This window comes from Carassius auratus, chromosome 41 (genome assembly GCF_003368295.1).
Source record: "Carassius auratus strain Wakin chromosome 41, ASM336829v1, whole genome shotgun sequence".
In the NCBI taxonomy this organism is placed as follows: Eukaryota; Metazoa; Chordata; class Actinopteri; order Cypriniformes; family Cyprinidae; genus Carassius; species Carassius auratus.
In genome coordinates, this window is record NC_039283.1 from 23,260,632 (window position 1) to 23,313,649 (window position 53,018).

Here is a 53,018-nt window from a genome sequence, read left to right on the forward strand (position 1 = left end):
CAGCACTTGACCAACAAATACTGTCACTTTCCTTTTGTTTTCTATTCTATTCTATTATTTTCTATTCTATTTTATTCTATTCTATTCTAATGTATTCTATTCTTTAAAAAAACATAGCTATGTGTACTGTGAAAGACTAACTGAGACTTGTCGTGGCACTAGTATACTGTTGTCGTTCTCTTGTTGGTCTGATTGCTTCTATTGTTCTCATTTTTCACTTTGGATATAAGCATCTGCTAAATGATTAAATGTAAATGTATTTAAAAATTATTTTGTCGCACTGCTGAACCATTTAAATGAACTATAGGGAAGGAAATGCACATGTGAAAATGATACCAAAAAAAAAAAAAAAAGCGTTAAAAGACATGGTGACCAGCACATAAAATACGCATTATCTTTTATATGTTCTTTAAAATGTTAACCTAAATTTTTTAGGCTCGATTTAAAATAAAACAAAAAAATACATAAAATAAAATAAACAGTATGGATATGTTAATAAACTGTTTTATGCTTCATGTAGCAGAAGGAAATGCCAGATGATCCATTATAACTGGACTAGTATTAAAATCATGAGCAAACCCAACATACACGCACAGTTTTAACTATGCTTCCAGGTGACCTTTGGTATCCAGATAAACAATGACATGGAAAGAACGATGAAGAACTAGCTGGTCTTGCTGTTTTGCTCAGTTTTTTTATAAACTGAACTTTTTAGTTGGTTCAGTGTGGACTGCCAGTGTACTTATCTTTATAACTTATCTTTGACCTACTGTTGTGATGTGACTTCTGTCACATATTTCCCAACACCACAACATTTGTCTTTAACCCTTTCGAAGTGCATCAAGCTATTGAAGGTGCGAAAAGATCATCATACAAATAAACCCAAGGTCTTGGTAATAACACAAAACAAAGACAGTGGAATTGAGCTGTTAATTTGCCAAGAGATCATGCAGTTTAGAGGTGTGAGGTTCTCCTCTGACCAGTGTTGACCTCTGAGTAAACAGAGAGCTATTCTGACAAAACAGAGAATGTTGATTTCCTGTTCTTTAAAACAGACAAAGTCCAGTGTTTTGTTTAGAGCAAGTGATCAGGGTCCAGTTGGGTATGGTACACCATATTCATCAAGATTATGGGAACCAAACTAATAGGAAGCTGCCCAACTATTTACCTTGTGCTCTGTGACTTCCACATGCAGCCCAGGCTTGCACCACCACCACTCCAGCCGGTGGCCCAGAATAGCACCAGCATTCCTTTCCCCTTCCCTGTCTCTCACCCAGCAGAGGCACAGCACAGCATAGTGAGCTCTGGGTCACATGGACTGACACAAAGTTGCCAGATCACACGCTCTCACACTAATGTATAAGCACTCACACCGTCCAAAACAAAACAGCTCTGGAGAACAACACATAAGGACATATATTTAAATAGACAGATAAACATTAGGATTAGATTATTAATATAACAAAGTTTTGTCTTCAACCAGAGTGAATATGTTTGTTTTCTAGGGCTACATGCTTATATATCAATAATGAAAAAAAAAAATTGGGGGAAAAGAAACTATTTTCACTCAGAAATTTCTAGTAAATTTTAAAATTAACTACAAACAAGTAACACATTGAATTAAACATTAAAAACTGAAGTAGAAACACTGATATTGTAGGTTAATTATAAAAGGTAATATCTATCTGTCCGTTCGTCCGTCCGTCCATCTGTCTGTCTGTTTGTCCATCTGTCTAGGCCTATCTATCTATCTATCTATCTATCTATCTATCTATCTTTCTATCTATCTATCTATCTATCTATCTATCTATCTATCTATCTATCTATCTATCTATCTATCTATCTATCTATCTGTCTGTCTGTCTGTCTGTCTGTCTGTCCATCCGTCCGTCTGTCTGTCCATCTGTCTAGGCCCATCTATCTATCTATCTATCTATCTATCTATCTATCTATCTATCTATCTATCTATCTATCTATCTGTCTGTCTGTCCGTCCGTCCGTCCGTCCATCCATCCATCCATCCATCTATCTATCTAGTAAGTTCTTCTTAACATCAGACAGATCAGAAGGGTTTAATTCCTAACTTTAAATCAGAAACAGAAAAAAACAAAACTGTGGACAGAAACTGGCTAGTGTTTGACAGAAACCGCTAGGGGTTTTAATGCACACTGATATTGAGCAGCAGGGCCAATGGCAACAAAGAATAGAGAGCGAACGATAGCTCCACCTCTCCGCTTTTCTCATGTATAAAACCTAGCGGAGTTGACCCAGAAAAAACACACAGACACACATACACTCGTTGGAAGATAGTGAGCAGCGCTCTTTTGTGCGTCCGACCGCTGGAGTATGAAGCTTCACCTTGTGGAATATAAAGAGTAATTCTTCAGAATCATTTGAACAGATAAAGCTCATTTGTCCTGCCGCTGCGGAGTCACTGAGCACAGGACAGGGGTAAGAAATTCAAAACGCTTCAGAAACTCGCGGACTGTGTTTTAAAACAGTGTGCTGGCTATCAAGACAGCATTTTAGGCGTCAAAAACCGCGTGCGGCATTTTACGCTCTTGCACGCGCCTTGATGCCCAAATTGCTGTCCATGTAGGCTACACTAGGTTTTGAGACAGCGCCAGTGTTATAGGGTTCAGAGTGGCAGATCCATTGTTTGCTTCACTGCACGGTGACTTTCTTTGGAATGATGTTGTGCATGCTTGAATTTTTTTGTGTTTGAAGTACAAGGTTATGAGAGAGAGAGAGAGAGATTTGTTATTATATATATATATATATATATATATATATATATATATATATATATATATATATATATATATATATATATATATATATATATATATATACAATTTCTTACACATATTACAAATTAAAGTTTTTTTTAAGATCCTTTTTGTTTAGATCTAGTGTTTAAAAAAATACTTTGCATTTATTTAGATGGAAATTAAGCAAGGCGTTGTTAAAGGTTTAGAATTGAGGATAATACTCCACTCAATTTCAAAAGTGTTGTTTGGAATGTGCATCATTAGGACTTGAGAGGTTGTAGTATGTTGAGTGGGCAATCAGGTGGGCTGGAAGGTGCTAAAAAAAACACATCACTCTCATCTGTCCAATGAGAGTGGAAATTAATTTTAATCTTTGCTGAATGATGAAGGAAAAAACGATTTTTTTTGTGCATTTGTAGAATATGTGGGCAATTAATCTTGGCTGAGAGTAAAACAACTCGCTTCTGTTGTCAATAGTCTAATTCTAATTCTGATATCCTCTGTTTCATTGAAGGGAGACTCTATGGCAGAGCACATGATGATGCCCATGAACCACGGACAGGGTAACGGGGCTCTGCATGGCTACCGGATGGGCATGAATGGAGGCCTGCAGGCGGGCCCCCAGCAGCATGTGCCCCAGCCTGGCATGAGAGCAATGGCCAATGGACAGATGATCCACTATGGAGCGGGGTCTCAGGGAAACATGGAGGCCGCCATGCGCCAGAGGGCCAACATGGTGGGGCCTATGAATGGACAGATGGGTCACCACCAAATGCAGTCAACTAACATGATGTTCAACAACCAGGGCCAGCTGCAACAACATCATGTTCAGCAGCACCAGCAGCACCACCACATGCACCAAGCACAGCAGCAACAGCCTCCGCAGCAGCAGCAGCAACAACAACAACAACAACAGTACATGAGCGGGGGTCTCACTTCCCAACAGCTCATGGCCAGCATGCACCTTCAGAAACTCAACACGCAGTACAATGGACACCCGCTTGGACACATGAATGGCAATCATATGGGGAATGGGGCACAGTTCCGCATGGGTCAGGCCCAGCTGAGCAACATGCAGCATATGGCCGGCCCAGCTCTCATTCTCAATGGCATGGATGCCGATTTGATCGATGAAGAGGTTTTGACTTCGTTGGTCATGGAGCTAGGACTGGACAGGGTGCAGGAACTCCCTGAACTCTTTCTGGGACAGAATGAATTTGACTTTATCTCAGACTTCGTGAGCAAACAGCAGCCGAGCACTGTTAGCTGCTGAGACTGGAACACTTGGATGCTTGAAGGCGGTATGGTCAGCAAAAGTTGCTCTTTCTATCTATTTTTTTTGTGATCGCCATCAACAAAAGGTGATCAGATTCCTCTTTCTTCACAGAAATGGGTGGTAAAGCTCCTGTCAGGACTACAGTTCTGATTCTGTCTGGAACGCCGAACAGTGTTCCATGGATGAATGTAACAACGCTTCAGAACTGTGAATTGGTGCAATCTATAGACACTCAAACCTTACTTGTCTTCAATGCAGTTTTGCATTTAAAAATGTATTTATTTATTGCTTATCAGATGTATTAACATAGAACAAAAAAGCAATGACATTAGGAACCTGTGGTGTATGGGAAACTCCCAGAATGCTGTTGCTGAATCGTTGTTGTTTTTTATTATTTAGACCAAGAACTTTGTTCATGCAACCCAAACTGTAAGTCTGATGTTTTGTTAGATGGTAAAGCTCCAGCAAACCCAAAACGCTGCTTGCTTACAATAGTGATTAATGCCTGTCTCGATACAACTGGTTGAAGCTTTAGAATTGCCTTAAATCAAGTTGCTTTTATTTATTCCCCCCAACCCCAACAGTCCAGGAGGGCTCAAACCTGTGTGTGACTTGTAATAAAGATGGCTAAGTTTTAACTCTGGCCTAATTTTTCATCTGTCTCTACTCTACTCTTCTTTCTGGACTGAAAAGGGGTGAGTGTTATATCGGTCAAAAGCAAGCAGAAAAACTAGAATTATGTAAGTTTACTTCTTGAAATGGTTCAGATATTTTTTCTAATTGTGATCTTCCATGGTTAAAGCAGTTTCTTCGCTATAGCTCAGTCTAACAATTAGCATAAAAGGGATAGTTCATTCACAAAATGAAAATTCATTCTTCTGTTGTTCCAAACCTTTATATGCATTTCTTTCTTTTTTCTTTGAAAATCACTTGGGTCCAGTAGGTAGGGTCTTATGGACCTAAAAGAATGGACAAAAATGTTCTTTATAGTATAATCTTTTGTGTTCTGTAGACGACATAAAGGTTCAAGAAATGACATTAATTAATTTTGAGAGGGTTAACTATCACTTTAGCTGATGTTAAACCGAAAACAATGACTTTTACTCCTGTTAAAAGCTGTTGCGAAGATAGCGACAGTTCTGAGAATCATTGGTGCACCACAGCTTCCACTGCCTAATCTTTCTTGGTTTAAACAACAAACTAGTTTCATGCTTCGTGCAAAGTGGCTGAATTGTGCTCCGACAGCTACTTTCTGCATTTGTGTGCACTTATTAGTTCTTCTATAAAAGCTTGGTTATAAAGTAAGAATCTTTTGCCTACTTTCAGATGTAATGAAGGCGTGTATGGGGGAGGAAGTGGAAAGTCTCCAGGTTCATTTGTGCTTACCTTGACATTACGAGGCTTTATGTGAACCCTGGGCCTGTGTTTTTTGTCCTGGGAGTGGAGGGCAAAGTGTTGTCCATTTACGGACACGCTGTGGTGAGGGGGTTCAGGTGGGGGGAAGGGTGAAGATTGCAGTGACAAGCCGTTAACGCTCCACTGACGCTTCCTGTTCCTCCTCAGAGGAGGAAGGGTTTGAAGAAAGTCAGTTGAGGTTACTTGGTAATAGCACTTGCATTGGATTCCTCATATCGCTCTGGTATCAGAACATGCCTTAATGATAAAAATGAATGCATGTGGATGGTGAATACCAGGAATGAACTAACAGACACCATCACAGTGTTTCAGTGTTGACTCCAGCCTGTTTATGTTCAAAAACTATACTGTTTGTTAGTCTCTGGCTTGTGCTTTAGTCTTCTAGATCTTATAGATCTTTTTTATTTTGAGCAATAAAATATGTATTTTTAAATGAGACGGGTCACTGAATATAAAAGTGTGTAAATGTGATAACAATTTTTAATTGTTATGTTTAGTTTAATTAATTGACTTATACTCCCATTTAAAAACTTGAAGGTTTTTAATTAATACTTTTTATTCAGCAGAGAACTCACATTAGAATGACATCAAAAGGCTGCCGAATATTCATTTAAACTTCCAAACATTTGGTAGCATAAAAATATTATATTTATTATTTTATTAACACTTTAAAACATTATATATGACAATGTTTAAAAGCTTTTTGAAACTTTTAAGAAAATGCACCTGCTTCCCAGAATGACCTGAATGTTTTGATGCTAAGGATTGAGTACACTGTAAACAAGTTGAAAGAGTAGCATGTGCCAGCTGACATTTAATCCAACATTTATAGATAGATACAGCTCAAAAGAAATTTCGACTACACGCTTCTGAATTGAACAGTGGGGGTTTTCAGTTCAAAGATGTATCAGTAATCTCACATCTTCTCTGGGGAATTCAGCTGTGTTTGTGAACTTTGCCATTTTTAAACAGATACGTAAATATAGGTGTGTGTGCACAACAGGGAGAGGGAAGGTGTGTGTGGCTAATTTTTTGGAACATGCTACTATTGTGTAAAAGAGAACATTATAGTGTGTAACATCCCTGGGCGTCCTCAGCCAGGCCTAAGATAACACCAATGATCCGTCTGTTAGATAGGAATTGGGTGTGACCGATTATTACTTTCTGTTCTTAGCTAGTTGTTCTCCACAGAAAGGAATGCAATGGAACAACAATTTATCACAATTAAGTTCTTAGAAATATTCTCTATGAATATACTTGGGAGTACTAAAGCCTTTTAGTATTACACCTTCATACACTTTGTCAAACTGTTGGGGTAAATCCACTTCTGAAGAACCAGACTAGACATACGTTAAGCAGGGTGTGCCATGGAGACATTTACTGTTGACAGTTTTTTGCTGTCTCTCTTTAAGGCCGCCCACAATAATCTCTAAATACACACATGAACACACACCTACTTTTCTTACTGAGTGAGCTCTCTGAACAGCGTGAGATTCACTAGAATGAGCAAATGACAAGGTCAAAAATAAGAATTGTCTTGAAATGTAAAAAAAAAAAAAGCCACGTAGTGAAAATGAGAAGAGTTGCCTGGGGAATTCTGTTGCAGGGTTTTACCCAGTAGCCATGAAGGATCTTAGAGACCACCCCTCGTCATCATATCACATAGTCAGCAATTTCTCCTTCTTACACAGCTTTCCTGACAACAGTTTGTGGCTGAGATGTTACTAATTCATGTCTTTGTCTAGAAGGAGAGGATATGTGATACGATTTTCAAAGGACAGTTAATTAAATACTCTGGTGAGATGCATTAAAATGTTTGCCAACGATATCTGACAGCACAGCAAGCAAGAGCAGCATGGTAGCTATATTAAACAGTAATTTAAGTAATGATGTGACATGGATCTAGTTCAGTGAGTGAGCAGACAGTAGGCCCGTTGAATGTTGATTTGGGTGAGTTCATTCAGTTTATTCATCAGAAGGATTCTGTGGTAAATCCTGATTTTTAGAATGTTAACTATTATTATAAATTATTAGAACTAATAATTTAAAGATATGGGCCATAACATTTGTTTATGAATCAAGTTACAGAAGTTGTGGTCCGTGTTCGTATTTGCATATGAAGCCTGAAGAAATGCCAGTTATAGAAATATGTAAATGCATTATGCTCAGCAATGAAATTGTTAGTTACTATTATTTTTTATTTTTTTGCATGGCATGCACATGTTGAAAACCGCTGGATGGGATCAGCGCATGTTTTTATCCTCAAGTTCAACTTCAGCACAATGTTTTTGTTTTTGTCATTCTGGACGAAACTAGATCCCATAAACTCATATCAAAGAAAAGTTTTGATGCTTCTTTGCAGCATCTTATAGGGATAATTCACCAAAAACTGAATATGCTGTCATCCTTTATGTCATTCCAAACCTGCATGGCTTTCTTTCTTTTGTGGTAATTTTAAAAGAATGTTGATAACCCAACAGATTTGGTGACTATTTGGTGTCTTCTAATTGCATCGACTAAAATAAAATAAAATGCAGAGACATTTCTCAAAATATTTTCCCACGCCAGAAAGTCAGTCAATCAGGTTTGGAACAAATATGATCTAAATAAAAAAAAAAATAATAATTCAGCATATCAATGCACGTTATCATATGTATACAAGAAAAAGTGAAGCTTACTGGAGAACCACTGAACTTTAAATGGTTTTCTTAGGGCAACAGGCTGCAAACACCAAAGATTCATTAGATCACAAAGCATGTGAGCTAATAAGCTTATATCAGCTTCAGATCATCAGAGAGAAAAATACAGGAAGAGAGATGGGTGGAGCGTACATCAACTTGTTTTCCCTCCCGCCAACCGACCGTCTTTCAAATAAAAACATGTTTTTCGGACTTCAGTTGGTTTTGCCCTCTCACTGACCATTCATGCGTGAAAAAATTGTGATGGACCACACTTCCTGCTCGTGTTTCACCTGACTGCCAGCCAGCAACCCTAATTTGGACTGCTGGATGAGCATCAGCTAGTAGCTCTAGCTACAGAATAATCATAACCACCTTTAACTATGCATATTCATGTTCTGATCCATCACAGGTCTTCACACATATTAATATCTTCATTATATAGGTGCAGATGTTTAAGCAGGCCGTGGCACCAGTGTTTGACAGCTAAAATCGCTGGAGGTTCTCTTCACTCTGCTCCCATCGTTCCCCTCCCCTTCCACTATTTATTGGCTTTTGAAGTTAAGGGCACTGTGTAAATTATTCATCTTCTTGTGTGAAGCTTACCTATAAGCCAGGCCAGCTTCAACAAGCTGAGGCACTGTTTGTTGTTTGTTCAGTGTTGTGCATATGTGTGTGTGTGTGTATGTGGGGGCGGTTTTAAGCTCTTGTGTGTTAATCTCATCGCCAAGCACTCAACTACCGATATCCCTCAGCTCTGAGAACACTAGTCTCTAGCACAAGCAACCTACGGGCAGATGGAGTCCACTGAACATGAGCCATCCAGGTGAGGTCATCAAAGTGTGTGCTCCGAATGTCTCCAGAGTTCCGTGGCAGAATCTTTTGGCAGGTTAAGACAGAGCAGATTGAGAAAGCCATGTGGGTTTTGATATCGCCTGCTAGAGATTACTATCACGCTGGCAAATGACGTGCGACTGTGCAACATTTCCCCAAACATCAGCGAACAACATGGTTTCTGAGATGAGATCTGAAACAGTACCAGGTGAACTATAAAGCTGTAAAAACACTGAGTGGGAGCTGGAAGTGGTCAAAACCAGTATCACAGATAGTAGAAAACCAACCCAGCACCCTCTGGCACACAAGTGTGTTGGTGCTCTAAGCATTCAGAATATTCTAGGAGCCAGACAGACACTTTTTATTTTTTAGCATGTCTGGCTAAGAGAGCACCTGTCTGCTCTTCCGATTGGATGCCCCTGGGTTTGCTGGATGCTCTTGAATTCTAACATACTCGCTGTGATCACAAAGACTGCAAATCACAGTTGTGATTCTGTTTCTTGATACATCTCAATGGTCCTCTGTGGAACAAATGTGAGGCTGTGGTGACTTACAAATTAAGTCACCACAGAAAAAAATCTGAGTTGTCAGTTGGGTTGTAAAAATCTCGTTTTCAATTACATTGCCCTTACACTGGAAGTCTATGATAAACATTAAAATCAACACTATTTATTTTATTTACATTTTTGGGTTGTTGACCTATGATTAATCAGAATCTTTTTTTTTTATTATCAAAATGTCTAGTAAAATGACTTTTAGGTGTTGTATTGTTGAGGTGGCGTTTACGCAGTTTTCAACTAAAACCAGAAAACTTTTTTATGCGTTTTGGCCATTCATTTACATAACATTGGGTTTTTGAGGGCCTGAAAATGCATGTTTTTTTAATTGGCAATTACTGTCTCTGTGTAAATTGCAAAATCGTAAATTTGAGTTTCTTTACAAAGTGACATTGCCAACTGGACTGGCATGCCTAATGCATACATAATTCTTAAAAAAAAAAAAAAAAAAACAAAGCGTTTTTCTGTTCTTAGTACACCGCTGCCATGTAAACACAACCTGAATCTGCCCCTTTCTTATAAATGACTGCCTGCCATAGGTTTTTCCCCTGAAAGAGGTAAAAACCATGGCACTAACAAAACAACAGAATCTGATTATTTTCAACCAACCCAACATAGTAACAGTGGCTCGACCAATGGTGTGAGCCTGGGGCGGGGCAATCTGTTTTCTCTGACCAATGACAGATGGAGAGGGCTCAGAAAACAGACCTTCATTTATAATTCTGTTACAGGGCGCTAATTGCATAGAAATAACACTCTTTTCACCTTTAAACATTGACCTGTTCCAAAACATTGTGAGATGCATTTGACAGACTCCTAAATGGGAAAGCCAATATTGCTGATCATCTTGCATGGATCATATACAGAGAAAGCAATCATATAAGGTCGTGCAAATCCAAGATGGGGGATAAGGACTGATAACACATAGTTCATTCTAATTAAAATGGGTTATTTTACCCAATACTTGTGCAGTTTGAGTTGTATATGAGTACTCTTAGTTTAGCAACATGCTAGTATCAACGTGTACTGAATGGTGCGCTATGAACATGGAAGATATTAATGATATAAGAAATCAGTTTTGAAAGTAAAACTGAACTATTTCAACAATGTATGGGGTTTGCTTGCTTACAGTCAGACACCATTTCTTCATAATATCTTCATTTTAAGCAAAATCTTGATGACATCTAGATAGCTCAGCCTTTGTAAAAGCACTGTTTCTTGGAAGGGTACACAACACTTCAGCAAATTTGATCAAAGTAGGCAGAATTGAAGATCTGATGCAATAGACTCAGTCTGACTAAAATCTGGACCTGTTGTAATCACGCAGAGAGCACAATGAAACTCCAAAATGTTTCTATAGCATGTTGGTTCAGCTAGTATGATGGAGAGGGGTTTTCCACACTACAAACTACAGAGGGATTTGTAAGTCACATGACTATGTTATTCTCACTGTATTCGTGTACCACAGTGTGCACACGTACGTTTACTATTTGGTCAATGTGCTGCACCCTGAAAGACACCTTCCTGTTTTTTGAGAATGTGGTAAGATTTACAGTATGTTACAACCCCTCCAACAGCTCTATCGTGTACCCATGTCAGTCAGTGAAAACCACCACAAGTTCACTTTCACTATGGCTGTGGTACTTAAAAAAACTAAATAATTATTGACGTTTGTGTTCATTTTGATTTACTGTTATATTTTACTTTTTTTTATTACGTTAATTTACTGATCAAACACAACTTTTAAATTGTTCAAACAAAACATTATATATTTTGTTTAAAATATCTTTAAGACCAAAGAACATCATATTTTTTAATAAATTCTGACCTGTGCTGGTCTGTATGCTTTTTAAACCAGCAAGCTTAAAAAGAATAGAACAAAAGAATCCGATAAAGGTTGTGCTGCCCCTAAGTGGTTGATGAAAGTAGTGCACCAGCACTTTACATAAACACAGTAGAAACTGAAGGTATAAGCAAATAAATCTTTTTAAAAATTCAGGAAATGTAAAGCCTTAATTGCTAAAGTTGAGATTGAATTGGTTTAAAATCCAAATTTTTGTAATTTTACTTTATAGCAATAAATCTAAGTTAAGTTTCTAATAAAGCCATTTTTGGCAATAAAACATTATGCTTTCTATAGAAATTCCTTCATCATTTAACTAAGATTTGAGGCAAAGACAGATGAACAAAAAACAAACAACAGAAGAAAAGCTCCATATTTTTTAATTGAAGCTTAGAGTATAACGCTGTCAACGTATGCACTCTACAAGATTGTGTAAAAAGTACAAACAACAAAGACAGTGTAAACAACACGATATAAAACACAGGCAGAGTGTATAATAGCAGTATGTAGCAGTAGGTGCGGTCATACTAGACTTCCTGTCATATGCATCTGAACACATGAATGCAAGTTAACTAAAAAGTGTGCTTTGTTTTGAACTGCTTATTGGTATGACAAGACATTTGACAAACAGAGGATCTAAATGTCAAAGATTGATCTTTTGGCCAAGTGCAATGCAAAAAATTAAAAAGAATATATATATTTGTCAGTTACAATAGATTCAAAAAGATGGTACAGAGAGTGACATCATATCCTGTTGGCCTAATTTGTTCTCAGGTAATTTTGCATGCACTAAGTCTGGTGTGACCGCATCTTAATTCCTAAACACGTTACGTGTATAAAGTATGGAGGATGAGTAATGGTCTCTGAGGTGTCAGTCAGGAGTGATTCCTGGCATGATGGGGGAGAACTAGTGTTTATCTGGAGTTTATTGAAGAAATCAGTCTTGTATAAAAAAGCCATACAAAACACCCTTACTTGATGTAGGGTGAAAAATATATAATTAAATGTATGTCATAAAAACAAGGCCTCAAAACGGCCTTTATACTGTCCACTTCACTGCTTCAGTAAAGTCTGAACATGTGAAATGTTCTGATACGGTACTGGAACCGTAATGTAATGTGAGAACAACCGCAAGGATATCAGTCATAAAAACAGATCGTAACAGTGCTATAATTAATAACAGAATGCATTCAAACCTGGAGAAACGGACTACTGAACAAAAGGAAGGTAAAAGATATGGGCGGAGCTTGAAAGCTTTCCGACACCTGCTACAGTACTGGGGGACACAAAGATCCCAGCATGCCATGCATCTTGAAATGTGCTTGGAAGGGGTAAAGGCTGAAACCCATTCAAGTGCCACAAAGAAAGTTCAACGGCCCTGTTTCAGTCGGTCTATGTGAAAGGTGAGTTTAAGGGCAGGACCCAACTTCAGCCCCATATATTTCATCATGACATCACTGCGGAGCAGGAGAAGAGCTTTGCCGTCAATTTCCTGCAACAGAAGAGTATCATGCAAACAAGACAATGTTTAGCGTTTTATTGCACAAACAATAAGACAGAACATCCTTTACGTGTAAGAGGATACTGGACACAAAATCTATGTCCCAAAATGTTTTCTTGAGACACTATTTCATCTTTAAATTAATGAATCGACTAGGTTTTTAATTATAAACAAGTATGCAACAAATTACAAAATAAAAAGTATAAACAATGATAATTCATTAGGAGTATTTTGGAAGCAACTTTGCATATTGCATTCATTTTAATTAAATCCTACATCTTTTTTAGGGACCCACGGGGACTCTGTATTCCTCACTTACATGTTTGCGGAAGAGGTCTGCATGGGGTCCGAGTTGTGGGTCAATGTCTCTGATGAACTGCATAACGTCCTCCACTGTCCACAGGTTGGGGTCTTGTCCACTGGGTCGCGGGCTCTCTCTCGAGTTCAGAAAACGCTCTGAACCTGAACAGCAATCATAAGAAATATCAGGGAAAAAAGTTTCTGGAGGTTCTTAAATTGTTCATATAATTTTGTTCAGGATTTACAGTGGGGTCCAAAAGTCTAAAACCGCAAATGAATTTTTTTTATTTTACATATTTTATTGTAAATAATTTGTTCATTACGAATTATATTAACATCATAGCCATTTTGGTTTTTAATTGAAAAACACTGAATTGCTTTCGCTTTAACAGCAGCACTCAAGCTGTATGAACTCTACAAGTCTGTGTAAAACATCCAGAACGTCTGACTTTTTGAACAAAGGAGTCAATGTCACAAATCTGCTTGGGATTGATTAGTCACCTTGAAATAATCCTACAATTTTAAGGTTTAAATTAGACTGAAAATACAAGATGTTCACTGTGGTTTTTTGGGGACTTGACGTTGAGTGCAAATGATCCTCAACCATGGGCTAGTTTGCATACCTGTTGAGCCCAGACGATGTAATTTCCCCGATGAGTTGCTACTTTGAGAAAGGGAACGCATTGCTAAGCCATGTCCAGGAGACAGGTGGCTTTTTTCCAACACCTCCGAGCTGCCAACCCCATTCTCCATCAGGAAGGGATCTGATCAAACACAATGATACAAAAACACCCCATTTAACATGTGCGAAGAGAGCCAAAAGACATTAGAGTTCACTAATTGAATGCTGTTTTAGCAGTCGAACAGTGTGAATTACCTTCTGAGGAGAGACGGTGGTTTTTAGCTATTTTGTGCGGTGCAGAATTGCTGTTGTAAGCATCATGTTGGAGGAATCTCTTAGCGCCCCGAACAGGTCCAGAACTCAGACTTTCAGTAAAGTTTCTCCTCTCTACAGCACACACAAGGCTCTCTTTTAATATCTATACAATGGTAACATCAAAGAATGCACAAGATATAGTAATGAGCGGCAGTAGATGTCTTTGTACACATTAGCGCTGACCTGTGTACATCCGACTGTCATAATGAACTCCTCCCACAGGGACGGGCTGGCTGCCGAACAATGGGTCACAGTGCAGGTTGTGACAGAGTTTCTCGAGGAAGCGCAGCACGTACGTCACACTGTTCACTGCCGGCAGTGTTAGAGTGTGGTGCTGCTGCTCAAAGTAGGCTGTAAAAGTCAAATGGCCATTAATTCAGTGGTCACTGTTTTCTACGATCACTAAACTAAGGTCTGCAAGATTAATTTAAATTATACCAAATTTGCAATATGGTTTAAAATTGCAAAGGCTGAAACTGCATTAAAAATATATATATGTGCAATGCGTTTCAGAGTGAAGTGCAACACTGTATGCCATACAAACGTATATAAGTACTGTAGAATAAAATGATTTCATCTTAAATAGGTTTCTTACAGTGGAATATCTCAATAGGGAAGTTTCTTGTTTTGTTTAAAATTTTTCATTTGTAATAACATTATTATTTAAATTGCAATTAGATATTTTCACCAAATTGTGCAGCACTGACAAGTAGTCGATACACTTTTGAGGCTCTGAGTAAATTTGTATTAGCTTTGTGTGGGTCTGTGCATGCTGACCAGATATGAGCTCTCCTCCATGGCCTGGTTTGAGGCAGGAAAAGACCGAGCCCTGGTTATGTGCGCAGTCAACACAGGCCTGAACACACTGCTGCAGCACAGAGGAAGCTCGGCCCGGCCCAAAGTGATCTGGCAGTGACTGGACACGGCGTGCATCCAGATGGGGACCCACTTTCCCATACTTATTCAGATACACACATACTAAGACACGCAAATAATTGCAGGGAAGATGTTAGCAAAGATACGCCATGACATGGACTGAAATATTTATTTGGGAAAAGATCTGAGACACTTATAGTACCTGTAGGGGCCTGAAGGGCAGCACTGGGAATGGTGGCATTGTCCAGCGGAACTGAGCTGGTGTCTGGCTCTGGAGTGCTGCTGCTTGGCGAGGTGGGCATAGGGTTAGGTCCCAATCGGGGTTTTCTCTGTATAAAAATAAACATGGTCTGTTTAAATAATAGTCATCACTTAGATTTCTAATATTAGTTTCTAACATTATTCTGCTGAAGAATCACACCTTGCTTCCAGGTTTAGGGCCTCTCTTTTTTGGGATCTTGATGGGATCTGTTGGGTTCTGCTGTACTTTCTGGGACCAACTGGCTGGCAGTTTGCCTCTGGGTTTGCTGATAGGTCTACCAGGACCTCCAATTGTTCCTTCAAGCCAAGCTGTCCTCTTGGCCCAGCTTAGCTAGAAGATGACATAAATATAATATACAACACATTTCAAACCCCAGTTGATACATTAAAATCTGATTTACCTTAAACATTTTTTACAAGCTAACATCCACCTTATCATTAACCCAGCAAAACAGATGAAAATTTAATGGATAGGTTACCATTTACCCATTAGGGGTGGGACGGTTCACTGAAAAAAAAAAATTATAATAATCGAACCATTCAGTTTTCCACACACGTTTCGGCATGCTCTGGGACTGCCGGTTCAACTTAAATCTGACAAAGCGTCTGTAATATGGTTTACTATAAATAACACGTAAAAGAAACAGGGTTAAGCTAATATTTGATTTTGTTGAAGGGAGCGTATTCTGGCTTCCCAGACATTACAACAACAGCGATGAAAAAAAAGAGGGAGAGAAAAAAAAACCTTGGACAAACTAATCACTTTTGTTCAATGTGAATGCCATATGCAGGAATATGAGCTGTTATTTATTCAGTCATCACCCAGGTGCTGATAGCGCAGGCGCACGGGTGAGACCTGAACAGCACACGTTGATATCGGTGTTTAAACTAAACTCATTTAAGCTTTGCAAGTTTAAACATTTTAAGAGCCAGACGACACGAGCTCGCCCTCATAGTGAGAAGATTTGTGTGTACCCGCGCCTTAGAACGTGCGCTCGAAGAACGAAGCTCTCTGAAGTATTGTGTTTAAACAGACAAATTCACACAAAATTATGTTAAAATGCCCGTCTTGGTAAGTATCCTACAGCAAGCGGCTGAACGTACTGAATTAGTGCACTGGATTGCTGCATTCTCTTAAAATCTTTATATTAATCGAAACAGCAACAACAAAGACATCACTCGCTGCTCTTGATTGAAAAACTTTTGTAACTTCAATAAAAGTTCCAATGCAATCCTGTTTTATATTTGATTACAGTACTTTTTGCAATTTCTGTACCTAAAAAACGAATGCATAATAATAATAAAAAACTTTAAAAACAAATGTTTATTTTATTTGTATCTTAACTCTATTGTATTTGTTTGTGTTGTTGCTTGCAGTTAAGATATAATTTATATTTTTTTTTGAAAGTATCGTTTTTCCATAAAGTGTGAAACAAACCAAACCATGAAATAGTTGAACCGCTCCACCCCTACTACCCATTGTCTCTATATCTAGCAAACTTTGGCCTCCTACACTTACATCAAACATTGTATTTACCCCGGCGTGCTGTTACTGGTGGATATAACCACAGCTAGCTTATATGATGTTGATTTATGTCTTAATTTTTTAAAAGCATCAGAATTTGTTTTTGCATTTAAAAACATGAAATACAGTGTAGTGGAATGAAAAAACCTCAAAAGGTCTGAAGAAAAAATCTAAATCATGTGTGATATGTGAGCGAAACAGTCAAATGCATCCGTGTAGCGCATGTTTACATGAAAAAGCGGTGCCGTGAAATGCAAAAACGGGTTTTGTTTGATCAGACCCTTTCTTTGCGTGGCGGAAGCCCAGGTATCAAATCCCTAGGAACAGCACAATAGGACATACCTGATGCAACCTAGCTAGAAAATGATTTCTGAGCAAATTTGAAGACTGTTAGCCTTTGTGTATTAAAATAATTTTAATGTTTGAGATGACCAAATAGCATTTTCCTCGGGTCGGTATATTTTACCTCCCTTGTACGACAGGGATTTCTCAGTAAAAGTAAGACCCTAATGGTGTCCATTCTATTGACTGCTGAAACTTTATTGTGATGACTCTTTTAATACCTTGCTTCCTGGTTTGGGGCCTCGTTTCTTCGGGATGTTAATAGATTCCAGTTCCTTTCCAGGGTGGATTGTCTGGGAACCAAGTGTTCCTTTCTGACCCCAGGGCCCGGATACTTTGTTTTTTTTGCGGCCAGGCTTACGTTTCTTCTGGGGTGGGGGTCTGCCTGGCGTAGGTGGCATGCCTGTCCCCTCTATGCCACCCTCTGGTTGGGCACTAAGTGCACCTATTGTCTTTGGTAACCCAACTGCAAAAAAAAAAAAAAAGAAGGAAAGAAAGAAAATACAGCTTAAATAGGGCAATATACCACAGCGTGCAGCAACAAACTTAGTAGCAGAAGGCGAGAAAGGCAGGCTTTGTGTGCAGAGTTGACCCATTTTTCTTTGAGCCATCTTAACAAAGAAATTAGCTGTGTTATACATTTTTGGTGCTACTGGCCTCTGAAGTGCTACACTGATGAAGAGAAAATGTGAGAGTGCACACAAAAAAAAAGAGGAAGAGAAGAGAAAGAATGAAATACGGAGAGTAAGAAATCCACAAATCTGACACTGAGATTCTAGAGAACAAAAAAAAAAACTAGAGTAAATGAAAAGTTAGCAAACTTTAACTGCATTGAACATTTTTTTCAAAGTTCATTTTTCAAAAACAACAAAAAAAAAATCTGAAGAATTAAATGATCAAATTCAAGTTAAAGACAGCAATCACAAACAAACACACTTCAGAGCTTTACAGACCTGTTAGCGAGGCCAGGATTGCAGTTTGTAATCATCCAACTCAGAGAAACGGAGACTGTACGATCACTGAACAAGGGTCTGCTCCTGATCTTGCAGTGCATGTTAATTTGTGGCATCTTATTCTCTGAGTCAGTTCACTTCCTTCCTGCCCCTTTAGTTTCGTTCTGCTCTCTAAAGCCTTAAAGTCTGCAAATAGTCACACAACGACCGTCTTTCTAGTACTGTTAACCCTGAAAGTCTTTCATGCACAAATATGGTAGTTTGCTTCGGCTCTTTCCCAGACTGATATGTTTACACATTTTCCTAGTTTCTGTCAAAAATAGAGACACTCACAAATAAAACACTATAAAAACTTACCCCGACTAGCTGTCAAGTTTAGTGTGTTTAGAGGCCTGACAAGATTTGTCTTCCTCTGCCAAACGCACTGGTCTTGTGTTGTCTCTTTAACCCTGTTCTCTCACCCCACTCAAACAGTCACACCAGCTCTTTAATGTGAGGCCTACTGTTGGGCACAGGGTTTGCAGCAGTGCCAGCTGGGTGGATGCCAACCCCTTGTAAACCAAAACTCCCATGTTCTCTCTGATCAAATGCCTTTATTGTTTAAAGGAACAGTTCACACAAAAATGAAAATTCAGTCATCATTTGCTCACCTTCATTCTTTGAGTGAATTATCACTTTAAAAACTCCTGTTTATTTCACCTCTCTATTTTCCATTTCTCTGCCCAAACTATTTTTGTCTCTTCTTAGTTTTTTTTATTCTTTCTCTACTTCTGTGGTGTCACATTTGCATTGTTAAAGTAAAATCTTCTATTGCCCACTGAATTAAACTTACCTGGCTATTGTAAGTTTCGATAGGTACTCATAAGTTGCTTCAGTATAAATAAATGCACTAAGAATGAACATACATCTATTGTGCATAAATAATGTATAAGCTTCATGCAATTTAAATAAATGCAAATTGCATAAAGTCCTTTTCCATTATGTCACAGATTCAGCTTAATAACACCCCTCTCATTAATCATACAGCAATTGGTACAACTCTTTCAAGTTTGTGTAAGATTTTTATTTATATATTTTTCCCCAAGGCTGCATTTATTTGACCAAACAGTAAAAACAGTAATTTTATAAAATATAAGGGTAACTAAAACTTGTATTCTATTAAACCTACTGGAAAATGTAATTTATTCCTGTAATGGCAAAGCTGAATGTTCAGCAGCAGGTCTCAAGTCTTTGATCCTTAAGAAATCATTCTAACATGCTGAGCCACTGCTCAAAATTATTATTCATTATAAGCGATGTTTAAAACAGGTGTGCTGTATTTTTGTGTGATACATTTTGCTCATCATACATTCATGAATTTATTGACCCCAAACATTTGAACAGTAGTCTATTAGCATAGGCCTCTTTATTTCATGTTCTCTGTTCTTGTAAATCTTCCCTCCATCCTTCCCTGTATATGAACGCCAACGTAAACTTGTCAGAATGAGAGTTATCCACACCTTTAGTGCCTGGGGGCTGCAGGTTGTCTCCAGTAAGTGCGCACCAGCCGACAGGGAAGATGTCTCTGGAATCGTAGCGGCAGTAGTAATCAAAAGCGCCCCGCCAGCCATCGAAGGTGATCAGAACCTCCACACCCCGAAGTGCGCCCACTGTGGCAGGACAGATGAAGTGAGGATTCTTCCTGTCCACTGCCTCCAGCTTCATCCCCACTTGAAAACTGTTTTGTTCTGGGGCTGGTGGTTCTTGCTTTAGGGCAAGGGAGATGAGGGAAAAGTAAGTGAAACATATCAGACAAAGAGTAAAGAGAACTACTTTGCTTCTTTTCCCATCAAATGAATCAGAGCATGCTAAAATAATCATTGGACAAAAATGTTGAACTTTAACTTTAAATTATTGTGCACGTTTCATTATTGCTGTTTGTGACATATACCTTGTGAAAGATTCGGGCTGGGGCCATTTCTGCTCCGTTGAGTGTTTTTAATAAGAACATGGGCCATGATGATGCGTTCAGACGAAAGCCTAGAGAAGAACACAGAACGTTCACAGTCAACTTTCACTCCATTTTTATCAAAGCACATTTTTATAATGTCAAGAATGTTGCCGATTACCTGAAAGATGAGAGTGTTTCGACTAAAAATGTTTTTGTATAATTTTCTCTTTCAACACATTAATACATATAAGTAGCTACATTTCCGAGATCATGTCATGAAGACACCATATTGTGCACACAAGCTATTGCGGTAAAAAGCTGAAAATGTATCATTGTAAATGGAATCAAGTTTTTGAATTGTGAAATAAATAAAAATGCTATAAAAAAAAATACAAAACCAATTAATGGTCTACAGTTGAGTAATGTGTTGTATTTCTCACCTAGTGGTGGCTGCAGCATGCCTCCGTTCTTCTCGCAATTACCAATAGGCTGGATTTCTGAGGAGTCCACCAGGCGCCAGAAATCATTCTTGTTGTCGCTACCATCCAGTCGCAGGCGGAGGCGGGAGCCCGTCAGGGCCACGACAGTAGCGATGCAGGTGGATGTAGTGTTTCTAGGATCTTGAGCTTCCAGTTTCATGCCAGCCTTAAACTCATTCACTGGAGGAGACGTGCTCTGAGAATAAGGATCTTTTTTTCTTAACGTGGAAGTGGAATCAGGTATGACGTTTCTAAATGGTCCGGAATGATGGCGTGTTCCTCATTTGCATGAGTGCATGAAAATACTTACCTGTCTGAAGCAGTGAGGAGGAGCAGCAACTGCTCCTGTCTCTTTTAGATACTTCTCCCAACTAAAATGTCCTTAAAAATAAAAGGTAAACATGTCAGCATCAATATTCTGGACTCTGTCTTCATTGCAGAATTAGCAAGCCTGTCTAACAACATGATGGTTAACAATGAGATATAATCTAAACAAGAATAATAATTAAAAATGATTACTGAAACGTCTAGGAGATAACGAACTCTTCACTGACTACTTTCAGATGCTGAAGGTGTCCCCTGTCGAGGTATCTGGCTAAAGTAGCTATTTAAAGGCCCCGATATACTTCAAACGAAATCGAAGTACGAACTGATATGGCGTCATTTCGAACAAAATCAGGCATCAACGAAGTTCGTTTCGGCAGTTCGAAACATCTCACCAAAGCTAACTTTCTGAAGGAGTTCGCTTGGCTCCTAAACACCTTTGAGTTTCTATTGGTCCGTGGCGGTTAAGCAATCGGTGGTGTGTTCTGAAACTCCACCACCTTTGACGAGCATTTTTTTTCCCTGTTCATTTCTTATTCAACTGAGGTCACGCAAGATAGAGCAATGTCTCCGGCCTAGTCACTAGCAACATGGTTACACTGGAGTTTCGAATAGCTGAGCTGGCACAAATATATCCGCACCTGTACAATCGCTCGCGGAGAGATTTTAAAGATTCAGAGAAAGCATTTAATTCCTAGAAAGAAACTGCAAAGAAGCTTGGTGTTGACGACCTGGAGTTATGCAAGAAGCGACGCAGAGAAACATCCAAGACAAGTTTTCCAAAGCCATGAAAAGAATGAAAGGAAAGAGTAAAGATAAAAGGTAGCAAGTACAAAATACATGTTTCAAATAAACGGTACACCATACTGCTGCTGCTTGTTCTTTCAATAAGTGAAATTTAAAAGGTAAACAATAAATGAAATGCCAAACGAACATACGACAATAAGCCTTTGTTTTTATCAAAAGCAAATCATGACACCACATAAAATATAAAAAGTTGTAACAGTTTATCTAGTTTAATATAATAAATTAACACTAATAAAATAAAGTAACAAACTAACTCCAATATTTTTTTCCACATCATGCTAAAGTTTTACAGACTATGAGACATTCACACTTCCCATAAAGGATTGATTATGGTTCTTATGTATTGTAAACATTATTGTTTCATCTATAATATTCTGAACATTGGTGCCCGTCTCACACCTAGATTGCCTACATAATTTGCCTACAATTCATCATTTAATCATTGTTGTGTTTAGGGGATACACGGGAGCCTTCAGCAGTGCGGGGATGTCGGAGCATTCGAAAACAGTACACCGTTGCGCAGCCTTTTCAAACTTCTTTTTGCCCCCAAACGAAGATCGAAAACGAACTTTGTTTGAAGTATACCGGGGCCTTAAGTGTAGTGAGTTTGATACCTTGGTACTGTGATGGGACACGAGAGGGGCGACCACTGCGAGCATGCTTGATCCGTTTTCCATCTTTCCACTCAATAGCTACTGGAAGAGAAAAACAATACACTTCAAAGCACAAAAATACATTTATTATAAAACCTGAATCACAAGTCAGAATATATCCCCTGATAACGTTCATTATCAAAATTCTGTCAAAATGCTTGTCTTGGTGAGAATCCTCATTAACAGTCAGTTATGTCTTAAGTGAACAGTCAGAAGAAAATCAGATGTGTGTCAATATATTAGATGAGTGCATTAGGTTAGCCTAATATACCTTTGACTGTCTGCTTCATGTTAATTAAATAACAAAAGAAAATGAAAAAAATTCTCACTACTTTTGATTGGATACATTGTGTAACTTAATTTATACTGTAAAACCTGTGCATGTGATTACACAATTTCTTAAGAATTTCTTCCCTGAATACAGCCTTAGACCTGAAGAAAAATCTGTTTGTTTTGTTTGTATCTTTGTTGAATTGTATTCATTGCTATTGCTTGTAATTAGTTTATACCTTAAGCTAGTATTTTTTGCTGTGATAATTGGCACAGAGAATTTAAAATTTAACTGCTAATAAAAGTTAATAAAAAGCGGATAAAATAAAAGTAGTTAATAAAGTTGGTTTATTACTCTCACAAATATATATTTATTAGAATACATGATCAAGAACCATAAAAACAATATATATATATATATATATATATATATATATATATATATATATATATATATATATATATATATATTTTTTTTTTTTAGAAAGATTACAACAATTATACACTTTTGTTTTATTTTAAAAATGTATATATATGTGACAATCAGACATAATCATAGTAACATAATATGACATTTGTTTAAAGAACCCATAACATTTAACTGACTAGATATTAACATACTGAACAAATAAGAGTCTCACCTTTCTGTGGTATAGGTTTTTTCATGATCCAGCTTATTCCAACCTCTCTGCAAAAGACAAACACAAAACTGTGATTTCAAACCAGTTTCTTAAATCAGTGTCTGTTTTAGATGCTATGATCGACCCTGTGTGTCTCTCAGTGAATCGTGTACTGCTCAGCTGTCACGGCTCTCTCATTCTTTACACACTGAACCGTTAACCACGAACCCCCTGCCAGCTATATTCCCCCAAGGAAATTAGCATGGACATCGATAACACAGCTGGCCAGAAGGTAATTTTTCTTACACAAATGGAATAACGTTACTTTACCATTTTCCTGTTTGGAATGACCCAAAGGGTCGTTGGGTCAGACGCTTAACAAGCAGCAATGACTCAAAAGGTCAATGTGAAGTGGTAAGGTTACACACAACACGACTGTGCTGCTGTTAGACATATTACCATATTTAACTGAAGAACATAAAAAAAAGAATACAAACACAAGCATCTCGTTAAACCACGCGCAACGTTTTCCAGCAGTCAACAACATTTGAATACAAGTTATTCTCCTCGCGACCATCTGATCATTTATGTTTCTACAAAGCCATCTCTTATGACTAAATGCAGAATAAATGTAAGAAAACTAACTGTATGGGTACAGATACCTCAAAAGATGGCTCCCTGTCTCCCAGTTTTCCAGTTGTCTGTTCAAAAGCAGAGCGCGCCTTTGAGCGCCAAACACACAGTCCCTCCCTCTCCATAAATGACAGCGCATTAGTGATGGGATTTATGGCTCTTTGAGGGGATCCGGATCTTCGCGATCCGTTCCTTTCAAAGAGCCGTTCAAAAGAATGGCTCTTTTGGCTCTTTTTAAATATTTAGTCAGTTTTAAGAAGCCAGCTTGGGAGCATCTCAGTTTATCCTGGAAATAATCACTGGGAGGTATTATGAGGTGAGATTTGTAGTCAAATAATTAAAGCTCAGATATCACACACCAATATCTGAGTTTGAATTATTCTGAAATATTGATTGTTACCTCATTTCTCATGTGTGGACTATATTCCATAGGGTTGCACAAATCCCTCTGCTTAGACAGTGACATCATTATTTTGATTTACCTTTAGTACAAAGTGTGTGTGTGTGTGTGTGTGTGTGTAAAACTACGTTGACTTATGTTATTCATACAATACCTACTCACAAATAAACATAAAAAACGAAGCCGGCTGCAATGAATTTCTGTGCAAAACAGCTTTTACTACAAACACTTCCACACAAGAACATTGTTATCACACAAGAACATTTTGATAGAAAACTTTTTTTTTTTTAAAGTAGATAAAATTAGAATAAATAAAATGGAAATGTCTACATACTACATACTATTACTACTGTAAACTTTGCAAATAGGACATCAGCCCCTTCAAGTCAATGAACAATAACAAAGTGGGCTGCAATGAATGTCTGTGGAAAACAGCTTTTAGTGAAAAATTTCTATACAAGTACAGTATCACAAAATAACATTTTTAATGATTTTAAAATAAGTTTTAAATGAACACAAAATGCAATGTAAATGCATGCACAACTAATAACTAATATCATCACGCTATAAAGGGTTGGCCTGCGCTGGGTGCGCCCCTCCCCCTATAACTGTTCTGTCTCCTGGCGGAGCTCATTTGTATGAACACGCATAGGAAAAAAGAACGATAGAAAGAACGGCTCCTCTCCAGTCGCGACTCGGCTCCCATCGTTCATGTTTATGAGCCGTTCAAAAGAATCGGTTCGTTCGCGAACGTCACAACTCTACAGCGCATTGTGGCGTGGATCTGATTCATCCCGCTGCTTCGAATCTTTTGAATCAGTTCATCAGAAAAGATTATTCGTACTACAGAAAGGCAGGAAAGCAGCTACGCACTTGAAAAGGGTAATCCGAGTCAGTTACATGGAAATGGACAATTCATTCACTTAAAAGATTCATTTACAAGCCAAACACAACCACTACTCCAACCTCATTTCACTCACTGGGAAGCTAAACGTTACAGTCTTCCGACTCGAAAAAACTCTAGTAAAAGCGTATTATTTATTCTTTTGTGCATGTAAAATCATATCAAACTTTCCAGGAATGATTTAAGTGAATTTATCGATATGAAACAATAAACTTTGACGAACACAGCATAGAAAACACCACTCTGTCTCAAACCCACAATAAAAATATGCTGCTATGCTACGTAGCATCATGCCATGTTTCGTATTGCATTTCACAACTTCATATTTCTTTACGATATACTGACCTTGATCATAAAAACATATACCGTACGTCTTTGGGTCTCTTATTATAAGACACCACTTCACCTTCAATGCTTATACAACAAGCATTAGCTAAAGGCTAACCTCTAGCCACTCACTTTTTGTGTTTTCCCCTCTACATTTAACAAAACTCAAGTTTTAAAGTGATGTAATATTTGCTAGGCGATTATTACGGACGGAAGGAAGGGGACTGTTTACCTTGCAGAGAAAGGTTTTTGTGTGATTGCTCAAGTGTGAGGGTTAGTGTTTATCCGCCATGTTTTAGTGCGCGTGTAGTCTTGTGTTTGTGTGAGGAGAAGGGGAGGGGCTGCACGCGACTGCACGGGACGATTTTAAGACTCTTATCAAATGGGCCAAGAAGGCTACTGCTAGTTATCTGTTCTTAAAGTGTAAGATTGTTCACCACAATGTTTAAAATAAACTATGAATGAGTTGTCTCGTTTCTTTTATTTATCTGAACGACTTAACGATAACAAAAAAAAAAAACATGCAATCCTGGCCAATACTTGCAGAATACATTCAATAAATATAATGTATCATAAAATTATTAAATACCTCATGAAATTTTGCAATAAATAAAAAAGTACAGTGAAGTGTGGCCTATATAATGTATATCAGGTCACTTTTCATTTTAGATTAAAAAAAAACTTTCATATTTTGTACTCACTTTTATTATGCTTATGTTGATTTCATTATTAAGTTTCATTCATTATTTTCAAGGCATGTATTTCAGTTTGTTTTCAATTTTAAGGTTTACTTGTATTTCACGTGTTATTTCACATCCTTATTAATTTATTTATGCTTACATTTCATCCATTGCACTTCTGTTTTTTACTGCAACTTTCTATTATGTAATTAATATTTACTTATGGGAAACAAAGTGCATTGTGATAAAAAAATTATAATCTTTTGGCATGAAATAAAAAAATAACATTTATTTTTATCACTATTTTGGTCACTATTATCACTATTACCATTGTAGACATTATATCTGTCAAGCATGTAACGTTATCATTGCTAACATAGTGGAGTCATCGAAAAATACACTGGCATCATCTGTATTAAAGAGAAACCAATCACTTCATCTGATGTTTAACCCTAAAAGGGGCGACGTGGGATACAAACATTTGAGTAGCTGTGTTGAGAAGCAGTGAAAGTGTAGGTCTCATTTCATGGTTTCATCTTGAAAGAGTGTTTGTTGTGAATGTTTAGATGAGGTGACTTTTGTTTCTCCATTCTTATTTTAGCTCACAGGCAGCATTTAAACCTGCATGATCGCATGTAGTGGGAAATCTACTCAAACTCAGCCTCCGATAAAAGTTGGTCTAGTTCACATATTTACACACGCTGGAGGGGACTAACCTGTTTAAAAAATTGTGGCTCAGCATTAGCTTATTATGTTTACATTAAAATGTTATTAATTAAATGCTTATATTTTATGTAATAGGTCTCTAAATGTTTGTATCTCAGGGGATACGTCGCAAATCAATAAATAAAACAGTCATATAGATTGTGACTATGTGGCTTGTGTTTTAGAAAATCAAATCTTTTTGTAATCTTGAAAAAAAAAATCGTTGGAAAGGTCTGACAGTGAAGATTCCATATTTGGTAACTGTTTTGTGATAGAAGTCATACTGTGAAAGAAAATTATTGATTTGTGACAGTAAACTGCATAATAGAGTTTGGGTGTAACCCACTGGTTGTTTTTGGTATGGCGCTCAAACAAAATCTCACAGGAACCACAATTTTTGTTAGCCTGGTAATACCAGACTCTGCTACTTCACTTTGCTTCGTAGACAGAGTCTGGAATGGCTTAATAGAGAAGTGTTTTCATTTACTTTAGCAATAATCTGCTATGTGTCTTCTTGAAAAAGAGACCAACAAGAGATCTGTTTCCAGTGAATTTATACCCCCAAAGTGGCGGCGTATCATGGGGGATACAAACATTAAAATCAAATAAAAGAGTCAAGGTTAGAAAAAATAAATCATGAAATTTTAATAGAAATCCTTATAGGAAATTAAAAGCATGGTAAATAAAAAACAGGATTTAGATACACACATATAATGTGTGTGTGTGTGTGTGTGTGTGTGTGTGTGTGTGTGTGTGTGTGTGTGTGTGTGTGTGTGTGTAGGTAATGCAGGGTTACCGGTGTTACGAGATTTTTGGTTTCAGTGGGTGGAGCTTACATTCATATATATGAGTTTCCCGGACATGTTCGTGGAACAGAGAATTTCAGTTTCAGCTCCCTATATTTAATGGATTATTTCTTGAAAGTTAAATATATTTCAATTGTTGCACAAACTAAATTTGTTTATCATTCCGTAACAGTTTATGATATTTTTATTTTATTATAATTAATTGTTATTATTTATTGAATACATCACTGCCTGCAACAAATGAAATAAACCTATATAAACGTATCTGTAAACTACACCAGTTTCCAATAGTAGCACAGATCCAACTACCATTTCAATTATCTATTTTTATGCTTTTCTGTTACCTTTTAAGTTTTAAAACATCTTAAACATTTTAAAACATCTTCTGGCAATGAATGAAATAATATTCAACATCATACCAGTGGCCTAATAAACATTTTGCAACCTACATTGATGTTATTCTATGTAGATGAAACACAATGATGATAATTGAACCATGTTCAACTGGTGCAGCAAATCAGCATATCAGAATGATCTCTGAAAGATCATTATACACTGAAGAGAAGTTGAGATCTGACATCTGCACATGTTTTTACTGCCTAAATTTAGTTGGTGAACACAAACAAAGAAACGTATGAATACAAATTCTTACAACAGTAATGTACATATTTGTTAATTTACAAAAAAAATTGTTAATAAAATTATTTTTAACATGAAATATGTTGCTTATTTAATTCCATAAAACACAGTGAAGTATTTATTTTCTCTTTTACAGTGAACCAAATGTAGGCTGCTTTTTAAACTTTTATCCATACAATTTAAATTTTACTTATTAAAAGAACACTTTCATGCTTGTATGTGTTTTTTTAGATTCCCATTCAATTTGTAAATATAGCCCAGTGGTTTTCAAAAAAGTCCTGCAAGCACCCCCAGCATTCTCACATTTTATCTATATCTGACACACCCATTTCAGGCCTTGCCATCTATACTAATGAGCTGATGAGTTAAATCAGGTGTGATAGATTAGGCAGACAGAAAATGCAGGGCCTGGGGTGCTCGCAGGACCGGTTTGAAAGCCAGTGAATTATAGCCTAAATCTAACAATTCACACCAGGGTAGATTAAAAACGACTGGTCCACAAATACAAGTTTATTTCAGCTGTTGTACAAATGATAACAGCTAACAACAGACACAGTTTTAAACGCTGCTACAGCACAACGAACTGAAATTCAAAGTAAGTTACACAACTAGCTTCAGTTTGCTAAATGTCTGCAATCTTTCAGTCAGTGACGACTGCACAAAACGTGCAGACTAATAAAAACATGTTACAAAATCATGAACAAATGTAGTTTATGCTTATAGGTTTGTGCAACGCTATAAATTTATATATATATATATATATATATATATATATATATATATATATATATATATATATATATATATATATATATATATCTATTCCATTACACCTGCTGAGACACAAGGGTGAACTGAAATTCTCTGTTTCACGGGCACGTCCGGAAAGCTCATGAATATTAATGTATGCCCCGCCCACTGAAACCCAAAATTTCTTAACACCGGGTAAACCCCGCAGCTACTCAGAACTAACCCGAAACTAGCCCGGTCCCGTTTTGAGGGGGGTTCCACGTGCAAATCGGCCTAGGTTCTTCAGGTAAAATTCGCCTACATTTCACTTGGAGTCTCTTCAACCTGCGGCAACAGTAGCCCAGTTTCGCGGGAAAACCACAGACTGGACAGCTGAGGTGATGGAAAAGAGGAAAGCAGGCATTTGGATCAAAGTACTGTGAGGCGGGGGGACTCAAAACGATTCTAAAAAATAAAAAAATGTTTGCCCCGTTTGCATTGTTTTACTACTTACAAAGTTAGAGTATGAAACTTTGATATTTACAATACACAGGGTTTTTAATCATATTTTTTTTTTTGGGGGGGGGGGGGGGGGCAACCCTCAGATGTTTTTTTTTTTTTTCAATGATTTTTTTTCAGACCATGGTGTTTAATTTTAAAATATGATAATCGGTAACAAATACAAGAATTATTAAATTTTTAGAACTATGATCTAAATAAAAAGTGGAGCAAACATGAAAACATGAAAATAAAAATAATAGAATTTAGACACCACAACAACAACAAAAAATTACCTTTACCTTAATTGTGATTTTTTTTCCCCCAAATAAATTACCAAGGAGACAAAAGTGTGATATGAAATATGAGACATAGAACAGAAAAATAAAGCTAACGTTACTTAAAAAATGTATGCTAATGCTTTATTATTATTATGAGCCATTTACAATCTTTTTACATATTTTTGTTTGTTTTGTGTAAAAAATGAGAACAAAAGAAGAAAAAGACAAAAAATGCTATCACTTAAGTTTTTTTTTTTTTTTACTGAGAAAATTAGACATAGTTTATGAAACCAAAACAAAGACGGGCACACAGCGGTTGTAGTGGGAGGCGTAATGCAGGCAGAGGTCGCACAGCTGTGGAGCGTGACACGAGGAGGCGGGGAACCGGAGGAGGGCGCGTCTAAAAGGATCCTCCTCAGACTCTTACCTGAAAAAACTACGGGAATACTTCTGCGCCACGGTGAAGGAATGTCGAGGACGCGGTCACGGGATGATTTTTTAATTAACTAGTAACTATTTTCGACCTACACCATGTATACGACTGAACGCAGGCGCATGAGCCTGCACGAGACCAAGAGAAAGGATCCCGTACGAGTTTCAGCTGGAAGTTTATGGCAGGATCCTTTGGCTCTTGAAGTCGGCGGCGGGGGTAAAGCCGTAACATCACCGCGGAGTCGGACCAGGGCTTTATCCGTGATGTATATCGCCGTTGAGGACAGGTCTGTGCCTCAAATTGAGGCGAATCTTTCACTGACTTGTCTTACAGAAGCCTGCGAAGACGCGCATGCGGTGCTCAAGAGCATTTCTTTTGAGTGCCTTGCGTTGGGCACTACTGAAATTCTGGACACTTTCTACAACGCAGGCAAGTTGTGGCACGTAAATATCTGGGATTTTCAGGAATATTTCCAAAGTGCATTTGTAAGCGGTTGTAATTTTAACTCTTGTGTTTAGATGTTGTTGTGGTGGGGATGAACAACACTGTCTGCCAGCCGTCTCTGTTTTTATCACCTGGGTGTTAGAGAAAGTTTCAGTATGACCAATAATGTCATCCTATACTGTAACAAACGAGAAGACGATCTTCAAGTTGTAAAGGTGAGAAACACTGCACACAAAATAGCACACTTCAGATTAGTAAATTGCAAGCCTGTTTTTATAATCCACCATGAATTACACCGGGGCTAGTTGTCACACTTTGTATTCCATTGAATATTTCCCAGTGTTGGTGTATTTTTGAAAATTGGTATCTGTATAGACAAACTTTAAAGTCTTGGCAACTAAAAAGAAAACCATTTGAACATTCACACAGTTTTGTCTAAGAAAAAAAAATATTTTAATTAAAAAAAAATCTTCGACTTTTTTACAGTATTATTTATATATTATACGAGGTAAATTATCACAGTGGGGCATTCTGTCATCAGTAAAACTATTTTTAAATAACAAATAAAACGACATAAATGGTTGTGATATACACAAAATTCATACCATTATTTGGCCAACACAAAGTGTTAATTGTATACAATTCTATAAAAAACGCATTATGTCTTTGTGAAAACCTTCCCCCGGTCCAATGTCATAAGTGTTTGTTTGGTTTTCTCTATTCTTCATTCTAGGAGCAATGTGGGAGCTACACTTTTATCCCCTACATGGTGTCACCACAAGGTAAAGTATTTGTCTCTGATGCCACACTGATGAGGGGCATCACAGATTTTCTTCATTCCAGCTTTAAAATTGAATCTCTGCTGACCCCTCTGGTGGATCGACTGGTCAAGTTACTGGAAAGTGTTCACATTCATTCTAGGTAGGAATGTGATAGATTTTTGCACTTTTCCTGGAAGTAATTTATTAAATGTTGCTTGCTTATTTGTGTGAATTAACGTTTAACACACTCTTGCTTCAAAGCGAATACCTTCATGAGGCTGTCCGCAGGGAGATCCGTCTGGCTCGAGAGCACTTCATCGGACAGGCCCTGAGTCAGGAACTGGGCCGGATTCAGAAGCGTCTGGACTCGGTGGAGCTTCTGAGTCCAGACATTGTGATGAGCCTCCTGCTGTCTTACAGGGACATCCCAGTGAGTTACATATGCACAACGCTAAACTTTCAGTTACAAACACAGTATTCAGTTACACATATAATATGAATGATAGCATACGTGTAGTTACGGTTATCAGTATTATCGCAATATAATTTTCTTCGATAAAACACCCTCAAGTATGGGGCCCGGTGCGACTGCACCAGTTGCACCACCCTAAGGACATCCCTGGAAACAGAATACCAACCAAAAATCCAGAAAAAACACATTATATAAGGGTTAGAAGGTTATTTACATTTCAGTGAGTGTAATAAGTATTTGAAGCAAAACATGACTTCGTACTTGGTGCAGAAACCCTTGTTGGCGAGCACAGAGGTAAGACGTTTTCTGTAGTTGGTCACCAGGTTTGCACACATCTCAGGAGGAATTTTGATTTACTCCTCTTTACACATCCTCTCTAAATTCTTAAGATTTTTTGGCTGCCGTTTGGGAACTCGAAGTCTCAGCTCGCTCTACAGATTTTCCATAGGATTACTGCGGTGAAGTCGTCCTGTTCCCTTAACGGAAAAACAGCCCCAAAGCATAATGTTTCCAGATCCGTGCTTGACTGTAGGGATGGTGTTCTTGGGGTCATATTTACCATTTCTCTCCCTCCAAACATGATGAGTCTAGTTAATGCCAAAGAACTCAGTTTGAGCAAGCTCCTCCCATGTAGTTCAGGGCTGATCCCTGAACTTTCTCATGATGATCTTTATGCCATGAGGCAAGATCTTGCATGGACCAAGGCCGGTTTGATGGTTGTTTTGCATTTCTACCATTTCTGAATAATTTCACCAACATATCATATAGTAAACATTAAGTCATTGTTTGCTGTTCTTCAAGATATTCTTGCTGTGATAATTTGATTTTATGAAAATCCTTTGTCTACCCAGAGGAATAGGCAAGAATATTTGACAAAGGTTCTGAAATGTTAGAGGTGCCAGCCAAATGTGTGAATAATTCATTGAAATTGAGCTCTCTTTCTCAATGTGAATCAAGGACTACGACGCCATAATAAATCTGGTGGAGACCTTGAATAATTTACCCATGTGCATGGTGACATCCCATCAGAACATCAAGTTTCAGTATATATTTGCACTGAACAGGTAAACCTAGTATTTCTTTATAAAAATATAATGCACAAAAACAAATATTTTTTGAGAAAACATTAATATTTTTCCCTACGGAACATTTTTGAAATGTGTTTAAAGGAGGAATCACCCTGGGGATCGTGCCAAAGCTTTAAAGCTCATTTTACCCATCGTGGAATCGAGGAGCACTGTGGCCTCAGATGTGTACTGCCTGTGTGGGCGCATCTACAAGGACATGTTCCTGAGTTCAGGCTTCAAAGACACAAACAGCAGAGATCAAGCTAGTTACTGGTGAGTCATTACAAATTAACCTTTCATCGGCCAAGGCCCACCCATGAGTCCGTTTGACCAACATGTCAAACAACCAATCACAGTTCGTTTCGTTCATTTTCACGTTTCGAGGAGAAGAAATGTTGCCGCAATAACAGACCTGTGTGTAAAACTCTGACATATTTTAAAGATTCTGTGCTGCGAACTTAATTTCCTGAGACAAAAAAACATAAAACAAATTTAATAGAGTTTTGCCTCTCAGGGGAATTTGTCTGGTTTACATTGTTAATATAATTTTTTTTCTAAAAATGAGACAAAATTATTTTGAATAACATTTTAATAACTTTTTTTTGGGGGGGATATTGGATGACTTTGGTTGAAGCAGAGATGCAATCACATTTTGTTTAGATGTTTCTCTAATATTCCTTTCCAGTAATGTTTTTCTACCCTTATGTTTGTTCTGCAGGTATGGCAAGGCCTTCAAGAATGAACCAACTTTGCACTCCGGAATCAATAACGTTGTGCTCCTGATAGCTGCTGGGCATGAATTCAACACCTCTATTGAACTGCGGAAAATCGGTGTGTTTTGTGTCCTCATTTAGATTCACTGCTCTGGTTGTGAGCACTTTAAACAGTGAGATAGGGTCATGGTTTGGTATATATATATCATGTACATTAGTGTTTTTTTGGCCATTGCATGGATTTTTCTGTATAGCATGCTGCTGTATAGAAACTGATATTTAGTGGCCTACTTGTATGATCCAGATGCTTTGAGCATTGAACATGAATGTGTGATGACACAAAGTATGAGTATAAATGAATGTAAGAATGTAACAGTTTGAGGTAGTTAAACAGGTGTTGCCTTGCTTTCACACTTTACATACATGTCTCCTGCTTTTCATGCATTTCATATGAAACTGAGGCAGATAGAGTTTTAATTCATTATTGAGTTATGGTGTTATTTATGCGTTGTGCAGGTGTCACACTCAGTAGCCTGCTGGGCAGAAAAGGCAGTCTAGAAAAGATGCAGGACTACTGGGATGTGGGTTTTTATCTGGGGGCTGGAATCTTGGCCAATGAGCAAAAGAAAGTCATAGAAGCTTCGGAGAAACTCTACAGGCTCAACGCGCCAATGTGGTGAGTAAAGAAAGTGAATCATTATTCATGTTTATTTTGATTTGTTTATGTAGCATTGAAGTTAAAACTATTTAATGTTTAATTTTAAGCTATTTCCATTAATGAAAATTATTAAAATAATAGTAATCATCATCATTAATAAAAAAACAATATTTTTGTTCAATATTTAAAGAAAATAAAAATCGATGTTTACTCAGTGTAAACTGATTGAGTTTCTAAATTAATTAATAACATTTATAGCCTTAAGTTTCATTTTCAAAACCATAATACCCACGTTCAAGAAAAGAAGTGCCTCTCCAGTCTTTAATTTTTTATTTTGTTAATTACTTAATATGCAGAATAAAAAATTGCTTGACAAATGTAATGTAATTGAATATAAATATAAATAAGAAATTCAATATAATTGAAATGGAATCAGATAACTGACAGATGAACGCATTTAGGCACATTAACTGTAGTAGCAAACATTAAGGTGGTATGTAAGTTAAAATTTTCATGAATGATTGTTATTAATTTTAAGATATGTTTTTTTAATTATTAAAACACACTAACTGACAACCCTAAATAACACATGTAGTATTTACCGCAAAGTGACTTCTCTGTCAAAATAGGTATGTCGCATCCATCATGGAGACGTATATACTGTACAAGCAGTTTGCCAAACCTCCAGATGTCAGTCATCCTAAACAGGAAACTGTGGACTTTTGGATGGAGTTAATGGTGCAGGCATGCAAACCTACCGTTTCCACTGCACGCTGCCCGGTAAGACTGATTCTTTTCTGACCTTTCTCCTCAGTACAGCCTTACCCTACTAGAAAAAAACTATTTTAGCAACTATTAAAGGAAAAGCCAAAAAGTGGAGAAATAAACCAAGCCCAAAATACATCATTTTTTTTTTTAGGTTCTGATCCTGGAGCCTACTAAAGTCTTCCAACCTAGTATAATAAGCATAAGTGAGGAAGATGACAGCTGTACGGTGCAGTTGAGACACGTCACTCCACTGGAGGTAAACACCCTTGATGCTTTTTGCACACGGCTTTCAGGACTAATTGTGTAGGCTGCAGTGTGTTGTCACACAATGGAGTTTCCATGTTATTAAATAATGTATGTGATAGATGGATAGATAGGCATCATTTAACAAGACGGAGGGCAGTATGAGTGACCTGAAGCCTCATGCTGTAAAATTCAAGTACATGTCTGTGGGAGTGTAATGTGCTATATTTGGTTTTCCCAGAAAGGTCTTCATGAGTGGACTTTCCCAGCATCTGCGATTCGTGGAGTAAGGTACTGTGTGATTATGGGAACACAACCATTTCGACATTGCTAAGCTTGCAGCAGTTTATAGTCCCACTAGGGCTGCTCTGTTTTGGGCCACAGCTCAGCGATTTTGTCTGAATAGGTCTTCTTTTTACTTCTTCACTTGTTGCTTGGCCTAGTTGACACCTGTTATCATCTTTCCAGCTTTTAAGCTACTGTATAGGTCAGTGTCTCTTCCTGTTCATTTAGAGCTAATGTTGCAAAACAAATTACACTAGATTTTAATATTTAAGGACAGATTGACCCCTTGAATAAAAAGTCTTCTAGAGGGATTTGTATTCCTGGTAGACTTAGTATTTCTAATTTATTTATGTTTTTTTTATTATAATATTTGTGTTTAAAAAAAAAAGTATTAAATGACTATGTCTTATGTGATATGTACCGTGTAACCACGTGCACCAAAAACATAATTTTACTTACAAATTTAAAAACAGCTTACAGATCTTCAGAGTTTTATGACTACAAACTGAATTGCTCTATTTGGATCAGTTTCAAAAAGTGTAAAAGGCTTATCTTTGATGTTACATTTTTTGGCTTGTGATTGAGAATCCCTGTTATTCCGCTCTTGCAGCATCTCCAAGTTTGACGAGCGGAGCTGCTTCTTGTACGTCCTGTACAATTCCGATGATTTCCAGTTGTACTTTCCCAGCGATCTTCATTGCAAAGGGTGAGCTCCTCCCATTGACACATTGCTTAAACAAGGACAACATGAGGGAAGAGCTCCAATGTCATAATTGTTTTGACAGAGAATGAACTTGTAAAAGATTATGCTCTTTGAATTAGTTTTAAGAATAATCTGATATTTGAATAGTGTTCAGTTCAGAGGTGCTCTAGGCTGTTCACTGAGCCTTCAAAACGCAAGCCATATTACATTCTGTTCTGTTGTATCAGGTTCAGGAAGTCACATTTGACCTCATTTTATGAACTTGTCATTCTTCCAATGAAAATAAGCTCTTGTGAAATGGCTAAATGATTAAGTGTAATTGCATTTGAACATCCTATAGAAATCAATAGAAAATGCCTTAATGAAATATCATGTCACAATGAAAGACATTTTTCCATTGAACGTATTCTCAAACCCTGTCGTCTGTTTGTTGTTTGTCAGGTTCTGTGATTTGGGTGAACTCTCTATTGCATCACTCAGAAAGTCCTGTGGAAGATTCCAGTCTAGTCAGGGGAGGTGAAGGAGATTTAGAGGTGAGAGAAGTCTCCGTGAATATCGTCTCGTTGTTTGTTCAGGCTAGTATCCCTGTTCAGCATTAGTGAAAATGTGTACATGGTTGATTTAAGCAGCTATTTCAATCTTTGCTTGATATACAACCCTTAAAAATGACTTCTCCTGCAGACTCATGGTAGAATTGGGTGATATTATTGAGTTGGATAAACCTGAATTTGACACAGTCTACACTGTATCTGTAACTGCTATAGAAATAATGGTGACTTGACATTTTATTTCCAAATAGTTCCCTTCAATGAGAATCATTCCAAATGAAGTTTTCCATTGAATACTGTAAATATGATACCACTATGTGACAGGAAGTACCATTATGCAACTGTGATGTCTGGCTCTTTTACTATCTTTAGGATTGCAATTGTTGCACATTCAAACCTACTTCCTGCTATCACAAGCATGGGCATACAGTGTTCTTTTGACTTGAATTATTGCTTCATCTTTAATCATTGCTTGCTTAAAATATTTCATAAAACATACATTACTGCTCAGAAGCTTGTGGTTGGTATGATTTTTAAAGAGTTCTTGTACAAGCGCCATGGCTAAATTTGATTGTTGGAAAACAGAAAACTTTCGCTGCATCATGAATGTCTTTCCTGTCACTTCTGATTAATTTAATGCAAGCTTGATTAAAAATAACAGTTTCTTTTAAAAACAATGTTTCAGTACATTTATGAGAGGAATGAGAATGGAGACAAGGTGGTGCTGGGGAAAGGAACCTATGGAGTGGTGTACGCGGGACGGGACCTCAGCAATCAAGTGCGCATCGCAATCAAAGAGATCCCAGAGAAGGACTGCACGTATGAACTTGTTTGCCATTGCTTTAATTTTTCCAGTGGACGTCATACTTTAGAATGTGTTTATCATCAGTTTAGCTGCAAGTTTGTTTAATTTCATGGAGTTCTATTACGAAGAATCAAATAAAAGAACTTTATAATTTGTTACAATGCACATTGAAAATAAACTGTGAACTCAGTAAACTCTTAAAATGTAAAGTTTTGCCAAACAAAATTACTATATGATAATGAATTTTTACAAATAAAATATATTAATGATTTCATATACAGTATTAATATATAAAACAGTGAATATATATATATTAATACTATTAATATACATTGATAGTAGGCCTGCACAATGTTTCGTTTGAGCATCGATATCGCGATGTATGAATCCACGATAGTCACATCGCAGGATGTGCGATGTAGGATGTCTAGTTGATCCGTTATTCATTAACTGTACAGGCCAGCTGCTCCCCGGCCCTTGAAGAATGTGATACGCAGAGAGGGAGAGAGAGAAAGAGAGAGAACAACACGAGCGCTGTCTTGCTCTCTCTCCCTCGTGCATATTAATCAATTGACATGATTTAAATCATTTAAAATGAGAATGTAAATTTGCTCACCCCATATTTGTTTGTAAGAAAAAAATAGATCAGATTTCATATCGCAATATATATCGCAGAAAAATAAAATATCGCAATGTCATTTTTTCCCAATATCGTGCAGCCCTAATTAATAGATTTAATAAAAACGTTGTATTTAATCTTAGAAGTTATAGGTCATTTCTGACCTGTGTTCAGTGTTGATCTGCTTCAGGAGAAATCCAGCGTTTGGATTTCTGACTTCGCTCAAAGGTCACCACAGCCCAGTGATGTTTGTCCGCAGGACTGATAGTTGTTTAAACTGTCCCCACATGGACAGTTAGCAGATGTAAACCCCGCCATGTGATCCAAATCCTGTGCTTAACTGTTCTTAACAAATATGCTCAGAAAACCCTTATGATTGTGGTCAGAACTGCATAGCTTAGATGAACATAATATTTACTTTTCATCTTCCATCTTGGTCTCTCTTTGTTGTTCTGGGTTTTAGCTACTCTCAGCCGCTCCATGAGGAGATTGCCTTACACAAGAGGCTGAAGCACAGGAATATTGTTCAGTATTTGGGATCCGTCAGTGAGGATCGCTTCATCAAGATCTTCATGGAGGAAGTTCCTGGAGGTGTGGCTTGCTTTGCTTATTGTTCTCTGTCATCAACTTTTCCATTTTGTTGACATGGGGAAATGTTGATTTTCGCAAAGTCTGTTGAGAAATCCTTGGTTCTAAGGAAGGATGTGTTTGTGTGTAATGTTCATTTGTGGGATGATTTCCAGCTGTGAACGTAATTGAAATGTGGTGCACTGAATCGCACAAACCAGTTATTTACGGTTCAGTGACGTAACACTCATTGATGTGTTTGGTCCTACGCTTCCTATATGATGACTAAACCTAGAATAACCTGAGTCATGAAAAAAAGTTTTCATTGCTATATATATATATATATGTGTTGTGTGTGTGTGTATATTTTATGTAATGTATTCTTGTGATCAGAAAACTTAATTTTCAGCAGCCATTTTTCAGTCTTCAGTGTCATGTGATCCTTCAGAACTTATTCCAATATGCCCAATTGGTGCTCATGAAACATTTTTTTATTATTATAAGTTAAAAGCAATTGTGCTTAAAAATTTTCTTTGAACCATTATAAATGTTTTTGCTGGCCTTTTTTGATTAGTTCATGTTGAATCATTGTTGATCTTTCAAAGAATAAAAAAATTCTTGCCCTCAATTTTTAGAATTAGAATTTTTTACACAAATAAATGTTTTTATTTTAAGTAATTTAACCTTAGCATAAGCATTGTAATGAATTAACATGAATATTATGTTTTAAAAATGTGTTTTAGATGTTTTAAAAAAAATCACGATCTCTTCTATTATCTATTTATTCTATTCATTATGGTCATTCTTAAATTATTTTACTGATATTTTATAGTTATGTATGTGCATATGGATACACAGTGTATTCATTTGTTTTTTTCTTCCTTCACAGGAAGTTTGTCCTCTCTCTTACGATCAAAGTGGGGACCTCTTAAAGACAATGAGGCAACCATTGTCTTCTATACCAAGCAGATTCTGGAAGGGCTGAAATATCTCCACGATAATCAGATTGTCCATAGAGATATTAAGGTATGAATACATTGCAGTGCCATCGTTACTTCCAGACTATCTGTCATGCAACTTTTTTTTTTCATTACATGCCATTACTTTTCATTTCACCAGGGTGATAATGTTTTGATAAATACATACAGCGGATTGCTCAAGATCTCCGATTTTGGCACTTCTAAGAGACTAGCAGGAATCAATCCATGTACAGAGACGTTCACAGGTCAGTCTTCTAGCACATACTTCTCACATTACATTATGTACTCTTGCATGTTTGCTTTTCAGACTCTTCCTGATTCATTCATCCACAGGCACTCTGCAGTATATGGCTCCAGAGATTATTGACCAAGGGCCTCGTGGCTATGGCAAACCGGCTGATATCTGGTCTTTGGGTTGCACCATCATAGAAATGGCTACAGGGAAGCCACCCTTTCATGAGCTGGGAAGTCCTCAAGCGGCCATGTTTAAGGTGCTGCAGGAATCTGAGTGTTATTTTAAGTTGATGGTTATAAAACAATGTTAAATAAACTGCGAAGTTGATTTACATTCCATTTTCACAATCCCAGTTGACTTCATGCTCATTGAATATTTATTAGAGTCATGGTTAGGCCAGAAAATACTAGAATGCAAGAGCAAGACAGTTTACACTAATGTCTGCTTTAGTGCCATGTGGACTGGTGCTGCAAAACTGCTGATGTTATAAATTGCTTTCTGGTATGTTTTTGTTGGTAAAGTGTTCGTGTTAGCATGCTTGCTTATGTTTCAGGCCTAAATGTGAATATCTGTTTCAAAGAATGCCAGAATCAGGTTTACTGATGAATTGTCCTCCCGCAGGTGGGCATGTTTAAGATCCACCCCACAGTGCCGGAGTGCATGTCAGAGGAAGCTAAAGGCTTCATCATTTACTGCTTTGAACCCAGCCCAGACAAAAGAGCCACAGCTTCAGAGCTCCTTAAGAACAGCTTTCTGAAGGGCATTCCCAGGAAGAGGGCAAAGCCTCAGTCTGACAACACTCTGAAAGAACCTGCAGGTGAGCTTGTAGAACCACATCCAGAAATCCTTAAGAACTCTTACCATTTAAAACCAACAGCTTTAATTTGGTGTTACTTCAGCTTTGGCCACTTTTGGCTTTTTGTTTTTTATAAAAAAAAAAAAACTTTTAAAATGCTTTTTACACTCACTTATTTATTCCACTGGTCCAGCAATGCATATAAATATTACAGGAGAAATGTATTTTTATTTAATAATTAATTAATTTATTCATTTACTTACATAGTTTTATTAATTATTTTTTATTACTTATTTTTATAATAATAAGTAAGAAGTTGCTTAATTATTTTATCATTACATGATTTCATTAAAAAAAAAATATATATATATATAAATATATATATATATATATATATATATATATATATATATATATATATATTTTGTATATATTTTCAGTTATTTGTATTTATTTAATTCATTTATAATTAAATATTGTGATTTTTTTTTTTTTTTATTTTTCAATTTAATTATTTGTATATTTTTGTCCACAACTGATCATCAATATAAGGCATTTTTATATGGATATTTGCAGATTTTTATATGATCTTAATATAGCAACAACAACAAAAAAAAATCTTTATTAAAATCTCAATAATAACCCCAGGACATGAAAATGCTGACCTGAAAGAAACACCCACTTCTGAATAATGAGTTGTACATTCAAGTAATTGGACATTTAATTAGTTATTAGAAATATGATATTTGATTTTGACTTTATTTTGGGATCCTGTTGTAGGAGACTTTCAGAGGAGCATGTCTGTACCCATTATATTGTGTGTGGAGAACACCGATGGTGAACAAAATGAATTGTTCTCATCTTTTGATCTGAGAAGGACCACCCCTGCCTTCAAAGGAAAGGACATGGCTGAAAGTCCACCCAGCTCCAGTGGCTTTTTGGCGTGAGACAATGCATCAGATCCCAAATGATTGGAATTATGTATTGTAAAACATACACCTGAAATCTTTTATTTGCCTTCATGGTGTATGTATTTTCTGTTGACAGAGTGCCAGATGACCCTCAAGCAGACATGACCACAAGCCCATCAGGTACTGGAGAGAATCTAGGTCTGTTCATGCTGAGAAAGGACAGCGAACGGAGGGATACGCTCCATAGGATCCTTACGGAGTACATCAGTCTTGTAGTGCAGAACATTCAGGAAACGCTGCCACAGGTACATTCTCACACTATAGTGTGTCACCTGAGATGTCTGTTGTGAAATGCTGTCACACCACCAGTGCCCTTTCTTAAATTCTTCAATGATTCTGAATTAAGGTGTGTGTGAAGATTTGCTTTTGATTCCATCTTGCAGGCAAAGGAGCCGTACATCAGCTCAGATGATATTAGCAAGCTGATTATCTGTCTCCGGGAGAACATCCGCTCTCCAGACAGAAGGCACCTGACTAACAGCCTCCTGACTCTGCGCTCCAGCCTGCTGAACTCCTCTGTGCCTCTCAGCAGCCTGCAGGCGGTGCTCTTTAGCTTCCAGGATGCAGTATGTGATTTGGTTTCACTTTGCATTCATTTCAGTCAAGCCTAAATCAAACTAAAACTAAGGGCTAATTAGCAACATTTGGAATGATTAAAAAGGCTATAATTATTATTATTATTATTATTATTATTATTATTATTATTATTATTATTATTATTATTATTATTACACATACTGAGGGTAAGGGGTTTAGGGGTAAAATTTTTTGTTTGTTTGTTTTTTAGTAATTAAAGTAATAATGTATTTTCTGCATTTTACTTCTTTTTATACATTTATAATTTCGTTTAAATTTTTTTTTTAAATAAAGTATACGTATATTTGTGCATTTATTTAGTCATGAATCATATTTCAAAATATTGAATGTATACGTGACTCTTGTGTTTGTAGGTCAAAAAGGTCCTGAGGAGACGGCAAATAAAACCTCACTGGATGTTTGCTTTGGACAACTTGCTGAGGCAGGCTGTACAAGATGCTATCACGGTTCTGCTCCCAGGTGCATAAAGGACAACGTTACAATTTAAACCGTGATCCCATATGCTTTTATTGCTTCACTGAATCTTCTGTTACTTGCATATCTTCATTGCCATCTTTAAAAATCCCTTTTCAGAGCTCAAGCTTCAGCTACAGTCGTCGTTTGAAAACGAGGAGAGTTCTCCAGAAACCGAGCAGCCCAATGAGGCAGATCCTCAATCAGCCGTCACCCCCATCACAAAGAACAAAGAGGAAGTGGGAATCAGTCAGAATTCTGAAGAGGGTCACACCAAATGCAACAGTCTGTCCAGTGAGCTCATCTCCAGCCATTCTTCACTTGCAAAAGAGTTATCAGAGCTTCGACTCGAGTCCAGGAGGTATTGAAAACCTTTCCTCTCTCTGTTGTGTTCAAACCTTTTGAAGTGTTTAATGCATAGAAAACTTACATAATGGACACTACCATTCAACATTTTTGGTCAGTATTTTATTTTATTTGTTTGGTTATATAAAATTATACTTTTATTCATCAAGGATGCAAATTATTCAAAAATGAAATGATTAAATTCATCAAAAATGAAAGACATTTATGATATAAAAAAAAATAAATGCAAAATAAAATAAATGCAATCTTTTTAACTTTCTAATCATCACAGAATTCTGAATGTATTGGGTTTTCACAAAAATATTAAGCAGCTTTTTTGAACATTGATAATAAGCAAACGGAATAAGTAATTAAAATGATTTCTGAATAATTATGTGACACTGTAGACAGGGTTAATAACTGCTGAAATGTGTAGTGTTTTAAAATATATTAAAATTGAAGAGTTATTTTAATTTGTAATAATATTTGCCAACATTACTGTTGTTACTGAATTTTCAATTAAATATATGCAGCCAGCATAAAAGTATATGTATATGCACACACACACACACACACACACACTATATATATATGTGTGTGTGTGTGTGTGTGTGTGTGTGTGTGTGTGTGTGTGTGTGTGTGTGTTTTAAATAGCCACAAGAGGACGATGAATAAAAACCACACTAATTTCATGTGGTTGGGAATTGTTCGCATTGTGTTCCAGGTTGCTAATTCAGCTGAATGAAAAGGAAAAAGAATTCCAGGAGCTTCTCATGAACACACTTAAGACCAAACAAAGCCACATCACCGCCCTGGAGGTCCGAGCTGCATCTACAGCTACAGGTTGCTCATGTTTTTTTAACTTCCCTAACTTCTGAAATGAGCTCTGTATTTACCACTGAACAATTGTTTGCAAACTTCTTCCTCCATACGAGAGAAAGTTCTCGCCCGAGGGAGTCAAAGGGTGTGGCCATGGAGCGATATGTTTCACATTTATTCACATCCACTCCACATGCCACTGCTTGTCTTTAGATCTGGGAGGAGTTTTTGAGACTCATGAAGAACACACCCTTTAATCACTTAGAACTGTTACCCAATTTCAACCAACCCAAGTTTATGCCTTAACCCTCGGGACTTGCGTTTTCACTACAACGTATAGATATATTCCCTGTTCTGGAAGTGTTTTAGAAATAAAACTTTTTGTAATGAGTAGTAATAGCATATGACCGTGACATTGCTGTAAATGTGCTAATTATGCATCTATAGTAACAGTTTATGATGTTTATTGTTTCCCACAGATAGTAAACCTTCACCCCACAATGCTCACAATGCTGCTATGGTGCGCTGGTTAAAAGATGTTCCAGTGGATAAGAAAACCATAGAAATGGTAAGTGTAAATATGGAGAAAATAAATTAGTTTTGACCACAAGCTTTGATTTGCTTATTCATATTTATAGACTTCTTGTAGTGAAAGTCAGCTTCAAAATCTAAAATGTTGAAGTGGATGGTGATTGCCTGTTCTTTGATTTCTTTCAGCTTGTTTTTCATGAGTTCACATTGGATAGTCTCCTCCATCTCGCTTGCAGAGATGATCTGCAATACTGTGGCATCAAGTAAGTCCTTCAGTCGATCCCTACCGAACAGGAAGAATATGCCAAGGTGTAGGAGAGACATTATAAATAAAGTTAACATGCACTATTTAATTATCAAAAACACAGTAAAAAAATGTTTTAAAAATATTGTTACAATTTAAAATAACGTTTCTATTGTAATATGTTTTAAATTAAATTTATTTTTAGCAAAAGTGTAAGGGAAAACAATTCTGACCAAAGAATGCTGTTGTAAAAGGTGAAGTAAATCTGTGTTTATGCATTTTTCACTCAGAGGCGGGATACTGTGTCGTTTGTGGGCTGCCATCTCCAAGCAGAGGGAGTCTCTTCTCAGTCCAGTCAAAGAGGACAGGGAACATACCATTCTCTAAGCTAACAGACATGAATGACTCTCTCTTGACCAGTTTTTAGATTCTATGAGCTCAGTGAGTTTGCTGTTAATAGAGTCTGTGCCTTTTTTGGCACTATTATTTTATGCATATGCTTGACACACACACACACACACACACACACTTCATTGTCACATGATCCTTCAGAAATCATTCTAATATGCGGATTTGATGCTGAAGTGACATTTATTATAATTATCAATGCTGAAAATTCAAAAAGTTTTGATGCTTACGATTTTTGTGGAAAAATTATTAGAGTAAAAAATTTATTTGAAATAGAAATATTTTGTAACATTCTAAAATGTCTTAAAAAAAAAACGTAATAACCCCAAAGATTTGAATGAACATTCAGTATCTCAGATGTAACCTGTTAGAAAGAGATTCAATATGTTTTTTATGAATATAAAGTTAATGTGTGAAGTATTTATGCTAACATCATCTGAAAATGATGTGTTATCGTGCAGGGCATTGAGTTGTATACTGTACATATGTTAGGGTACAAAAACACTGTATTTGTATTTATGAATTGTGCATTCTTACTTAATACTAAATATTAATTACTTTATAGATGAAAGCCATACTGACAGTAAAACTAGAAAAAAGTAAACTACATTTAAAACTAAAACTGCAATTTACTAATTTATTTTTGAAATAAAGCTTTTAATTGTAATGTACAAGTGAAAGGAAACTGTTACATTTTTCTTGTTCATTTTAAATGGTCCTATGCTATAACAAATTCATTATTCCAAGTAATGCTTTGTTCGATTCATGTGAGATAATACAAGTTAAAAGAAAAGAATTAGTAAATGTTGTTTAAAATGGTTTTAAACGGAGTATAGTATGTTGCACCAGACAAAACATGTCAGCTTTCCACAAATGTTTTTGATGTCAGCTATTGTATTTTTTAAGCCTGAGGAAAAATAGTAATGATCTTAGCATATAAGAAAATACAGTATGCAAACCCAGCCACACAGCTGGTAACTGATAACTCCTGCTAAACACACGAGTCCCAGTATTCACTTTCTTGATGCATTTTTAATAAGCCAGATTTTGATAAGCTTTCTATGTCGACAAGCTTGCTTGCATCCACCTTAAACATCCGGACCAATGTGTGATTTCTCTTCTCAGCGTATGTTGTTTTAATTGTATATGTAGAAGCTACTGCAGAGGTGCAGTATTTGAATGCATATAAAACATGTTCTATATTTTCCAATGAAAATTCTCACTGATGTTATTCACATTCCTCAGAGAGCTATGAAACACATTCAGTCCTTAACTGGCAATACAAAGCGTGAGTGTTGAGTGTGTTTGGAAGATGGGCGTTTCACAGTCCTGTTTGGAAGAAGTGATGCCATGCACTGAAGCTGATCTGAGAGTTCCAGCCAACTTCCTTATGTTTCTGAGCTGTTGATGTTGCCATGGCAACAGCCATTACATCATCCTCTGACCTCTGCCTTCAGGTTGAGGATCCATTTGCCACAGGAAAATTTTTGTTTGTGTGGCTGTGATCCATTTTTTTGGTGCAGTCAACCACTTTGATGATCAAGCAAGAACATGAAGGGCTTAATCACCCAATTCATCATAAAGGATATGAGCTAATCAGTGGGATGGGCTTCTCTAGTCAGTCAATCAGCCATACCTTGCATTTTCAGTTACAGACTGGAATAAACTACACAACTTTTAAAATGGCAAATCAGAGCGAAGGTTGTGTAGTCCAGCCTTAACTGGAAATTGTACAGAGTTTGAAATAATTTTGAACCCACTTTAAAACTTTTGTTGTTGTCCGTGATTTTACTTTAAATCCCATTGCAGTTCACAATGGTAGTCCAATGTATTGATTTCTACATCAATTGCTTTTTAATGACTTGGCAAGAGTAATAACTAGCAGAGCATAGCTTGCCCTTGAAACCTGGTTGTAGTCCAGGGCTCTCCATGGCCAGTGGTGCTTTTCAGCAGGTGGAGCAGATGTCACTCTGCTGGATCTTAAGGTTAACTGAACAGGATTTGCTTTTCATAGCCATATATTTCTTCTTCCTTTTCAGTTCTTTTTTTCTGGCTATGTTAATGAGCTCATTCTGTACTTTTTTTTGCTGTCGAGACTTCCTTATCTGTCTCCTTGTGAAGCATGGTGGTGCATGTGATTAATTAAATTCAATACTGTACAGGGATTATGGTTTTCATACCAACTTCATTCTGTTAGCAGGAGGTTGTTTTTTTAGTCAATTAGATTTTCTACCATCAAATAAAGCTTTCTCATATCTGCACTACGGCCTCAAGTTTCCTGAGACTGCCCTGTGGTCCCCATTACATGGAGAGATGACATTGACATTTGAACTTATGATAACCGTTAGATGCTCATAAAACATGAAACTATGCAATGAATTCTGGAAAGGGAAAAAAAAGGGTCCAGGGAGATTTTTTACAGAGGGAGAGAAGAGAGTTACAGGTGTAACAAGGTGTTGTACAATCATTTATACGTTTAATACAGAATCCAAATTTATTAGAATAGATTTATACTATTTTAGAAGAGTTTCCAGTGGAATGAACATCTGCCAAATGCTTGTTGGTGGAGAAAACTGTCTCAATCTGCAAAACTGACCACAGTGGTTTGATAATAATTTAAATTGGGTGATTTGATAAAGCAAGTGCAGATTTTGAAGTTACTCTTGGTGCTCCATCTGTCCAAGTTTTATGATCATGACACCATCATTTTAGCATTGGTGTCTGTAATTAATTTTTACAGACACCAATGCTAAAATGAGTTGCAGCTCTTTGATGAATGTTGGCTCTGTGAAGGTTTATGTTGGTTGGTTCTTGTGGAAATAGAAACTTCAAAGTGAATGTTAAGTTTTGCTCTCACTTTTGCTGCAGTATTTTTGTGTTGCTTGTCAGTCCCATCATTCACCTTCAGGGTTTTAAAAGCAATCCTTCTTCGCTCATGAAGTTGTGTCATGCTTTGTGTACGAAGTCATAATCGTAAAGACTAAACACTGAATCAGTGTAAGGCGACAGACGCTCCTGCTGAACGAGCTCCCATGATTTGCATTTCCCTTTTTGGATGTCTGACAGTCACTCATTTCATACACTGCTTGTAATAACCTCTGCTGAACATAACTTATACTACACTGATATACAACCTAAAGAATATAGATAAGGAAAAAAAAAGAAAAGATAATCACCACCCTTACAATATGACAGATCATATAGGCCACATTCTTAAAAATAAAGGTTCTTTTGGCATTTGGTTCCGTGAATAACCTTTAACATCCAAAGAACTTTTCCACCACACAAAAGTGTCTACTGATTATTACAATTTTATTTAATAAAAGCTGTTCAGTGTTGTTAAGGAACCCAAAAATGGTTCTACAGCATCACTGCAAAATTCTTAGTTTGGAACTTTTTGAATTTTTTTTTTTAAGTTCACATCCCCATCAGATCCAGAGAAGTTTCGATGTGTTTGCAGCTCAAGAATTTTAAATAAGTACCATCATTATAGTACAGTCTTAGCTTGGCTAATTTAACTGCACCTATAGTGGATGCAACATGCTCACTGCAAAACGGCTTCTCTTAAGTCAGATACAATTATATTCTATTTTAAATACGCTGTCATTCAAAACACCAATAGGCTACATTTCAACAGCTATTAAACTCTTCCAGTAGGGTCAAAGTGGGTCATTCACCCACTCAAGTCTTTATCTTCCCGGTAAGTACAATGTTTGTCATGGTAATGAAAGGGTCTTTGGGCGGATCTTTGGATGGTGGAGTGGAGGGGATGGAGGCCACATGAAGGTGTAGAAGGGCAAAAAGGGGAGCTGTAGTTTCTGCAGTGTATGGTTCAATTCATGGCTTTAGAAAAGGGTCTGGAAGTGAGGTGTGGGGGATTAACATCTTTTGCATTTTTATATTTGTGTGTTCATGGGTGTGCTACCTATGGCTAAAAACTATGTGCAATTTATAACATTTTATTTAATTACATTTGTATTCGTTTTGGCAAATTTAGTTGCTATTGCAAAAAGTTAAAGTTCATGGCTGTGCTACCATATGGATGAGAACAATGTGCAATTATAACAGATCTATTTAGTTTAGTTTAGTTTTTGGCTATTTTAGCTGCTTTTGCAGAAAGTTTAAGCTCAAGAATCGGGTAAAATGAACTCCTATACTGTTTGAAGAAAAAGATGGAAAAAAAATGTCTTTGCAGAAAATTAACAGTATTTTCCCCCCAATTAAGCTTACACATTTTTCTTTCAATTATAAAACATATTAAAACATATTGCATTGCCTTATTTCAAAATACAATACAGGTGCATCTAAAATAAATGTGAATATCATGGAATATGTCTTTATTTTTTATTTTTATTTTATTTAAAAAAGCTAACTTATATTCTAGATTCATTGCACACAAACTGAAATATTTCAAGAGTTTTTTTTTCTTTTCTTTTTTTCTGATGGTTATGACTTGCAGCTTAGGAAAATAAAAAAAATCAGTATCTCAAATAATTAGAATATTCCATTTTGAGCTTGCTTTAGTTTGATAAATTTTGAGTAAATACTGGGTACCTCTTGGACTAGTTTAGAACATGCAACCACAATTATGGGAAAGACTACTGACTTGACAGTTGTCCAAAACACAATCATCAACACGCTCCACAAGGAGGGTAAGCCACAGAAGGTCATTGCTGAAAGGGCTGGCTGTTCACAGAGTGCTGTATCAAAATATATTCATAGAAAGTTTACTGGAAGGAAAAAGTGTGGTAGGAAAGGTGCACAAGCAACAGGGATGACCACAACCTTGGGAAGACTGTCAGGAAAAGCCGATTCAAGAACTTGGGAGAGCTTCACAAGGAGTGGATTGAAGCCAGAGTTAGCGCATAAAGTCACCAAGCTCAGATGTCTTCAGGAAAAGGGCTACAGCAGCTGTCACATTCCGAGAACCAAGCCACTCCTGAACCAGTAAAAAACATCAGAAGCATTTCACCTGGGGTAAGGAGAAAAAGAACTCGACTCTTCCTCAGTGGACCACAGTCCTCTTTTAAGATGAATGTAAATTAGTATTTCATTTGGAAATCATGATCTGTCTGGAAGAATACTAGAGAGGCACAGAATCCAAAGTCCAGTGTGAAGTTTCTGAAGTCAGTGATGATTTGGGGTGCCATGACATCTGCGGGTTTCGCTCCATTGTGTTTAATCAAGTCCAAAGTCATTGCAGCCGTCTACCAGGAGATTTTGGAGCACTTTATGCTTCCATCTGCTTTCAAGCTTTATGGAGATGCTGATTTCATTTTGCAGTAGGACTTTAGCACCTGCCCACAGTACCAAAACCACTTCCAAGTGATATTACTGTGCTTGATTGCCTTCCCTGAACTTGCAACTTTTTTGCAACTCACCTGACCTGAACCTCACAGAAAATCTATGGGCTATTGTGAAATGGAAGATAAGTAACATCTGACAAATAATACAGAGGAGCTGAAGGCCGCTATCAAAGCAACCTGGACTTCAATAACGCCTCAGCAGTGCCACAGGCTGATTGCAGTCATTCGTGCAAAAGGAGCCCCAACCAAGAATTGAGTGCATAATTAAACCTACTTTGGAGATCTTGAACATTTCAGTTTTGTAAAAAATTTTTGGATTGATCTTTTGAAAAAATATTCACATTTTTTGAGATACTGATTTTTAAGGTGATACATTTTTAAAGTCATAACCATCAGAATTAAAACAAAAAACTCTTGAAATATTTTTTTTCCTCATCGTGACATTTCACCCAACAAATTAAAGACTTAAGATTTAACTGTGACCTCATTTTGTGAGGCACGTTTCTAAATATTTACCTTATCATTATACTTAATATAAAAACTCTTCGTCATAATTGTTACCCTGTAATGTTTAAATAAGGTTAATAGAAACAACTTTGTGGTTGTCTTTGCCCATATTTTACAAATAAAATTTCCCAATTTTATTTAAATTTGCAACACACATTCACATTGAGACACTGTTTAATTTTGGTTATCACAACTTCACTTATAATATCTAATGTCATGCAACATTACACCAGAACTGTGGCTGACTGGGGACATCTATTTCAGACAAATGACATAGTATGCTGACTAACTGGTTTCTCGTTCTGCTTCACATTATTATCTCTAATAAACAAAGTAGCCTGATTTATATGACACAATATTGTTTGATTTATGATCCGTCAACCCCATCCTGTTGCTTCCCATTTGAACTATACAAGGCAGGACAGGCATTGGCAGAAATGTTTCAAACATGATCAGATGAGACTGCCCAGGCTTCTTCTCAATGCATCATTCTCTCACTAACACTGTTCTTAAGTTGGCTAATACCACATTCCTCACATAGAAACACTTAAGGTCTATCTTAAGTGAAACACAGACTTAAGGTCTATCTGGGTGCATTCTGGGCATTCCTGTTATTGTGATTTCATTAAGGGGCCACTGATGACCCTGATCACGCTGAGATGCTGACCCTTGGGTTTTGCAGGACAATACACAGGCTGCTTGAGACTTACTCTATTGAACCTGAGCCTCACCAAGCATATAAAACTACTGACGTTTTAAGGCCAGTGTCCAGAATGGGGAGCAATGGAACAAACGTAACTTTTTTTTTTAATTTTCTCTTGACAATGAAAATAGTTGCTTCTCACTCAGTCTAATTTATTAGAGTCTATATTAGAGCTCTATTTTGTCTTGTTTACTCCATGGTTGGATGCCTCTGGGTTCAGCCTCTATTCAGCTATCAAATTCAACAAAGCCATCAGAAAATATTGCCCAGAATGTGTTAAAGTTTGTGTATGCCCACATTAGCATCATGCTTAAACAAGTGCAAGTGAAGAACATGAAATCAGTGAATAGCAGGATTTGTGAATGCATTAGGAGATTTGTGGTTATTTTTTTTTCTTTACATTTACGTTTGAAGCTTTGCAGGATGAGTCAGCCTCAGAATGAGGTCTGTCCACACTGTAATGAGTGGCAATAGTATCATGCGTAGATTTAAAGATGATTATATATGCTTCCCATATAACTAGAACAGGGTTTTATGCCATTTAACATTGAATTGAGAATGCCGTTTAAATTCCAATTCAATTCCTGGAGCCGAATGGAAATATAAACATAATACAAACAAAAAAGTTTTAAAAACTTTGACATTTAGAACTTTATAGGGCCCTATACAGAAAGACAGTTGCAGTGACAGGTGTCTCTTAGGGGGTTTGTGTTAATACAGGCCAGCATCTGCACAAAGGATCCCCACTGGTCTATTCGGGGGACGGGATCTCCCCTCTCAAGCGTGCCATTTGCACACTCTGATTTCATTCCTACATGACACCCCCCTTCCTCCCTTCCCCATAGCGTCCACTTTTATCCTCTCTTGAGCAGATGCCAGCTGTGCTCTTCAGGTTGCAAGGAGCTTTGTAATTCATAAGATTCAGCAAACCATATTTTCCCCCCATTATTATTATTTTGTAGTTCAGGTTATCTTAGGTCATACTGAACTGAACATTTGACAAGTTTGTTTCAGAAACTGATTTCTTCTGAAATATGAAGAATATGAAACATTATGTTTTTGAAATTTCACTATGTTAGCTAATCTACACAATGATATCAACAAAAACACAATGTATTTACACATTTCCTATTGAAACAGGGAGTTTGGATGTGTTTTTGAAAGTGTAAATGACTATTTGCTGATGGAGTTATCAATACTTTTGGTCTGTTGCCTGGATTAGAATGCATAAATATAAAAAGAACATAGGTAAATGTGAATTTTGTCAACATACACCAGCATA

The 53,018-nt window shown here is 37.0% G+C and overlaps 2 protein-coding genes and 1 pseudogene across 5 annotated transcripts; 2 read left to right on the forward strand and 1 right to left on the reverse strand.

Annotated features, from left to right (window-relative positions):
* The first annotated feature begins 2,262 nt into the window (after nt 1-2,262).
* Nucleotides 2,263-4,703, forward strand: LOC113059318 (cbp/p300-interacting transactivator 3-like). The gene is made up of 2 exons (XM_026227729.1): nt 2,263-2,451; nt 3,286-4,703. The coding sequence occupies exon 2, from the start codon at nt 3,295-3,297 to the stop codon at nt 4,042-4,044; it is 750 nt and encodes a 249-aa protein (XP_026083514.1). The 5' UTR covers nt 2,263-2,451; nt 3,286-3,294; the 3' UTR covers nt 4,045-4,703.
* A 7,630-nt stretch (nt 4,704-12,333) lies between these two features.
* Nucleotides 12,334-25,769, reverse strand: LOC113059319 (polycomb protein SCMH1-like). 4 transcript variants are annotated; one of them, XM_026227731.1, is made up of 16 exons: nt 25,650-25,769; nt 23,175-23,221; nt 22,225-22,302; nt 20,790-20,860; nt 20,441-20,675; nt 20,001-20,089; nt 19,570-19,816; nt 17,339-17,583; nt 15,411-15,581; nt 15,192-15,318; nt 14,891-15,091; nt 14,297-14,464; nt 14,054-14,185; nt 13,800-13,940; nt 13,196-13,338; nt 12,334-12,867 (listed from the first exon to the last, which is right to left on the reverse strand). In XM_026227731.1, exons 2-16 carry the CDS (start codon nt 23,197-23,199, stop codon nt 12,745-12,747), a joined length of 2,196 nt encoding a protein of 731 aa, XP_026083516.1. In that variant the 5' UTR covers nt 23,200-23,221; nt 25,650-25,769; the 3' UTR covers nt 12,334-12,744. The 4 variants fall into 4 exon arrangements, with proteins under 4 accessions (XP_026083516.1, XP_026083515.1, XP_026083517.1 ...); XM_026227730.1 differs by having other exon boundaries at nt 22,225-22,305; XM_026227732.1 differs by lacking the exon at nt 25,650-25,769 and adding an exon at nt 23,816-23,913 and having other exon boundaries at nt 22,225-22,305.
* A 4,400-nt stretch (nt 25,770-30,169) lies between these two features.
* On the forward strand, nt 30,170-45,531 carry LOC113059320 (mitogen-activated protein kinase kinase kinase 5-like; annotated as a pseudogene).
* Nucleotides 45,532-53,018: the final 7,487 nt, after the last annotated feature.

Excerpts from the sequence above, each read along its gene's own strand:
- LOC113059318 (XM_026227729.1), top strand. The coding sequence starts at position 3,295 with ATGGCAGAGCACATGATGATGCCCATGAACCACGGACAGGGTAACGGG.
- LOC113059319 (XM_026227730.1), bottom strand. The coding sequence starts at position 23,199 with ATGAAAAAACCTATACCACAGAAAG. Across the intron at positions 17,584-19,569 it reads GCAGCCCCCAGGCACTAAAG|TTGGGTTACCAAAGACAATA; the intron begins GTGTGGATAACT and ends TTTTTTTTGCAG. Across the intron at positions 14,186-14,296 it reads TGACAGTCGGATGTACACAG|AGAGGAGAAACTTTACTGAA; the intron begins GTCAGCGCTAAT and ends TGTGTGCTGTAG.